Source organism: Coffea arabica, chromosome 2e, assembly GCF_036785885.1.
Source record: "Coffea arabica cultivar ET-39 chromosome 2e, Coffea Arabica ET-39 HiFi, whole genome shotgun sequence".
Classification (NCBI taxonomy): Eukaryota; Viridiplantae; Streptophyta; class Magnoliopsida; order Gentianales; family Rubiaceae; genus Coffea; species Coffea arabica.
The window spans coordinates 41,175,267-41,247,355 of record NC_092313.1 but is presented as its reverse complement, the minus strand read 5'-3'; the positions used below and the strand labels follow the sequence as shown (position 1 = coordinate 41,247,355).

Sequence of the window (72,089 nt, the reverse complement as noted above, 5' to 3'; positions counted from 1 at the left end):
TTGAAAATTTCAAGTTTCATTTAGGTCGAGCGTGATAAAGTACATGTTCGCCTAGAAAAGTTGTTTTGGAAATCATTGAAAACACTTAACACATCATCAAACAACAACAACAAGTCATGAAGTCATGGAGAATATAACAAACAAGGAACACTCACCTATTTAAGCAAAATAATGCCCAAAGTATCCTCCCGGATAACACTCTCAATCGCCAAGAAACCCTAATAATAGCCAAGAGAAAATATTACAGTCAAACCCCTCTAAAGTTTAAGTGAACCAAAGAAAATCCGAATAACTACTAGTACAAAGTATAAGTATAGTTTTGGAAGTGAAAAGAGTACTTTTAAACCAAAAGCTATGAGTAAAATATTTGTAAAACTTATGCTTGCTCGTAAAACTTTGAAATCTCCATTTAAGTCGAAGTGACAAAGAAAACGTACTCCGAGCAGTCATTATTTTATTTCTCAAGGGTATAAATTCAGCCAAGTCCTTACTCAAGTTGCAAGTATTTTTCTCTAGTCCTCGAACGTAAATTTGGGCAGCATGCCCTTTGTGTTTTCCTATTTTCAGCCATTTATGGCTTCATTATTTTTCTCATCAGTCCAAAGGTATACACACAACAATCCAAGTTCAATAGCCATTCAATAGGCTTAAGACAATACAAGGACTTAAATCAACTAATAACAAATGCGGAAATGTAAGTTTACAAAAGACAGATTTGACAGGTTTTTACGGAAAGAACACATCTGAGGCTACGCTTATCGGATGGGTGTGAAAATTATACCAATTCGAAGCTAAGATGAAGGCCTACAACTTTCATGAAGATCACTTGGTCAAATGTCCAGTGTAACCTGGTCAAATTCCCAATTTACAGAGCCAACTTCCAACTATACGGCTAATTAACCGCACTGCACTAGAATGGTCATATCTCAGGCTACCAAGGTCTGTTTAAGGTGTTCTTTGAGGTTTTTAAAAGCTAAGCCAGAGTACTAAAACTTTCATGTTTTGAAAAATGGCTAAATCAGCACGGATCCTAGTGAATAAACATGATAAACTTGATGAACTGACTAAAACGGAACACTGGAAACATCCTAAAATAGTGAGGGTATTTTAGTCTTTTCATAGGGTACGTTGCTCCGATTGAGCTGAACCTTTTTAGACACCTATAAAATACCATTATATACAACTTTTATGTTTTATTCTAAACCTAATTCGGCCTCTAACATGGTGCAATAAAACCGGACAGAACAAGGCTGAAATTTTCCAGAAATCTGGGAATTTTGGGATTCAATGAAACTTTCTTCATTTCTTGCCTCAATCCACCACCACAACCTCCTATATAAGCTTAGATACAACATATATCATCCATATAGCAAGTATAGGCAGAAATCATCAAACCCTAACTTACATATATCACCTTAAAAATAATCTCAACAACTTGTATCACAACTTATCTAACCAAAACATGAATTATATAACATCTTAATCAAAAATAAAAGAACCAAAGCTATGGGTTAGACCTTATACCTCAACAAAAGAAGCTTTCAAGAGTAATACTTCACCTCCTCATGGAATTTTTGTTTCCCCTAGCATCCCAAGGTCACAACTCACACTTTAATCAGTTTAGAATTTTGGTTCCTCACTTGGATGGTGCAAATCAAGATGAAATGGTGAAACTCTTGCTCTCTCTTTCTCTCTCTCTTGTCTCAGCCAAACCAAAAGAAAATGAGGAAGAATGAAGCTAAATGGAAGATAAAAAGGCAAGACAATTGGTTTGGTCAAAGAGCCATAGGTGTGTGACACTTGTCACCACCAAAACCTTCCAAATTTCTCTTTCTTTTCCTTGCATTTTGGGCCACATATTTTGGTCACATGGCTGAGGATGAGGGGGGATATTTTGTAAAAATATCAAGGGTATGTGGTAGTAAGAAAGTGGTGGTCAAGTGGTGGGTTCAATCGGTAGTGATCGATACCCGTCGGTTCGCGCCATTTTTCTTTAAAATACACGTACTAGGGTTTTTACTTCCTATTCACTAACCTTATATCGTTACTCCTAATCACATATTATTTCTCACCTAAAAGTCACTTTTAATCACCAAATTTGATCCTCACTCCGTACCGAAAATCATCCTACGAAAAATCGCGAAAACCCTAATTTGCTCCAATCTTGAAACCGAAAAGTGAAACCTTACTTTCTAGGTTCATTTGCACTTATTGTGGAATGACTGGGTAGTAGGGCTATAATAAATAAATAATTTCCAAATAAAGGGCATTTTTAAGAAAAACGTGAGGAATTTTACAATTCCAGTGATTAAAATTAGGGTTTCAATTAAAATATGAGAGATTTAAGAAATCCGGTTAGTCACAAGTAAACTAGGGTTTTTGATTAAAATATTAAGGTTTCTAGTCTTTTAAAACAAAATAGGGTTTTAAATCAAACCCAAAGAAACACACTTTAGTAGCTTCTTTACAAACAACTTCCTAATATTCGGGGTGTCACAGATTGCAGCTCCTTTTCTTAGCTAGATGCAATCTCCAAGTGTTAAACTAAGTGTGGGTGAAATTTGAAGCGAATTGGAGAAGATTTGGTGAAGGAATTAGGATGGAATTGGAGTTGTTTTTCTCCTTTGCTGGTTCGGCTGTTGGGAGTGAGGAATAGAGAGTGTTTGCTGATGGTGAGGCTTCCGTGAGAAGCTTAGCAATTGTGGGTTTCAAGTGTACAAAGGTCAACTCTCCAATAGTACGCGTTTACGAGCGTTTTGTGCTCGATTCCTCTCGGGTTTATTTCACTAGTGCACTAAACTTCTAATGCCCTTGTATACATACTATTGTTATTCACTCTTAATAGTCCAAAAATAATGGCCTTAAGTCCCTCAATTAATCGCGCGCGTAAAAACGCGTACTTCCGATTTAAGCGCGATAAAGTGAAACTTCTAAGAAATTCTTATAACGATAATATGACTAACTAATAATTGAGCACTTAAACATAAAAATACCTATTTTGAGACTAATGTACAAGTTTCTAATTTTTCAAACTTATTGTATTCTCGAATCAATTATTTACTCCATTCGCATATTCACTATTTTCACTTAACGAACTTTTAGAAATTAAATTTTGAAACGTGTCACTTTAAAAATATAACTAAACTATAGATCCATATAGTTAGGTCTGAAAAGGTTAGAAAATATTATTCGGGGCAATTGACCAAATAAATAATTAAATGAGCTCGAAATAAGAATTTAATATAAGAAAATTTACGAGTCCTCACATCCTCTCCCCCTTAAGAGATTTTCGTTCTCGAAATTCACACTTAGGATAACATCATACCTCTTCATAGTCGCGCCTATCAGATCAATCAGTAACTTACAATCGCTAACCCTTATCTCACAATTTCTATCTGCCTAAATTGTAGTCAAACTTTGATTCTATCTTATGAACATAAGATTTTGTAAAAGTGTGAATTGTACTAGGGTTACTTAGAACCTCAGATAGACAATGAAAAGCAAGAATCATACCTTCAACGACCGTAGCAGAGTTGGAAACCTGTTGATAGCCTAATGCATAAACCCTAGCTGGTGCTTTAGATCGACTTCCTCCAGCACTAGACTGTTTAGTAGCTGACTTTTCAATCCTTTGGGTATTACCTCATTCTTTTGGTACGGTTGGGCATTTTGATATTTGGTGCTCAGTACTACCACAATACAAGCATCTCCCTTGTTTTCTAAAACAATCACTCTCCGTATGGTTGAACTTGCCACAATAACCACAAACAACTTAGGGAGCCACAGATTGACCACTTAGAGGTGTCCCTCTCGATTGACCTCGTCCATTGTGGCCTCCTCTTGGTTGAGTCCCTTTTGGTGTGCTAGATATCTCCACTCCACCCGTTTCTTTTCCCTTTTTAAAAGGTGGGGCACTCTTATCTGCCTGTCCAGAAGGGTTACTAAAAGTGCCCCTTTTCTTAGCGTGAAAGTCTCTAACTTGCAGCCTTGCACTCTCGACTCTCTGCGCTTTTTCTAAGACTTCAGTGAACGTTGAAATTTGGGCTGCTGCTAATCTCTCCTGAATCTCCACATTAAGTCCTTGTACAAAGCGCCTTATCCTTCTTCATTCATTAGTCACCAATTCTGGAGCATATTTAGAAAGTTTGGTAAATTTCCCTTCATATTCGGCTACACTAGAAGTTCCTTGCCTCAACTTTATAAATTCATCTTCCATTTTTTCTTGAATCAAAGGTGGAAGAAATTTTTCATTAAACTCTTTCGTGAAGTTTTCCCAAGTCCAAGGGGTCTGCGCTCTTTCCCATTTCCCCCTTATCAAGTCCCACCAGGCACGTGCCACTCCCTCAAATTGGAAAGCAGCAAACTTTACTCGTCTATCTTCAGTATAGTCTAAGGCAGCGAATATATTAGTCGTTCTCTCTAACCAATTCTCAGCTGCCTTGGGGTCGGGCTCTCTAGTGAATTTAGGTGGGGTAAACTTCAAGAACCTCTCCAAAGCCCTATCTTCTCCTCTATCCTGGCCCCCGAGCTGGTTAAGCGGTCCAGGATCTTGTCTATCAGCTAAACGTTCTAGGATATCAGTCATCCTATTGATGGCAGTAGCCACTTGATTACCCTCAATATTTTCTTGTCCCTGGGTCGGTCCAGCTGCCGATCCCTGGTCATCACCATGGGCCTGTCTAGTCCTTCGCCCACGGCCTCGACCACCCCTTCGTCCGTCCATTATCCTAGGTGTGTCTAGTGCAAGGAATAAATCAATTACGAGGGAAAATTCTTGAAACAAGAACCAATCACGAAAACATCGAAAATAGCAATAATTTACATTCATTAACACTTCAAATTCATACAATTAGCAAGTGAGGGGGAAGATCAAAAATTATAGCACGCAAGTGCCACAAGAATACTTTTAGTCACAGAAGACTAAAGTAAAAGCAAGTGCCTCAAAAGTAGGCCACACAGTTATGCAAAATACAATGGCCTCAGCACTTAGCATCATCCCTGCTAATCCTAGCTATACCAGTCAAAAAGGTCTATTTTTTTTTCCGACTCATATCAAACACTTGGATTCTATCAAGTTACATAGGACCATCCATCAATCTTTCTCTACCTCTCTCACTTAATTATTGTGCCATCTTAGTCAAACGACTATTGGTTTCCTGTAACTATTCACGTGAAATATCGACTCGTTCTATTCCCCGCAAATGGAGATCTCAAGTTCTTAACATTGCCCTCAACTCTTAAACATTCGGGTACAAGAATTCGAAATAAGATAATTCACATCTCGAGCTGGCCAGTCCCAAGAGTAAATCACCATATTTGACATTCCTACCCCACATAGATATCTAGTCCTCCCCAAGTATTACGATAAAAGATTTATACCTATCACATTCATGATTCACAGCTTATACTCTAGAAAGTGTACTTAACCCTTTACTCATTCATATAATAAGGACCATAACACCACTTGGCCCAATCTCACCCCGCGCACAGACTACGCGAAACAGCTCTGATTTTCATCCTTACAAGCGATCACTTAACTTTCAAACCAGTCCCACAGTCCGGCATCCTAAACTTTAAAGCCTAGGATACACTACAAAGATCTGAAGCCTAAACTCTGATACCAACTGTGACGCCCCACTTCTCCCAAGGGCGAACCCAAGTGTATCCACGGAACGCCTGCCCAACTCTCGCCAGGACTCGAAACAAATCCAATTTAAATTTAGTCTAATACTAACAATAAAAGTCGGAATAAAGGTACGAAATCATTTTCATACATAAATATCCAGTCTTACATCACAATTTCAAATTTACAATCACTTTTTCCAAAATATACAACATCCAAAAGTGTCTAGTCGATTTCAATTAAAACACTAATATAAAAATGCCTCAGGTCGGCATTTGCTTAACTCCTTCCAATCGGGTTCCTGTTAAGGAAAACAAACTAATGGGATGAGCCAATACTCAGTGAGGCCAAGAAACACACATGCAAACACGTAATCCAAGTAGCCACAATTTATATAATAAATAAAGCTATCAACTTCGAATAATTCACATTTCGAATAGGAAAATTGAACAGAAACAATTCAAGGATACTGTAGCTCTCAGGAGCTAAATTTCATGTAGTCGAATCAAAGTCTTGATCACATCTCATGTTGACACTCTGTCAACCACATAAGTATCAAATCCGTAGATACACCACTTTTTTTCGAATCCCGTCACCGTTACACCCCCTTACCGGGCCCGCTCATCAAAATTTTGATAATACTCGAGTATATCATGGCAATACTGCGCGAGTAATGCCGAGCAAGATCTCTCCAATAGATCAGGCTCTACGAATATCTCATGATTGGCTAAGCTTATCGACCAATCCATGCTGGCTCGATTCACAAAGTTATCCAACGAGTTTGGGCGTCCCCTGAATACGAATACGAATACAATTCGATGAGCAACGCTCAAATCGACGATTCCGACTAGGAATCACAAATACGAATCATATCCACATTACTACATACAAGTCGAATATGAATTCACATAGTAAAATTCGAATATAATTTCATTTGGAAGAGAACGAGTGCGGTAAAATACACACTCGTCTCTAAATTTCCAAATTCAAATAACGGATAAGAAGCAGTAAACGCTTAGCAACAAATTCATGCACTTGACACTCACCGAGTGATTCAAGTAGCAAGTTCAAATGATGGTTCAGGCGTCGCCCGTGAGATCCTCTGGAAGGTCCTCTTGAGCGCCTGAGCATTTAATAATAAACTATCACTTATAAACCCCAATTAATAAGGAAGATTGCACTCTTGTACAATCTAAGAAAATTTCATGAGAATGAGCCTTAATTATTCGTAAATTGAGGCTCAAAAGTGGAGTTTTAAAACACAAGCAAAATCTGATTTATATCCTTAAAATCGAGTGTAAAACGATCAAGGGACATTAAAAGGGAAAAGAGAGTTTGAAAAACTCCATTTCCTTTGAGTTAGAAATTTTCAGATTTGTTACACTTATTTTGAAAAATCGTATCTCACTCTCTACAAGTCCAAAATTGGAAAAATTGGTACCGTTGGAAACCTCTTAGAAATTACTAAAAGTCCTTACAAGACAATTTTCCATGATTCCAAACAGAAGGTATCCAAAAATTAGCTCAAAGTTGCTGTTCTGGGGCATTGAAGACAGGTTTATGTTGGTTTTTGGCCAACTTTGAAAATTCGGAAAAATTCACTTGATCCGAACTAACCTCTGAAATTTGAAACTCTCTTAGAGTTGCAATCCAAGTTTAAAACAAAACAAACGGAACAAGATTCGGAGTTTTGAGCACCAAGATATGGTAGCTGAAACTTACTAAAATTTCCTTGTTAATCAAGGGTTTTCCAACTCAAATCATGAACTTTGGAAGTTTAGTTGAGCAACGAAACGGACTTGGAATGGCACCAAATTTAGCATGAATATACTACCATATAAGGGCCACTCTCTTGCCAAATTTCATAGAAAAATATGTACGGGAAATCAGTTAACGAGACCGTTGAAATCACAAGAAGTTCTAAGGCTAAGCTGCCTTAGAACTTTTGTTTTGCCGTTTTCAAACATTCGGCCAAGAGAAATATGGTCCATTCCAGTTGATAATGTCTAAAATATGCCCAAGGTACATTTGATAGGTGATTTACACCAAGAAGTTTCGGATAACAAGTCCCAAAGCATCGTTAGTTTCAAATCTATCCAAATGCATGGTTTTCCTTCACAAAACCAGCTTCGAATTTTGATCTTAAATCACTCAATTCGACTCAGAATAGAGCGTGGTTGGTGGAGTTGGAAAATAGATTCATAAGGCCACATTTTCTCAGAAGAAATAATTTTCAAAATCTGTCCATAACTAGCTCATACGTGAGCATCAAATCGCAGTTCATAATCTGCCTCCCAGTGACAAATGAAACAGGACAGCAATTTTCAAACGAATGGTTTGGCTCACTCGAGTGGAACCAGAACTTACATTTTATACCAAATGAAAGCTGGTAATGTCTAGTTTCCAGTGCCGGAAACGGTACTCGATTCCGACATCGGAGCAATGAGTTATAGCCGAAACAAGGTGACTGCCTGGGCAGTGACGGGAATCATTTTCCAGTTTTCTAAACTTTGGAAATCACTTCATTTAACCAACCAAATCATGTTATTTTTCCATGAAACTTTTTACACAATCAATATAACATGTAAAAAACATAAACAAGCCATTAGATCCTCAAAATTTCGCACCAAAGTGCTTGAACAAGACAGGGGCAAAACGGTCACTTTTGGTCAATGCACCATCCTTGAGTTTCTATCAATAACCCAACATTAATCCACTAGTTTAAGCACTAAATAAACATTATTACCATCAAAACACCACAAATCAGTCCATATATCCAAGGTGGGAGTTCATAGAGCCCACACAACCAATTTTCCATCACAAACAAGCTACCTATAAACATGCAAGGGCTTAAACGTGCATTACTACTTCCATGAAGCAAGATTTTAAGTGTTGATCGTAGCTTACCTTCTTAGATGTGCAAGACAGAAATTTCGGCTCTCCTTAGCTCAAGCAAACCCGCGGATTGCAGCTCCTTTTCTTAGCTAGATGCAATCTCCAAGTGTTAAACTAAGTGTGGGTGAAATTTGAAGCGAATTGGAGAAGATTTGGTGAAGGAATTAGGATGGAATTGAAGTTGTTTTTCTCCTTTGCTGGTTCGGCTGTTGGGAGTGAGGAACAGAGAGTGTTTGCTGATGGTGAGGCTTTCGTGAGAAGCTTAGCAATTGTGGGTTTCAAGTGTACAAAGGTCAACTCTCCAATAGTGCGCGTACACGCGCGTTTTGTGCTCGATTCCTCTCGGGTTTATTTCACTAGTGCACTAAATATCTAATACCCTTGTATACATACTATTGTTATTCACTCTTAATAGTCCAAAAATAATGGCCTTAAGTCCCTCAATTAATCGCGCGCGTAAAAACGCGTACTTCCGATTTAAGCGCGATAAAGTGAAACTTCTAAGAAATTCTTTTAACGATAATATTACTAACTAATAATTGAGCACTTAAACATAAAAATACCTATTTTGAGACTAATGTACAAGTTTCTAATTTTTCAAACTTATTGTATTCTCGAATCAATTATTTACTCCATTCGCGTATTCACTATTTTCACTTATCGAGCCTTCAGAAATTAAATTTTGAAACGTGTCACTTTAAAAATATAACTAAGCTATAGATCCATATAATTAGGTCTAAAAAGGTTAGAAAATAATATTCGGGGGAATTGGCCAAATAAATAATTAAATGAGCTCGAAATAAGAATTTAATATAAGAAAATTTACGAGTCCTCACAGTAAGAGTGAGTAATTACAGTGTTAAAGGAATTATATTGGAGGATTAGTGCATGAGTGTATCAAACAAGAGAGAAAGTGGTAGTGCACGATACTATTTCAACAACTATTCAAAGTTGACTTTTGACAAGCTTATTAGCTCCTTTTCCCTCCAATATTCCAACACAAGCCAAACACACAAAAACCTCTCTCTCTCCCCTCTTGGTCGGCCGAAACTCCAAGGAAGACAAGGAGGAAGAAAGCTTCACTTTTCTTGCTCCATTTCTTCATCCAACTTCCACACCTCTTGGAAATCAACTCTAGCTTGAAGAAAGGCAACATCTTGTGGAGTTTCTTGGGGAATTTTTGGTGGAAAAATCTGGTTTCATCTAGGGTTTAGGAGGTAACCTTTCATCTCCGTTAATCTTTCCATTTATTCAAAGATTAGTGGTTGGTTTTATGGGTTTACAACCCTAAGTAAGAAAATCGGTTAGAGGACTTGAGGAACCATTTATTTCGCTTTAAATCATAGGCTAGCGGTCTTGAGGAGGCTTGTAGGTATCTGACTTGTGGGATGATTGTTTGATTACGGTTGTTTATGTGATGAATGAGATGATTATGGTTAGAAAGTGGAGAGAAATCGAAGGAAAACTTGGAAAGCAAGCTGGCCGAAAATTCTGTCCATGTTGTTCTGTTTTTATTTCAAATTTTTTATGCTTAGTTGGCTGTGAAACTGACGGCTATATGTTTTATATTGTGTGTACAAAGTGCCTTTCAAAAATTGTATCGAACGGTTGCACAAAACTTGAGTTTTGGTAAAGAATCAAATTTGGAAAACGTATAGCAGGGTACTCGGACAGTGCTTCTTTATCCGAACATAACTCCTCGTACAAAAGTCAAAATTGAGTGCCATTTGTGGCATTCAAAACTAGACATTCATAACTTTCCAACGATATAAAAATCCACTGCTAGTTCATTTTGAGTGAACCGTAGCAAGTCGGAAAATTTGGCTGTTCTGTTTTGACTGTCTATTCGAATGAAACTGGGAAGCTGCATCTTGTGGCTCAATTTTGTCCCATTTGTGAAAAGATTTTCAACATGATGTCTACTGATAAATTGTAGAATTTGGAACCTAGTTTCCAACGCCATAAACCATTCTCAATTTGGAATTGTATAGAGCTAGATATGGTTTGATTTGAAAGATGCGACAGAGCTGGAAATTGGAAACTTTTCCCTTCCTTGCTAACAGAATGATCAAATCTGTTTTGGGAAATTATATTTCAAAAATTTTAGGATCATTTAACTATCAATTGCTTATTAAATATTTTTGGAATCTTGGTTTCAAAAATGGAGTGAATTGGGGCTGATTTTGTTGGACAAAACGTTTGAAAACGAAAGAGAAGTAAGATGACAGATTAGCTTTAAAACATTTCACAAACTTTGGTCATTTCGTTAACTGCCTTTCTGTGCGAGTTTCTATCTAAAATTTGATAGAGAGGTAGTCCATATATGGAGGTTTAAGTGTACCAAATTTGGTGTAATTTAAATACCATTTCGATGCCCAAATAATGCCACAAACATTGCTTCTCAAATCTGGAAATTCACTGATCAAATTACAAAAATCAACCGACTTTAAACTGTTATATCTTGTTGCTCAAAACTCCAAATTTTGTTCCGTTTGTTGTGTTTGAAACTTTGTATGAAACTCTTATGGTGTTACAACTTTCAAAGGTTGATTCACTTTCTATGAATTTTGTCGAATTTCCAAATATCGCCGAAAACCAAGACTGGTTCTGTCTTACCTTCTTGAATCAGCGATATTGAACTGAAAAATGAATGCTTTCTGTTTAGAATCTTGAAAAAGTGTCTTATAAGAACTTTTATTACTTTGAATCTAGTTTCCAACGGTATAAATTTTTCCATTTTTGGACGTACTAAACTCAAGATCTGATTTTACCAAGTTTATCGCGCAAAGCTGAAAATTCATGATTTCCTGGGAAATGAGTTTTGAGAACTTTTCATTGTCTTTTGATATTGATCACCCGCTTTAAACTCATTTTCATGGAGGATGCAAGTTTCTCTTGAGACTTTAAATTCTCACTTTTGAATCTCGATTTTCGAGATATTAAAGCTCTTTTAAGACATTGTCTTAGTATTACGCCTTTGTACATTCTTCCTTGTTTGGCAAGGGGTTTGTAAGTAATTGTGAGTGATAGTTAATTGTTATTCCTTCAAGCGCTCAAGAGGATCTTGAAGAGAATCTCGGAGCAGACCACTAAAGATCTTATTTGCACTTACTCACTTATTTTGAATTGGTGAGTGTCAAGTGCACGAATTGTTGAAATTACTTGAATTGTTTCTCATTGATTAAATGGTTTAGAACTGTCGAGTCAAGCGTGTACTTTATCGCATTCATTTTCTTTTAATTGGTTATATAATTGAATTGCTCATAATTGAATTGTATATGGTTGATTAAATGTCGATTGGAGTGAACCTCTTCGACTTATAATTGTAATTGGGGGACACCCAAATCTCAATTGGCCGACCTTGCGACTTGAGCCAGCATGGGCTTGGTCGAGAAGTTCGGTGAACCATGAGATAATCAAAATGTTGATCTATTAAGAGATCTCGTTTGGCATACTCGTGGAGTAGTGTCTTTTATAAAAGAAGTGCGGGTCCGGAACAGGGGTGTAACGGGGAACAGGAGAGAAGAGGAAGTGGAGTTCTACGGACTTAATACCAACCCAATTGACGGAGTGTCATCACGGGGAAGTATTTGATCGAGTCTTAGCAAAGCGAGTGGAATCTACCTCCTGAGAGCTCCTGTATCCTTATTGAATGTGTGTTATTATTAATTGTGAATTACTTGAACTTTCTTGTTTTACTTCTCGTACAAATGCCATGGTTATGTGAACTATGTGTTTTCATGTTTTCTTGGCCTCACTGAGTGTCAGCTCTCCCCATTAGTTTGTTCTTTCTTAACAGGAGCTCGGAATGGAAAGAATTTTGGAAAAAGCTGACTTATTTACTTTTGATTAGAATTTTGGGATATAATTGACTAGTTGACTCATAGTAGATGTATTTTGGGAAGATTGATTTAATTTTGAAAATTTGTGGCGTAAGACTTGAAAGTTTATTTAAGGGAGAGACTTCCCCTTATTCTGACTTTTATTATTGGTTGTGTACTTTTAAGTTTAAATTTGACTTGTATCGAGTCCTGGCGAGAGTTGGGCAGGCGTTCCGTGAATACGCTTGAGTTTGCCCTTGGGAGAAGTGGAGGCGTCACAGTTGGTATTAGAGCACTAGATTTAGAGATCTATTTGGGAAAATGTATTAGAAACCTTATCTTTGAGAATAGAAATGAGATAATTTAGTTATACCTTAAGATGATGTTTGAGCGAATTAGTGACTTTAAATTCTAACCTAGAATTTGTGGTTGTTTTGTAGAGATGGAAAACGGTAATGGAGGGCATACTGCCACTGGTAATGGGCATGCGAATGGTCACGTGGGGTCTTTAGACCTATTCGATACAGAGTGCATGGAGGAGGAGCTCGTGTGTGTTACTCGCCTTCTTCGAGTGTCGCGCCCTATTTTTAAATGAAAAACAAATGTGTTTATGAATTTGTTGAATAATTTTTGAGAAAAATGTATTTTTAATGAAAAAATGAATAAAGAAATGAATTTTGATTTAATTTTGATTAAAAAATGATTTTTTGATTTTTTGAAAATAAAGAAAGAAATGGGCCCATATGGGACTTAAAGTGCGACGATTTTGACCCAAAAATAATAGTTTAAAAAGAATTTTTAATAAAAATTAGGAGTCGTCACTTGGTATGAATTTTTAGCCAATAAAAAAAAAATTTTTAGGAGACGCATTAGCTGCATCTCAGTTGGGCCAAGACTTTGTACACGCTGATGAGACTTCACTCCCACGTAGGATTAAAAAGCTCCTGAGGTTAGATAGGTTAACGATTCCGTCTGTTAGGAGTTAGTGCCCTTCCTTCCATCGACTCCTTCGTGTAATCATTCATTTTCTTATCAATAAAATGAGACAGTTTATATATATAAAAAAAAGGTGTACCAAGTTACCTAAAATAAATATTTAAACAAAAAGTAGAGACAACCCTTTTTAGACGACTCCAAGTCTGCGAAAATCAAGATAAAAAGGATCGGGAATCACATTTGAAGAAAGGGAAGGCAAGGATAAAATTCAAAACACCCTTTCAATCTAGCCAAGGCTAGTTGCGTGATTTAATCAAAAATTTTTTTTATTTTGACCTATGAATTTATCACATTTGGATATCACTATATGGATGCAAAGCCCTAACCCTAGGAGGATATTGGGAGGGGGTCAAAATATCTCTACAAAACTTAATTGGTGCAAATCACATTAATCGTGATGCCCAAAAATGACTCTTTGAAGAGGTCACGAATATGCAAAAATATGAGACTCGAAGGAAAAAAAAAAGAAAATAATAATTATACAAATATACATGACCTAAGGGAATGCATCATAATGGGTCCGGAGTACTAATATTCGTGACTTAATTTTCCATTTTATAGAGGGAATACGAGCGTGCTAAGGCTAAGAAGCCACACTCGTCCATATCTCATATTTGAGAGATATTTCCTATCTAATTAATCAAATGATCTAACCAATTTCTAATTTTTCTTAAATGAAATGCAAGTCTAATGTCATGTTTCACACATGGGGGTAAGGAATATACATATAAGGGAAATATGGGATAAGGGATATACATATAAGGGAATATAGGATAAGGGATATACATATAAGGGAAATATGGGATAAGGGATATACATATAAGGGAATATAGGATAAGGGATATACATATAAGGGAAATGTCATGCAAAAATGATAAAACCCTAAAAAGTGAAAAATATGCATTAAAATGTGGTGATTGTCACACAAATATGATCTAACGCAAGAACGATCCCTAAGGTATAGCATTGGACTAGCCAATGTCTATAAGTTCTCATTAGTATTGGACTAGTGAGAAATCGAAAAAAGGGACCACAACTAGTGTTGGACTAGTGTGGTATCGGAAAAAGGGGGCCACAACTAGCGTTGGACTAGTGTGGTGATGTCATGCATTTATTACAATCAAATAAATCATGTACAACATAATAAAGCAATTAAACACATAAATCACATAAGCATGATATCTAGATACAAGACCCTAAGAAAGCGAGTAACAGGTAAACACATAAGCATGCAAAACACACAAGGCAAATAAAGCAAATAAAACCCTAACTGTTACATTTGGGGCCCTAACTACAATCTAAAGGGGGTAAAGAATGAAATAAAATAATAACCTAACTATTACAATTTTGGCATTTAATTGCCTTCCAAATAATTACAAATTAAATTAAAATAAATATACAAAATCGAAACAATTAAAGTGACTAAATAAATAAATGAAAATAAAATAAAACATTCAAAAATCATGCAATTACACACATAAAATCACATAGGATCAAATAAAAATAAAGGATAGAGTATACCTCTCTTGAATTGGTGACCTAAGGAAATGGAAATTTTCTTATTTACCCTCCAAAAAATAAATAAAAAGGTCAAGGTATCACTTTAATTAACAAATAATCATAAAAGATGAAAATAAACATGAAATTGAATCAATTAAATCATGTAAACGACATACATTTAAGAAATTAAAGCAAGCAGGGACTAAATTGTAAAACTTAATAAAGTTTTGGGGGTCAAATTATAATTATCACAAAGATTCTGGGTCACAATTAAAGAGAAATAACGTTTAGGATCTATTTACAATTAATTTAGGGACCTAATTGAAAGAAGTAAAAAGTTTTTGGGCCATAGTGAAAATACTCAAAAGTTAGGGGACTGAAATGAAATTTCGTTATCAGACTTTTTGACTTAACAGGCCATTTTTCCTATTTTCTTGGGCTAAAGCTTCCCAAGCCCAACCGAAAGTCCAATGCAAAAGGAGTGGGCCAGTCTATTATTTTTATCAAGTAAACCCAATGAAAAATGCATGGGTTTTAATTAATCCCCAAGCCCAAATTACAAACCCAGGAAATAAACAAACAAAACCCAATCAAAACAGGCAAACCCACCATCAAGACCCAATTAAATTAAACCTAATCCAATTCTCAACTAATTTTTGTTAAACCCAACAAAATAATAAGATAACTAAAAAGTATTAAAACCTAATCATACCATAAATCTCAGAATTAATCAACCTAACAACTCACTGAAGATATAAAAGGAGGATTAAAACTTAAAAGGGCCAAATTATTTCGATTTTTTTATTCTTTTTGGAGCACAGTGAAATTAGACAGAAATTAAGGGGTTAAATTGCAAATTTTCAGAAATTTATGCTTCATGCTTCGCAGAAGCTTTCTTCTTCGATGCAACTGAAAGGGAAAAGCTTCTGCAACCTCTAATGCTTAAAAAATCCAACAGCTTTACACGGCAAAACACCACACCATTGCAAGATACAAAAGCAGCGACAATGAAAAACAACTCAAAAAATCATTTGGCTTCTCTCCCCTCCCCAACTGGTGAAACGCACAGGTTCTGGCCAGCTTTGGACTGGCCCGGTTCCTCTTGAATGCAAACAGAAAATGCATAAGATTTACTCTTTTGGTTCGAGATTCTTGTTTGGGCATTTTATCAAACAGGTTAGGGGTATTAGAAACTTCATCAATTCTTTATTCCATTGAAACTATAATCGGCCCCAAAATTGTCAGCAACAAAAGGGATTTCAATTCCAATCAACATATAAAATATCCATATTTCGACATCGTGTATAATCAGCAAAACATCGTAATGAACCAATTTAGGAAAAGAACGTGCTTTGAGAGCTTCGAAAATCTGAGCTTGAAGAGAAAAATGAAATTTTAAAGGAAGAAGATGACTTACAGTACCTTCTCGGTGAAGATTTGCAGGCGGTAATGGAAAATTCCGGAACTAGCAACAAGCTTCAACCTCTCAGTCCGCCGCCCTTTTTCTTCGTTTGGTTTCTTGTTTTTCTAGCCTTTTTCCATCCTCTCCCTCTATCACTCTTGCTCTCTTTCGTTTTTGTCCCGAAGCTCTTTCCCAATTTTCCAGATTTTCCCTTTCGCTTGCTCTGTTTTCTTGCTCCTAAGCTCTCTCTTCAATCCGCCCCCCTGTTTCTTCCTTGTCCGCCGCCCCTCTGTTTTTCTCCTTTCCTTTGCTCTGTTTTTTTTTCAGTCGAAAGCCTCCTCTCTTTTTTTCTATCTTTCTTTCTTTTGCCTTTTTCCTCTCTGCCTAGCCGCCAAGCCTTTCCCCGTTTCTTTTTTTTTCCTTCTTTTCCCAAGCGCGTGGCTCTCTCTTTTCCTTTGGTCTTTTGTGTTCTCAAAATTTCCAAATTATCCTAAACTTTCAAGTGTCTAGCCACCTAACCCCCCTTGCATGTGTTGTCAACCAAGAATGAGGACACTTGTCCTATTTGCATGCACTCCACTTGTCTAATATCCCTCTAATACACTTGTCTAATGATTCCCTAATACACTTGTTTTCTTATTTTTATTTATTTATTATATATTTTTTCCAAAATCAATTTAGGTAAACAACAAAAAATGTTAACTCCTAATTGTAAATACATTGCACAATTTTTATTTATCTTAAAAAAATGAATCTATAAGGTTTAAAGACAAATTTTAAATTTTTGCGAGAATTTTTCCTTTTTTAGAAATTTAATGCAAAAATACCTTAAAATGAAAATAATAAACCTAATTTATAAAAAATAAACAAAAATAAACACTAATTATCATTTAATCAAAAAGAATAAAATAAAATAAGATAAAACAAGAATAATAATTATAAATTTAATTTGATAAATGAAATTTTGGTGTCTACATCGAGGATTCCCCGTTGTCCCTGTAGGGTGACGTACACTTACCCTAATGAGCTGGTATTATCCCTTGACGATGAGCGTCTGTGAGGACTCGCAAAATTTACTTATTTAATCTCCTATTTCTCGCTTATTTAATTATTTATTTGGCCTTTTACTCCGAATATTATTTTCTAAGCTCTTGAGACCTAATTACATGGAAATATAGTTTCATTATATTTTTAAAATGACTTGTTTCAAAAATTAATTTCCGGAAGCTCGTTTAGTGAAAATAGTGAACACGTCTTTGGAAACCTTGACTGATTGAGAGTACAATAAGTTTGGAATATTGGAGATTTGTATAATAGACCTAAATTAGGTATTTTAATGTTTAAATACTCAAGTGATAGTTATTAGTATTATCGTTATAAGAATTTCTCGGAAGTTTCGCGTTATCGCGCTCAGATTGGAGATACGCGTTTTGACACGCGTGATTTTAATTTAGGAACTTTAGACCCTTATTTTGAGATAATTAAGAGTGAATGATATTTATACGAATATAAGTGCATTAGAGGTTTAGTGCACTAGCGAAACAAACGCGAGAGGAATCGAGCACGAAACGCGCGCGAGTGCGCGCGGTAGTAGGGTTGACTTTTGCACAATTATGGGCCACACAAATGAACCTTCTCTTGGAAGCTAAAATCTGATCACTCTCTCTCTCTCTTGCTTCCTCATCTGGCCGGCTAACAAAGGAGAAAAACAACTCCAATTCCATCCTAATTTCTTCACCAAATCTTCTCCATTTCACTTCAAATTTCAACCACTCTTAGCTAATTACTTGGAGATTACATCAAGCTAAGAAAGAGGGCTGCTATCCACGTTTTTCTTGAGCATCTAAGGGGCCGAAATTTCTGCCTTCATCCTCTAATCAAGTAGGTGTTAATCCAACACTTAAATCTTGCTTTATGAAGATCATCTTACATGTATAAGGTAGTATTTGCATTTGGGTAGCTTGTTTATGGTGTAAAATGAAATGGGTGGGCTCTATGAACTCCCACCTTTGTCTTGAGGACTGATCTCATGCTTGATGATGGATTTAATGGTGGTTTAGTGCTTAAATTAGTGGATTAATGTTGTATTGTTGGTAGAAAATCATAGGAGGTGCTTGGAGCAAAAGTGACCGATTTACCCCTGTCTTGTCCGACCATTTTGTGCACAATTTTGAGGTTCTAATGACTTGATTATATTGTTTACATGTTAGTGTGAGTGTGTACAAAATTTCAATGAAAAATAACATGATTTGGTTGGTCAAATGAGTTGATTTCCAAAGTTAGCAAAACTGGAAAATGAATCCCGTATTGCCCAGGCAGTCATTTTGTATCGGCTATAACTCTTTGCTCCGATGTCGAAATCAAGTGCCGTTTGTGGCATTGGAAACTAGACATTCCCAGATTTCCATTGGTACCAATTTCACGTTCTGGTTCCACTGGAGTGAGCAACACCATTCGATTGAAAGTCACTGTCCTGTTTCGTTTCTCTCCAGGAGACAGGACAGGACTTGTATCTTGATGCTCAAAAACGAGCTGTTTGTGAATGGAATTTGAAAATGGTTTCTTCTGAGAAAATTCAGCTTTATGAGACAGATTTCCAACGCCATCAACCACGCCCAATTCCAAGTTGAATTGAGTGAGTTGTGGCCAAAGTTTGAAACAGCTACAGTGATAGAATTTTCCACTTGGACAGATTTGTAACTAACAATGATTTGGGACTTGTTATTTCGAAATTCTTGATGTAAATCACCTATCAAATGTATTTTGAATTCTTGCTAGACCTGATTATCATAAATGAGACATGTTTTAGGTATCTTCCCTTGGTCAAAAGTTTAGAAAAGGAAATTTTCATACACGAGGCAGCTTTGCCTTAAAAATTTGGAAACTTGAGTGATTTCGTTAAGTGACTTTCCGTGCATATTTTTCTATGAAATTTGACAGAGGAATATCCCTTATATGGTAGTATAATCATACCAAATTTGGTGCCATTTCGAGTCTGTTTAGATGTTCAAACAAAGTCCCAAAGTTCATGTTTAAATCTGGAAATTCTTGATCGAGGAGGAATTTTTAGCCAACTTTGAGCTGCTATATCTTGGCACTCAAAACTTCAATTCTTGTACCGTTTGTTTTTTTTTAAACTTTGATTGTAGGTCTATTTGAGTTCTAAATTTCGGAGGTTAGTTCGTATTGTATGAATTTTGCCGGATTTCCAAAGATGGTCAAAAACCAACCCCGAAACTGTCTAAATGGTCCCAAGCAGCAACTTTGAGTCAATTTTTGAATACCTTCTGTTTGGAATCATGGAAAAGTATCTTCTAGGAACTTTTATCGCTTTTGAAGAAGTTTCCAACGGTATCAAGCTTTCCAATTTTGGACCTACATAGTGCAAGATACGATTTTTCTAAAATTGACACCCAAAGCTGAAATTTGTCAATTTCTTAGAAAATGAGATTTTGGAAACTTGCCTTCTTTTCTCGATACCGATTGAACATTTTGAACTCGATTTCATGGAAAATATTAGTCTCTCTCTTTAGACTTTAAAACTTTACTCTTGAGCCTCGATTATTAATAATTAAGGCCCAATTAATGAATTCCCCTTAGATTGTATAACCTTCTTTGATAAGTAGGGGTTCTAAGTGATAGTGTATAATAGTTAATGGTTATTTGCCCAGGCGCTCAAGGGGACCTTCAAGAGGAACTCGAAGTGGACGCCTAGACATTGTTTGAGTATTACTCTCTTGTTGCTATAGGTGAGTGTTCCATATAGGAATACGTAATTGGAATAAGTCTATGACATGCATAACCCATGATTATTAAGTGTTAAGTGCTATATGTTAAGTATTTACCACACTCATGCATATCTGAATAAGGTATACTTTAATTACTCGACATGAAATACCTGAAATATGTATATTTGAACTATTCGATATGAAACACTTGAAGAGCATATTTACGTGACTACTTGAACTATTCGATATGAAATGCTTAAAGAGCATATTTATGTGATTACTTGAAATACTAGATATGAAATGCTTGGAGAGCATATCTACATGATGTGTTTAAATGATTAATTATGCTATGACAGCATAAGTAGGTTGGAGTGAATCTCCTCGACTCTTACGTTGAAAAGTGAAAACGGTCAATGGTGGCCTATTAAAATGACATATGTCTACCAATTAACCGTAATTACCACCGTTAACCGTTTACCGTTAACCATGTTTACTTACCGTTTTCTAATCTATTCGGCTACTTGCTTACTTGATTATCTGCTTACGTGATCACCAACCTACTTGATCACTTGATTATCATGAATCGCATGTTATATGAAGCTGACCATCATTGTTAGGCGAGCGTGTACTTTATCTCACTCGACCTACTCAAATGATGAATTTTACCTTTTGCCGAATTACTTGATTACTTGTGCATGTTGTAAGCTCTAAGCTGAACTGGGCCCTGCTCATGGTTACTAACCTACTCGAGCCAGGACTGGGCTCGGTCGGGTAGGTTGGAACCTTGGGACACCGTTTCGGTATACTCGAGTATTACCACTGGAGGGATAAGGTGATGGCCAGTCAAACCGAGGGGATCCGGAAGTCATAAGGTGCAGATGACCGACAGAGTTCCACTGGAACACCGTATCCTTCAATGTGTGTTTATTTTACATAATGATAACCGTTTTATGAAAACGTGCCATACCTATGATATGCTCAAATTACCTGTACAATGATTATTGTCTCATGATAACACGCCATTATGTAACCTTGAACCATGCATATGATATGCCTAACTTACTTGATTTATTTGAACTGTTAGAGTGTCTTGGAACCTCACTGGGCTGTGTAGCTCATACCACGTTGTGGATTTTTTTTCAGGGTTAGAGACCAAGGGTGCTCGTGAGTAGTACTAGATTGTTCTCTTTTGAAGACTTTGAGTTACATTATAACGGATGGCTACAGTACTCTTTTCCGTTGGATTGTATTTAAGTTTGAAAGCTACATAGTTGTAAGTGTAAGATATTTGAAGTACTTTAATTATGTATTGAAGTTACTTATAGTATTTCGAGCTCTTGAATGATGGATTGTAGTGAGTCCTGGCGAGAGCTGGGCAGGCGTCCCGCGGATACCCTTTGGTTCGCCTTAGGGAGAAGTGGGGCGTTACAGTTGGTATCAGAGCTTAGGCTTCAGATCTTTGTAGTGTATCCTAAGCTTAAATGTTTAGGATGCCGGACTGTGGGACTATTCTGAAAGTTAAATGATTGCTGGTAGCGATGAAATTTAGAGCCACTTCACGTGATCTCTACATAGGAGCAAGATAGGGCCAAGTGGTGTTATGGTCCTTACTATGTGATTGAGTAAAGGTTTAAGTGCCCTTCTAAAAATGTAAGCTGTGAATCATGAATGTTATAGGTTGTAAAACCTTTATCTTGATAATTGGAGGGAATTTGATATGTATGTTGGGTAGGAATCTCGAATGTGGTGATTTACTCTTGGGACCGGCCGGCTCGAGTTGTGAATTACCTTATTTCGGATTCTTGTACCCGAGTACTTGAGAGTTGAGGGCAACCATAAGGACTTTATATCTCCATTTTTGGGGAATAAGAATGAATCGATATTTCATGTGAACGGTTACAGGAAACCAATAATTGTTTGGTTAAGATGGTACAATAATTAAGCGTGGAAGTTGGAAAGTATCGTAACCCAAAAGATCCTTGTGTTGGGATTGAAATCGAGCATGTTAGGGAACGAGAATCATCTAGTTTCAATTAATCTAGTGGATCCCTACTTGTGATCTTTCATAGTGAGACGATGGGAGTAGAACCTAAGAGTTTGCGCCTTGGAGATGAATGTACTGGTGATAATCATTTGTTTATGTTTGTTATTGACTTTGACTTGGCATGAACTTTACTTGACCATAATTTGTGTTATGATTTAATGAACTCTAGTTTGTGTTTACTTGCATAGTGATAATGTTATTTGTGTAAGTGACTTCATCATCTTTAAATGTTGCTACTGGTATATGAGTATAGTTCAATTTTAGCTAAGTGTGAGGTTTATGCATGTGCGTATAGACTAGCTGTGAACATGGAAACTAGAGGACAACGAAAGGGACGTCAACCTAGACAACCCCGAAATGAAAGAGTAGCTATTGGGTCCGATATTGATCAAAACGTTGGGAGAGGAAATGACCAAATAGGACAAGTTTTAACTCGCATGACGGATATACTAGAGCTCTTAGTAGCTCAACAAGGTCAAGGTGATGGACAAGGAAATCAACGTGGAAACCAAGATATAGGGGAGGATCGAGCTTTAGAGCGGTTTCGGAAATTTTCCCCACGCAAGTTTGCTGGAGGACCTGATCCAGAGGTGGCTGAGAATTGGTTAGAGAATATAAGAAATATATTCGATGCCTTGGATTACACAGAGGAGAGACAAGTCACCTTTGCTGTATTTCAACTTGAAGGAGCAGCCCGAGCCTGGTGGAATGTTATAAGAAACAAGTGGGAAAGAGATCAAACCCTAAGGACTTGGATAAACTTTGTACGTGAATTTAATGAGAAATTTCTTCCTCCACTTGTCCAAGAAAAGAGAGAAGATGATTTTATAAAGCTTCGTCAAGGAACTTTGAGCGTAGCTGAGTATGAAACACGCTTTACGAAATTATCTACATATGCCCCAGAATTGGTGGCTACTGAACGGAAGAGAATAAGAAGGTTTATCCAAGGATTAGATTTGGAAATCCAAGATGCCCTTGCTGCAGCACAGGTTGAAACATTTAGTGACGCTCTCGAAAAAGCGCAAAGGGTAGAAAGCACAAAATCTCAACTGAGAGCTTTTCAAGAAAGGAAAAGAGATGCATCTGACAGTACACTAGGAGAAAATGGACCACCACCCAAAGTTAGAAAAGAAGTGGATGGAGTAGGACTGTTATTTCCTGCACCACTCATGATAAAGGAACCAAAAGGAACTATGTCGCGAAAGACTTCAGTAGAACAGACACGATCAAAGAAAACCTCGCAAGCCAGTCAGGTCACAACACCTCGTCCGACTTGTGGATATTGCGGAAGGACGAATCACACTGAAGAAAACTGTTGGTTAAAGGGACGAAAGTGTATGGGGTGTGGGAGTACCAACCATAAAGTTCATGACTGTCCAATGAGGTATCCACGACAAGGAAATGGAACTGTCCCTTGACAAGTCAATGGAAAGAGAAACCGATCAGTGGCATCTGAAAGAACGCATGACATGAACACACCACACGGTTCAAAGTTGTCTGAGATTACAGAAGGTATGAATTTCGAGGACGAAATTCTTTTAAGGAGGGGAGGTTGTGAGGACTTGCAAAATTTACTTATTTAATCTCCTATTTCTCGCTTATTTAATTATTTATTTGGCCTTTTACTCCGAATATTATTTTCTAAGCTCTTGAGACCTAATTACATGGAAATATAGTTTCATTATATTTTTAAAATGACTTGTTTCAAAAATTAATTTCCGGAAGCTCGTTTAGTGAAAATAGTGAACACGTCTTTGGAAATCTTGACTGATTGAGAGTACAATAAGTTTGGAATATTGGAGATTTGTATAATAGACCTAAATTAGGTATTTTAATGTTTAAATACTCAAGTGATAGTTATTAGTATTATCGTTATAAGAATTTCTCGGAAGTTTCGCGTTATCGCGCTCAGATTGGAGATACGCGTTTTCACACGCGTGATTTTAATTTAGGAACTTTAGACCCTTATTTTGAGATAATTAAGAGTGAATGATATTTATATGAATATAAGTGCATTAGAGGTTTAGTGCACTAGCGAAACAAACGCGAGAGGAATCGAGCACGAAACGCGCGCGAGTGCGCGCGGTAGTAGGGTTGACTTTTGCACAATTATGGGCCACACAAATGAACCTTCTCTTGGAAGCTAAAATCTGATCACTCTCTCTCTCTCTCTTGCTTCCTCATCTGGCCGGCTAACAAAGGAGAAAAACAACTCCAATTCCATCCTAATTTCTTCACCAAATCTTCTCCATTTCACTTCAAATTTCAACCACTCTTAGCTAATTACTTGGAGATTACATCAAGCTAAGAAAGAGGGCTGCTATCCACGGTTTTCTTGAGCATCTAAGGGGCCGAAATTTCTGCCTTCATCCTCTAATCAAGTAGGTGTTAATCAACACTTAAATCTTGCTTTATGAAGATCATCTTACATGTATAAGGTAGTATTTGCATTTGGGTAGCTTGTTTATGGTGTAAAATGAAATGGGTGGGCTCTATGAACTCCCACCTTTGTCTTGAGGACTGATCTCATGCTTGATGATGGATTTAATGGTGGTTTAGTGCTTAAATTAGTGGATTAATGTTGTATTGTTGGTAGAAAATCATAGGAGGTGCTTGGAGCAAAAGTGACCGATTTACCCCTGTCTTGTCCGACCATTTTGTGCACAATTTTGAGGTTCTAATGACTTGATTATATTGTTTACATGTTAGTGTGAGTGTGTACAAAATTTCATTGAAAAATAACATGATTTGGTTGGTCAAATGAGTTGATTTCCAAAGTTAGCAAAACTGGAAAATGAATCCCGTATTGCCCAGGCAGTCATTTTGTATCGGCTATAACTCTTTGCTCCGATGTCGAAATCAAGTGCCGTTTGTGGTATTGGAAACTAGACATTCCCATATTTCCATTGGTACCAATTTCACGTTCTGCTTCCACTTGAGTGAGCAACACCATTCGATTGAAAGTCACTGTCCTGTTTCGTTTCTCTCCAGGAGACAGGACAGGACTTGTATCTTTATGCTCAAAAACGAGCTGTTTTTGAATGGAATTTGATAATGGTTTCTTCTGAGAAAATTTAGCTTTATGAGAGAGCTTTCCAACGCCATCAACCACGCCCAATTCCAAGTTGAATTGAGTGAGTTGTGGCCAAAGTTTGAAACAGCTACAGTGATAGAATTTTCCACTTGGACAGATTTGTAACTAACAATGATTTGGGACTTGTTATTTCGAAATTCTTGATGTAAATCACCTATCAAATGTATTTTGAATTCTTGCTAGACCTGATTATCATAAATGAGACATGTTTTAGGTATCTTCCCTTGGTCAAAAGTTTAGAAAAGGAAATTTTCATACACGAGGCAGCTTTGCCTTAAAAATTTGGAAACTTGAGTGATTTCGTTAAGTGACTTTCCGTGCATATTTTTCTATGAAATTTGACAGAGGAATATCCCTTATATGGTAGTATAATCATACCAAATTTGGTGCCATTTCGAGTCTGTTTAGATGTTCAAACAAAGTCCCAAAGTTCATGTTTAAATCTGGAAATTCTTGATCGAGGAGGAATTTTTAGCCAACTTTGAGCTGCTATATCTTGGCACTCAAAACTTCAATTCTTGTACCGTTTGTTTTGTTTTAAACTTTGATTGTAGGTCTAATTGAGTTCTAAATTTCGGAGGTTAGTTCGTATTGTATGAATTTTGCCGGATTTCCAAAGATGGTCAAAAACCAACCCCGAAACTGTCTAAATGGTCCCAAGCAGCAACTTTGAGTCAATTTTTGAATACCTTCTGTTTGGAATCATGGAAAAGTATCTTCTAGGAACTTTTAGCACTTTTGAAGAAGTTTCCAACGGTATCAAGCTTTCCAATTTTGGACCTACATAGTGCAAGATACGATTTTTCTAAAATTGACACCCAAAGCTGAAACTTGTCAATTTCTTAGAAAATGAGATTTTGGAAACTTGCCTTCTTTTCTCGATACCGATTGAACATTTTGAACTCGATTTCATGGAAAATATTAGTCTCTCTCTTTAGACTTTAAAACTTTACTCTTGAGCCTCGATTATTAATAATTAAGGCCCAATTAATGAATTCCCCTTAGATTGTATAACCTTCTTTGATAAGTAGGGGTTCTAAGTGATGGTGTATAATAGTTAATGGTTATTTGCCCAGGCGCTCAAGGGGACCTTCAAGAGGAACTCGAAGTGGACGCCTAGACATTGTTTGAGTATTACTCTCTTGTTGCTATAGGTGAGTGTTCCATATAGGAATACGTAATTGGAATAAGTCTATGACATGCATAACCCATGATTATTAAGTGTTAAGTGCTATATGTTAAGTATTTACCACACTCATGCATATCTGAATAAGGTATACTTGAATTACTCGACATGAAATACCTGAAATATGTATATTTGAACTATTCGATATGAAACAGTTTAAGAGCATATTTACGTGACTACTTGAACTATTCAATATGAAATGCTTAAAGAGCATATTTATGTGATTACTTGAAATACTAGATATGAAATGCTTGGAGAGCATATCTACATGATATGTTTAAATGATTAATTATGCTATGACAGCATAAGTAGGTTGGAGTGAATCTCCTCGACTCTTATGTTGAAAAGTGAAAACGGCCAATGGTGGCCTATTAAAATGACATATGTCTACCAATTAACCGTAATTACCACCGTTGACCGTTTACCGTTAACCATGTTTACTTACCGTTTTCTAATCTATTCGGCTACTTGCTTACTTGATTATCTGCTTACGTGATCACCAACTTACTTGATCACTTGATTATCATGAATCGCATGTTATATGAAGCTGTCCATCATTGTTAGGCGAGTGTGTACTTTATCTCACTCGACCTACTCAAATGATGAATTTTACCTTTTGCCGAATTACTTGATTACTTGTGCATGTTGTAAGCTCTAAGCTGAACTGGGCCCTGCTCATGGTTACTAACCTACTCGAGCCAGGACTGGGCTCGGTCGGGTAGGTTGGAACCTTGGGACACCGTTTCGGTATACTCTAGTATTACCACTGGAGGGATAAGGTGATGGCCAGTCAAACCGAGGGGATCCGGAAGTCATAAGGTGCAGATGACCGACAGAGTTCCACTGGAACACCGTATCCTTCAATGTGTGTTTATTTTACATAATGATAACCATTTTATGAAAACGTGCCATACCTATGATATGCTCAAATTACCTGTACAATGATTATTGTCTCATGATAACACGCCATTATGTAACCTTGAACCATGCATATGATATGCCTAACTTACTTGATTTATTTGAACTGTTAGAGTGTCTTGGAAACTCACTGGGCTGTGTAGCTCATACCACGTTGTGGATTTCTTTTCAGGGTTAGAGACCAAGGGTGCTCGTGAGTAGTACTAGATTGTTCTCTTTTGAAGACTTTGAGTTACATTATAACGGATGGCTATAGTACTCTTTTCCGTTGGATTGTATTTAAGTTTGAAAGCTACATAGTTGTAAGTGTAAGATATTTGAAGTACTTTAATTATGTATTGAAGTTACTTATAGTATTTCGAGCTCTTGAATGATGGATTGTAGTGAGTCCTGGCGAGAGCTGGGCAGGCGTCCCGCGGATACTCTTTGGTTCGCCTTAGGGAGAAGTGGGGCGTTACAGCGTCGGCAGTTAGTGAATACCAACAGAGCCTTACTTCAGGAGGTCAAGGAGCTAAGCGTCATGGTTGATACTCAGGGTGCTAGGATTGCGGAGTTAGAGGAGACAGTAGTTGGTGAGTTGGCTAAGACTGAGGCCGCTCGTGATGAGTTTCAGAGGACTAGAGCTTGATTGATTAGAGTAGTCGAGAAGATTCGTGATCAGGGGGCCGCTGGGATCTTGGCTGACACCACTATATTGATCGAGGAGGTCATAGATGCTGTTCAGATCCCGGTTCCTGAGGGTACTCCTGAGAAGGAGCCTTTCGAGAAGGATCCGGAGGAGGACTCAGAGGAGGAGGCCCCGCCTGACGGTCCTGCTGAGGATTAGATTTGGAGTGATGACTCTTTTGACTTTGGTAGATAGAATTAGCTGGGGTGACGCTTGTATAGCTCTTGACGTCTATTGCATGACTAATTGCACTTTTGTGGCACATGTGTGCTATATTTTTGTAAATGCCCAATGACTTGCTGATCATGTATGAATTTTTAATTGTTAATAAATGCTAGTTATTTCAAATACTTTCCACATTGGCTTGTATTTTAAATATTTTCTTGCGTAATGATTTTATTTCTTGCATTTAGACATAACTAGGATTATGGATGGACAAAAGAGCGGTAGAGGTCGAGGGCGTGGCACTAGACAAACCCAACCTCAAGGGGATGATCAAGGATCGGCAACTGGGCCGACCCAAGGATAAGAAAATGTAGAGGGTAACCAAGTGACTACTGCCATCAATCACATGAAGGATATATTAGAGCGATTAGCAGAGCGAGAAGGTCCATGACTTAATAATCAACTTGGAGCTCAGGATAGAGGGGATGATAGGGATTTGGAGAGATTTTTGAAATTTGTTCCGCCTAAGTTTATTGGAGGACCTGATCCTGAGTTAGCGGATAACTAGTTGGAGAGAATGACCAATATATTTGCTGCTCTAGACTATACTGAAGAGAGACGAGTGAATTTTGCTGCCTTTCAATTTGAGGGTGTAGCACGTGCTTGGTGGGATGTGGTAAGGGAAAAATGGAAAAGTGCGCAGACCCCTTGGACCTGGGAGAACTTTACCAGGGAGTTTAATGAGAAATTTCTTCTGCCCTTGATTCAAGAGAAAAGGGAGGACGAATTCATAAAGTTGAGGCAGGGAGTTTTTAGTGTGGCGGAATATGAAGGAAAATTCACTAAGTTCTCTAAGTACGCTCCGGAATTGGTGATTAATGAGCGAAAAAGGATAAGACGTTTTGTGCAAGGACTTAATGTGGAGATTCAAGAGGGGTTAGCGGCAGCCCAAATCTCTACATTTATTGAACCCTTAGAGAAAGCACAGAGAGTCGAAAATGCACGGTTGCAAGTTAGGGACTTTCATGCTAAGAAAAGGAACACCCCTAGTTACTCTTTTGGACAAGCAAGTAAAAGTGCCCTATCTCCCAAGATGGGAAGAGGAACGGGAGGAGTAAGAACTGCTGGAGTGCCAAGAGGGGCTTTCGCAAGGGGAGGCCGTAATGGGCAAGGCCAAGTGAGAGAAACACCTTCTGGAGGTCAGGCCGTGACTCCTCAAGTTAGTTGTGGTTACTGTGGCAAGTCCAATCATGTGGAGAATGATTGTTGGAAAAAGTCGGGAAAGTGCTTGTACTGTGGCAGTGCCGAACACCAACTGTCAAGTTGTCCAAGTAGGCCGAAGGTAGGAGGTAGCACTCAAAGGCCAGAAAAGTCAACCTCTAAGTAGACTAGTGCTGGAGGGAGTCGACCTAAGGTGCCGGTTAGGGTTTATGTTTTGGACTATCAACAGATTCCTAACTCTACTGAGGTGGTTGAAGGTACGATCCCTATTTTTTACCGTTTAGCTAAGGTTTTAATTGATCCGGGTGCAACACACTCTTTTGTGCACCCTAACTTTATGAGTGGGATAGATGTGAAACCAATTAAGTTACCTTATGATTTGGAGGTTAGAACGCCTACTGGGGATCAAAGCTTAATTGTTAACTTGATGTATAGAGATTGTGAGATACGGGTTGGAGAACGGAAATTACTGGCTGATTGGATGAGTTTAGCTATTAAGGGATATGATGTCATCCTAGTAATGGACTGGTTAACTCGTTACCATGCTCAGTTGAATTGTAAGATGAAAACGGTAGAGCTGTGTATTCCGGGAGAGGCAACTCTAAAATTGGATGTAAGGGGTAGACTAGCCTCATCTGCTCTTATTTCAGGGATTCGAGTTAGAAAAATGTTGAGTAAGGGAGCTCAAGCATATTTGGCTTTTCTTATAAATACCCCTAGTGATAAAGTGAAGTTGGAGGATATGCCTGTAGTTAAGGAGTATCCGGATGTTTTTTCTGAAAAATTAGAGTCTTTCTCTCTGGAAAGAGAGATAGCCTTTAAGATTGATGTGACTTCGGGAGTAGCACCTATCTCTAAAACGCCTTATAGAATGGCTCCGGCTGAATTGAAAGAGCTGAAATTGCAATTGCAGGACCTTCTAGAGCGAGGTTTTATAAAAAAAAGTGATTTACCGTGGGGAGCTCCGGTATTGTTTGTTAAAAAGAAAGATGGTAGTTTGAAGTTGTGTATAGACTACCGAGGCTTGAACGACATTACCATCAAGAATAAGTATCCTTTACCCCACAGTGATAAATTGTTTGATCAATTGCAAGGAGCGGTAGTATTTTCAAAGTTGGATCTTAGGCAAGGTGTGAGAACCCGTAAATTCCTCTTAATAATTTTCCTAGGGTTTATCCCCTTTAATGGCATGTTTTCTGCATTTTCTGGCTTAGGAAATTTTCCTGGTGAATTTTATGAGTAATTATAGTTTTTAGATGATTTTTCTTGTATTGGAGAGTTTTTGAAAAATTAAGGATATATATCGGACGTGGGACCCACTAGTGCGAAAAGTTCAGAAAAATTCGGCCAATTAGGTTAAGTTTTGGATACTGGTTGAAATTTATCGGGTGTTAAGAGATAAGTAGAGGTTGAGATGTGATTGATGTGAGAGAGACTTAAGGGATAGAAATGCTTTAAATGTAGTGACAAGTGTCACTTGGTGAGTGGTGGCACTTGTAGGAAAACTATTCATTTTCTTGACTTTTTTTGACCAATTGCTTAAATATCTCAAAAATCACACAAAATTCACTATTGTTTTCATCTTCTTGGCTGGCTCTCTCTCAAGGAAAAGAAAGAAAACTTCTCCAAATTTCAAGCTTCCAACTAGCTCAATCTTCCATTCCAACCAATTAAACTTAGAATTGCTCCATAAAAATCCTTCTTTTGGTGGTGGTGAGTTGATTGGTGAAGTGTTTGGAGAAGCTAAGGTGTCCAACAACTCTTCCTCTCTTGTGTTCTAGGTAAGTGGTGTTTGAACTTTCTCCTACACTTAATGAAGCTTGAGTGATGCTTAATGGTGGTATAAGGTGCCACTTTATGGATTATATTGTGATTCTTGGTTGAATTGATGAACTTTGGTAATTTTGGGGATTTTTCTGTTTTAATATAAGTATGATGGTGTGGTTATCTATGATGATTGGATATGGTTTCTAATGACTATAGGAGGTGGAAAAAGTGGACAATTGCAATCAATTTCTGTTTTGGAAGAAATCTGGAAAATTAGGGTTCCTTGGTTCTTCATTCTGTCCGAAATTTTAGGTCCTAGTTAGAGGCCGAATTGGCCTTGGCTTAAAACATTAAAGTTGTAGGGAATGACATTTTAGAGACACCTACAAAATTTTAGGTCAATCGGAGTAGTGTAGAATGAGATAAGTCGAAAATACTGAGACTGGTCTAGGAAGGGGTGCTGCGAACAGGGTTGCCTTTTCACTCAATTTGACCGTGACTTTTCACCCTGATCCTCACTGAAGTAGATTTTTGCAAAAACATGAAAGTTGTAGCCAAGGCTATAAACTAGTTTCCTGTAAATTTTCAGCTTGATCCGACCACTGTAACATGTGAAATGACCGAATCACCCTTGACTGTTTTTGAAACCTGTTTCGCGCCCAGATTTCTGTTTTCGTGTAGTCTTCCATTTTCGACCATGAAAATGCACGATTTGGCCTTTGAGGTCTTCTGATGAAATGTATCTTGATGTCTTAGCTACGATATGCCTTTGGAATTTCTGGATTTGGACTTGTAGAGCCTGAGTTATGATGTTTCCGCTAGAATGCGTTTTGGTGAATCTGTTTTACGTTTTTGATATAGTATCTTGCATTGTTGACCTGTTTGCACTCAAAACTGGGTTGAGTGACCTTCTGTGATGTTGTAGCCCTGTCTTTTAGCTTCGAAATGGTGGGTCTTACACCTTCATCCGATAATCATAGGGCATTTGGTGCCATTACCGCAAAAAGAAGTCAAAAACTATTTTTTTTCAGGGCCAAAGCTAATTGCATTTCCGAATTTTCTGGTTTTCTCTACTGTTTGTATATGTTCATGGAACCCTATTGGGGTCATATTTGGCATTGATTTATGATCAGTTATCGAGTCTCATTGTACTTGTTTGTATGTTTTAAGGCTTACTTTTATTCCGGTCATTTCCTAGTTAACTTTTACTTTGAGCCTAGTGAATGGCTTTTGGGAAATGAGATGACTTTTGTGTGAGATGTTGGGACTGATTTGAGAAAATAATGAAGCCTTAATGGCTGGAAAAGTAAGAAATCTAGGGGAAGTGCTGCCCGATTTTCTAGGCCGTTTGGTTCTTTAAGTTGGATTTGGCTTTTGATAGAAATGAAAGGCTTTTGGGTTGTTTGGCGCCTAGGTCTTCATGTTATCTTTTTGTTCCAAGAAAATCATGTTTTCCACCCTCGCACTAGTATTTATTTGGCAAGGCGTACGACGTGTAGTCGAGCCTCACTTGTGCATTCCGTTTACTCAATTTTGGATGTGAAACCTTCAATTGGTTTATTTTGATTATTTTAGGGTTTTTGGCGATTAAGGCCAATCTGAAGTGAAAACTTTTGAAGTTGAACCGGTGAGTGTACCACTCCCCTCCATTGCTGTTTAACTTGATTTCTGCTCTGCAATCTGTTTATTTGTTTGAGACGAGGGTGTACTTTATCACACTCGTTCTCTTGTCTGTTCATATGCCAATTTACTATGTAAAATTTGAATCTGTTATCTGTGTCTGCATCTGTTCGGATTTCTATGACCTATGAGCTCAGTCCTGTGGCTAAGTTATTCGAGTCGGGCCGGCAAGGGCCTGGACGATTAGATAACGAACCACGGTAGTCTGTTCGGGGATTTTGGGTATTGAGACCCTTGATTCCGGGTATACTCGAGTATTACCATTTCTGTTCGATTACGGTGAGCGGGCCCGGTAAAGGGGTGTTTGGTGGACGGAATTCTGTGTAAAGAGGGGTCTACGGACGTTTTGGTTCTATATACGTTGACGGAGAGTCAACCGGTTTGGATCAAGTACTGCGCTGGAAATTTGGCTCCTGAGAGCCACCCGTATCCTTCTGATTTGAATCATTGGTTCCTTTGCTTTACATCTGGAATGTGTATCTGATTTGTTAAATGTGAAATGCCATGATTTTTCTGCTATATGTTTGGTACCTCATTGAGCGCAAGCTCACCCCTTTCTGTTCCCTTTTGTTTTCCTTACAGGAAAATAAACCCTTTTGGTCTGGATTTGACAAATGGCTACCAAATTGAGCTAGTTGAACATATTTTTTGTATAGCTCATGTATTAAAACCCTAAGTGTACTTTTGGGGCGTTTTCTCTTTTGATTTGGCAAACCGTGTATATGTATTAACTTTTGAAAACTTTTGTATGTCATTTTGGATTGTAATCGCTAAAGTTCAGATGTGAATGTTTGCGTGCTCTTTCGGTTGGGTTCTGACGGGTCGGTTACTATCTTGGCCGACTCCGAATTTCATTTTCCTTATTTTGGGTTATGTTGCCATTTTGACTTGCTTACGCTCGTTGGTAAGTTTCGGAACGTGTTAGATTGACGTAAACGGATCCGTAGTCCTGGCGAGAGCTGGGCAGGCAATCCGCTAACCCCTTTGGTTCGCCTTAGGGGAAGGTGGGGCTGTTACACAAGGGTATTACCAATTGAGGATTTTGAAAAAAAAATATACCTAAAACTGCTTTTAACTCGAGGTACGGACACTTTGAGTTCGCAGTGATGCCATTTGGATTGACTAATGCACCTGCACCTTTTATGAATTTAATGCACAGAATCTTCAAGCCTTATTTGGACCAGTTTGTAGTGGTGTTCATTGATGATATATTAGTGTACTCTAAAACTCTGGAAGATCATGAGAAACATTTGAGAATTATTTTGCAAACCTTGATGAAGCATCAGTTGTACGCTAAGTTTAGCAAATGTGAATTTTGGTTGAGAGAAGTGACTTTCTTAGGGCATATAATTTTCAAGGACAGAATTAAGGTGGATCCAGCCAAAGTTGAAGCAGTTTCTAAATGGAAGCAACCGGAAACCCTACTGAAGTTCGAAGTTTCATAGGATTAGCAGGGTATTACCTGAGATTTATCAAAAATTTCTCTAAGATTGCGGGGCCCATGACTGAGTTGACTAAGAAAAGTGAGAAGTTTATTTGGAGCCCTAAGTGTGAAGAGAGTTTTCAGGAATTAAAGAGACGTTTGACAAGGGCACTTGTTTTAGCAGATGCTTTGTGGTCTATAATTCCTGAAAACTCAGGATTGATGATTCCATTTGGTAAGTCATCCTTTCCATTCCATTCAGTAAGTGCAAGTGGCAGGATTGATGATTAAAGAATTGCACTTGTTGGAAGAGATTAGTGTTTGGAACCCTCGACTCGAACCGAGAAAAGTGATTCTTGGGAACATTGTCGTGAAATCCACTCTACTGGAACGTATCAAGGAAACTCAGGAGAAGGATTCTGAAGTACAAAAATGGTTGGAAAAAGTTAATAAAGGAAAAAAGTCAGATTTTAATTTGGGAGTAAATGGCGTGCTAAGGTTTCAGAATCGTATAGTAGTGCCAAAGGACAAAGGGCTTAAGAAGGAAATCTTGGAAGAAACGTACCGTTCTAAGTACACGGTACATCTTGGAGGGAATAAAATGTACCAAAACTTGAAGAATTTGTACCGGTGGGAGAACATGAAAAAGGAAATTGTTCGGTTCGTCCAAACTTGTTTGATTTGCCAGCAGGTTAAAATCGAGCATCAGAAACCGTCAGGCCTATTACAACCTTTAGAGATACCCGAGTGGAAATGGAAAAATATTATTATGGATTTTGTATTTGAATTGCCAAGAATACAAAGAGATCACGGCACCGTTTGGGTAATAGTAGATAGATTGACTAAATCTACTCATTTTCTGCCAATTAGTATGAAGTACTCATTGGAGAAGTTAGCTAAACTGTATTTAGATGAGATTATTAGGCTACACGGAATACCAGTAAGTATTGTATCTGGTTGAGACCCTCGGTTTGTTTCTCGGTTCTGGCAAAAGATGTAAGAAATGTTAGGAATCAAATTGAGTTTTAGTACTACTTACCATCCCCAGACTGATGGACAGTCTGAGAGGACAATTCAGACTCTTGAGGACATGTACTTTGGATTTTGGAGAGAGTTGGTGTAAGTACTTGACATTGGTGGAGTTTGCATATAATAATAGTTTCCATTCATCCATTCAAATGGCTCCGTATGAAGCACTTTATGGCCCGAAGTGTAGGTTTTCGATTTGTTGGGATGAAGTAGGTGAAAGAAAGATTTTAGACCCAATTGTGGTGCTTTGGATTGAAGAGGCACGAGAAAAGGTGAAGTTAATATGCCAAAGGATTCAGATAGCTCAGAGCCGTCAAAAGAGTTATGCAGACAATCGAAGAAAAGATTTAGAATTTTGGATTGGAGATCAAGTTTTCCTTAAGATCACACCTCTAAAGGCAAGTTTGATGGCGGGAAAAGAAAAGAAGTTGCAATCTAGATTTGTCGGACCTTATAAGATTCTTCAACGTGTGGGAAACGTGGCTTATAAGTTGGAACTGCCACCAAGTTTATCTCGGATTCATAATATTTTCCACGTATCTATACTCAAGAAATATCATCCAGATCCGTCTCATGTACTACAACCGGAAAATATTGAGATTGATGAAGCACTGACTTATGAGGAGAGACCAGTGAAGCTTCTGGATCGTAAGGTGAAGGAACTAAGGAATAAGCGAATTCCTTTGGTAAAAGTGCTTTGGAAGAACCACGGAGTAGAGGAAGCAACTTGGGAAGTAGAGGAGGAAATTCAGAAGAAATATCTAGACCTATTTCCAGATCAAGGTATGAATTTTGTGGACGAAATTCTTTTAAGGAGGTGAGGATTCACGTTTTATTCCTAAAATAGTCATTTTTATAATTATTTACCCTAGAGTTAGTTAATTATATTGTAGTTGCATGAATTGCCCTTAAATTTCACATTATCGCGCGCGAGTCGAAAGTTCTCGTATTTCGGATCAGAACGACTAAGTGGAGATTTGATAAATTTATACTAGGCTCATAAGAGAGAGCAATTACAGTGTTAAAGGAATTAAATTGGAGGATTAGTGCATGAGTGTATCAAACAAGAGAGAAAGTGGTAGTGCACGACACTATTTGACAACTATTCAAAGTTAACTTTTGGCAAGCTTATTAGCTCCTTTTCCCTCCAATCTTCCTACACATGCCAAACACACAAAACCCTCTCTCTCTCCTCTTGGTCGGCTGAAACTCCAAGGAAGACAAGAAGGAAGAAAGCTTCACTTTTCTTGCTCCAATCTTGCTCCATCTTGTGGAGTTTCTTAGGGAATTTTTTGTGGAAAAATCTGGTTTCATCTAGGGTTTAGGAGGTAACCTTTCATCTCCTTTAATCTTTCCATTTATTCAAAGATTAGTGGTTAGTGTGGCGGCCCCACTTCTCCCTAAGGCGAACCAGAGGGTTGGCGGGTCGCCTGCCTAGGTCTCGCCAGGACTCACGCAAGGAAACCGACTAAACACTTTCCACGTATAACTTAAACCAAAACAAAATTCGTCACCCGAACAAGCCAAACCTTTAAACGACCAGAATACTAGGAACACATTAACTTCAGAGATAACATTGCCATTGGACGTCCGAACGTTCACTCTTAAGTACACCTTCCACCAGTTTAACACGAAACTACATTTATACACTACAAACCACAAAGTGAACTCATAAAGTTCAAATACATTCATACAAGCCAAAACTTAGGGTTTGCACTTTTCCAGCTTCAAGTGACAACCCAAGACAAAAGATACATAGTCCTATTCGAAATAATATTTACAAAAGCTAAAGGCAGACTTCAAGTCTCTCGAATGCCAAAACCTGTTCAGGAAAACAAATAACGTGGGGTGAGCTAAAGCTCAGTGGTGCCCCAAACATGCAATCATATAAAACAAATAGCAAATAAAAAAAACTCCAAGCTTAAATTCAACAAGTAGGAAAGTGTTTAACAGCACAGAGTAGGATACAGGGCTCTCAGGAGCCATTTTCCACGAACTTGATCAAAATTAATCGCAGTTGACCCTCCGTCAACTCTCACTATCTAAAGTCCATGTAGATTCTTTTTTTTTTCTTAACACGCTCCAACCAACTTACTCCCACCGGGCCCGTCCTTCACACGAGAGAGTTTGGTATTACTCGAGTATACCTTTTATAGCCTAGTCGAGGGATTCACCCAACGACGTCACGCAAGTGGTTACCAAGTCAGGATAAGAGGCCCTCTCACCCTAAGGTGTGGTACATTCCCCTGCATGGTGGTTTAGTTGACGAGTCCACGCTCCAGTCAACAGTTGCAAGGTTTTTGGTACTTGAGTTAGGATAAGAGGCCCTCCCACCCTCAGGTGTGGTACATTCCCCCTCTCAGTACTTAACTAGTGCAAGCAGGATATTCGAGTAAACATTTCAAACAATTCACCACTCGAAAGAGCTAATGCGATAAAGTACACATTGCCCACTTTGATGGATCAGCAAAACCACATTCCAATTATCACATAACAGTCAAGAAAGCACTTTAACCAGTTAATCATAGAACAAGCACGGACACTCACCCAAAAGTGAAGCTCAAAGGTCAAGCTGGGAATCGAAGTCCACGTCCTCGCTAAACCCTAAAAACCAAGTTTTAACTATAAGTTTCACTATACAAGTTCTTATTTTATATATAAAAGATTATCTGGTATATAACTAGTTCATTTCCTCGAAATAAAAATCAACAATTCTCTTAAAAATTAAAACTAATAAAAGTGATAGAATATTTTGTATGGTTTCTTTAAAGATACCTTTCTTTCTAGAGGGTAACTAAAACCAATTTAAATCAAACAAGTTTTCTTGCCGAACAAGTTTTCTAAACCTTTTCATTTAAAGTTATTGAAATCTCGTGTTTTTGTCAGTTTTCCTCTAAAACAACTAGTCAGGAAAAATTTTATGAAAAATTTAGAGTTTGGAAGTTAGTGCAATTATTTCTTAAAAGTAATAAAGCTAGTGTAAGCAAAGAAAAGAAACAACAAGTTAGCAAGGGTTTAAAAGTCCCGACACTCGAGTTTTAGCATTATCGTACTATACTCAATTTCTATAGCTCGATACTAGGACAAAATACTTCAATAAAGCCTGGTCAAAAGTTCTCGAATTCAAAGGACCCAAAACGGACTTCACGATTCCAATTCATTTGCACATTATATTCCAAGTCGCCAATATAGCAAAATCGTAATTCAAACATCAATTTCACTAGGGCTTCGTCAATCATTAGCCCTAGGTCTCAACAGATTCAATTCTAATCAAAATTAAACCAAGAAAGTCCAAGATATCAAAACAATTCCAAATCACAATTCATGGACCTTCAAAGTACATTTCGGCCAAACCACTTAAACAATTCCACCAAAAATTTAACTCTTGTAAAAATTACTCAAATGGCCAAGAGCTTCATCAATCATTAGCTCTTGACAACAAACAATCACTTCCTACTACAATTCAATCAAAATTTCAACCCAAAACAAAAAGGAAAGTCACGGCCAACTTAACTCACAAATAACTCTAAGAATTCAGATTTTTCCCTTGTTTCTATAACCAAGTAAAATTCCAGCAATGACAATTCAAGACGTCCATCAAATCTCCGTCTTTCACTTGCTTGAAACACTAAACACATAGCTCATAATCTGTCCAACCAAAACCAAAACAAATAACACACAATTCCAAAAAATAATCTCACCAAAAGTCTCAACTAATTCGGCTAGCATCCATATACAATTTCCAGCAATATAACAATTTAACTTATAGTGCTTTGTCCATAATTTTCTTCAGTTTTTACTTTAACTCAACATGCAAAAGGTGAATAGCAAGCTACAAGCTAATCTTAAACATCCAGTATGAAAATCTCAGCTGAGATTCAAAGGAAAACTGATCAAATGCTCAACCCCCCTCTCTCGGCCACATTTTCAGTTTTTTTTTTTATCCACGACTCATTTCAGCTACATGCATGATCAAAATAATCAGCTATCTATCAGTGTTGATCCAAAACCAAGCTCAGACAACATCAAAAGCTACCATCCAACCAGAAATTCATTCAATTCTTCTCGGTTGGCTTGCATGCAAGCAGATTTTGTATCCCTTCAATTTTCTGATTTTCTCACGGCTGATTAACCTCATGCAAAGCATAACCATCCAGTTTTTAGTTAGCTAAATACACAATTAAACTCAGATTTCCACAAATTGACCAATTAAAGCTGCAATTCCAGCTCAAACTCTCGGCAATCCAATTTCTTCAAAATCAGATTTTTCCTAAGTCTTAATTCTTCATCCAACCGCACAACCCCTACATGCATGCTCATAACCAACATCATCTACCTATAATCAACTAGTTTAGGTCCAGAATTTACCTCAGCTTGAAGCTCAACACACGCGACTAGCAGCTGAAATATTTTTCTGCTCTCGGAAAGTCCAGAAATGCAGTCCGCCAACTCTCCCTCTCCCTTGCTCAAGCTTGCGACTAGAATGGAGGAAATTTAGCTCTCGGTCCTCTTCACCAGCTCACGGATGGAGTGGAGAATGAACAGCAAGTCTCTTTTTTTTTTTTTAACTTATGGGCAGGAAGGAAAAGTAAGTAGATAGCTCGGCTCTCTCTCCCACTTCACTCTCTCGGACAGCTCTTGGCAGACAAAGGGAATGGAAATGAAATGCTGTGGTGATTTGGGGTTGGTAAAATGGAGTGCGTGAAGTGGAATGTATATAGTGAAATTTGTTTAGTGGAGCTAAGTCGGTATTATAGATGGTGGAGCGCTGAAATGAAGAGTGGAATCGGCAAGATGGAGATGTTTGTATTTGAAGCTTGTTCAAGAAGGTTCCATGGCTGCATGGTTAATTTGAGATGGAGGAAAGCTAATTTGGTCTTTTAACATCTTGTCCGGCCTTCCACTTAAGCCCTCATTCGTAGACTACTTCCAAAATTTCACCCCAAATGAAATTCGATAGCCTACTAGAGTACTAGTCTCGCATAAATTAAATTATCAAGATTCAACGTCCTACGTGTAATTATAAAGGTTTCGACCTAAAATCAATTTCATCTTAATTCTAGGTTCCCGATGACGCTTAACATTATTAACACTTAAAACTAACTATCGGTATTCCAAGAATTAATATTAAAGCAATAAAATACTCTACATCAAGAAATATAAATTTTGTGATACCCCAACTTTTAGGATACTATTGTTGTTTAGTCTCAAAGAGAATATTACGGTTTCTTTATTTTAATGTTTTGTTTTACAGACTAGAAACCCTAAAATCTAGAAATAAAGTCTAATCAAAACCCTAGTTTCATTTGTGACTGACCGTTTTCTCAAATTTCTCATATTTCAATCGAAACCCTAAATTCAATTTATGGAATTGTAAAATTCCTCGCGTTTTCTCAAAAATGCCATTTTATTTAGAAATTATTCATTTATTATAGCCCTACTACCCAATCATTTCACAATAAGTGCAAATGAACATGAAAGTAAAGGTTTTCACTTTTCGTTTTCAAGTTGGAGCAAGTTAGGGCTTTCACGTTTTTCCGTAGGGTGATTTTTCGGTACGGAGCGAGGATCAAATTTGGTGCTTAAGAGTGACTTTTAGGTGAGAAATAATATGTGATTAGAAGCAATGATATAAAGTTAGTGAATAGGAAGAAAAAAAAACCTAATACGTGTGATTTAAGGAAAAACGGTGCGAACCGACGTATACCGTGCACTACCGATTGAACACACCACTTGATCACCACTTTCTTACCATACGAGCTCATTAATATTTGAGTAAAATATCTCCTTAATTTCCAGCTAGCCTTGACCGAATTTTGGGGCTGAAATTGCAAGAAAGAAAAAGAAAATTTTGCTTGGTAATTGGTGGTGACCAAGACCAATTATCCAACCTTCTTATCACCTTGGAGCTGCATTTCTTCTTCATTTTTTCTGCTGTTTGGCCGAGAGAGAGGGAGAGAAAAACCCAAGTGAGAGCTGCCATTTTTATCTTGAGTTTGTGAGTGTTAAGTGAGGAACTAAAATTCTAAACCGATTAAAGAGTGAGTTGTGAGCTTGAGAAGCTAGGGGAACCAAGAATTCCAAGAGGAGGTGAAGTATCACTCTTACAAGCTTCATTTGTTGAGGTATAAGGCTAAATCATGGCTTTGGTTCTTTTATTTTGGTTTAAGTTGTTATATAATACTTGTTTTGGTTGGATTAGTGGTGATACAAGTTGTTATGATGATTTAAAGGTGATTTATGTGAGTTAGGGTTTGAGGTATTTGCTGCCTATCCTTGCTATATGGATGATATATGTTGTATTTAAGCTTATATAAGTGGTTGTGGTGATGATTGGAGCAAGAAATCAAGAAAGGTTGCATTGAATCCCAAAATTCCAGATTTCTGGAAAATTTCAGCTCTATTCTGTCCGGTTTTATTGCACCATGTTAGAGGCCGAATTAGGCTTGGTATAAAACATGGGAGTTGTAGAGAATGGTATTTTATACGTGCTTACAAAATTTCAGCTCAATCGGAGCAATGTATCCTGTGAAAAGACCAAAATACCCTCACTATTTTAGGATGTTTCCAGTGTTCCGTTTTAGTCAGTTCATCCAGTTTATCATGTTTATTCACTAGGATCCGTGCTAATTTAGCCATTTTTCAAAACCTGAAAGTTTTAGTACTCTGTCTTAGGTTTTCAACACCTACAAGAACACCTTAAACGGACCTTGGTAGCCTGAGATATGACCATTCTAGTGTAGTACGGTTAATTAGCCGATTAGTTGGAACCTGGTTCGGTGAACTGGGAATTTGATTAGGTTACACTGGAAATTTAACCAAGTGATCTTCATGAAAGTTGTAGGACTTCATCTTAGCTTTGAAATGGTATAAGTTTCATACAAATCTGATAAGCGTAGCCTCAAATGTGTTCTTTCCGCAAAAACCCGTCAAATCTGTCTTTTGTAAACTTGATTTCCGCACTTGTTGTTAGTTGATTTTTGTCCTTGTATTGTCTTGAGCCGATTGGACGGCTATTGAAGTTAGATTTTTGAGTGTGTACTTTTGGGTTTGAATGAGAAAAATAATGAAGCCAAAATGGCTGGAAAATTAGGTAAACACAAAGGGCATGCTGCCCAAATTTACGCTCGAGGACTAGAGAAATATACTTGCGACTTGAGTAAGGGTTAAGAGTGATTACTACTTGAATCATCTAGGATATTTACGTCTTCTTTTACTGAGGTATATAAGTAAGAATTTGGCCGAACTTGTACCCTTGAGAAATAAAATAATGACTGCTCGGAGTACGTTTTCCTTGTACTTTCGACTCGAATGGCATTTCCAAGTATAAATGTTACAAAGTTATATAGTTTGAAAAGCGAGCGAGTGTTTCACGAATATTCTCCAAGTGAATTTCCATTTCTTGATTCTTATTGAATGAAACGTCTAAGTTTCGAATCTTAGTCATGTTTCAAAGTTCTCAAATTGAGTTTTATCGCAGATTTGGACTCCGAACCCGGAGTATAACCCAGACGTGATTACTAGGGGCACTTCATTTTGGTGAGTGCTTCCAAATATCTGGTTGATCTGGACACTTGTTTTGATTCTTGATCCATGAAATACATGATACGAGATTTGTTGATCGGGCAAGGGTGTACTTTATCGCACTTGCCCTAATATGATATATACTTGTTTATTATTGCAATTGATTCGATATACTTGTACTTGAGTTGTAAGTGCAGAGCGGCAGTATGTACCACACTCAATCCGAGTGGGAGGGGCCTCTCATTCCCGTCTCCGTACTTTGATTTTAATTCAGTCGATTGGAGTGTTACCTCGTCGACTTTTGGGGAACCCCAACTCACTGGGTAGTTAATCGAGTCGAGCCGGCAAGGGCTTGGTCGATTAGATAACGAACCATGGGTAGTTCGTGATGTCGAGTGGAGTGTTATCTCCTCGACTAATCGGTATACTCGAGTATTACCACCCATGTTTCTTGAGGATTTTGGGCCTAGTAGGGGGTTTGAATGGTGGACGGAGAGTAGCGTAAGTGGTGCTCTGCTGGATTGGTTCCTTTACTTGAAAGTTGACGGAGTGTCAACTACTATGTGATCAAGCTTCTGGTAATGAAATGGGAATTTGGCTCCTGAGAACCATCCGTATCCTTATACTTTGGGGTGATTATTGTTTATTGGATTACTGTTTCTTTGAAAAACTTTTACACTCGCTCATTTTGAGATTGCTACTTGACGTGTTATTGCTCACTTTTATGAACTCTTCATGCTCGTTACTTTGCTATACCGAAAATTTGTGCTTATAAATAATGGTCAATTTGCTATTTGGAACCTCACGGGCTTTTAGATCATTCCACTCCATTTGTTTTCCTTACAGGGGTACGAACGAGACGTGAGATATGTAAAGACTAGCGTAGCCTAGTTATTTTTGACTTTTGATTTGTACTCGCGCTATCACTCGATTAGGATGATTGTACTTGGATTGTATACACTTTGAATCTGTTTGGGTATATAGAGGCTTTGTATATTGATTGTGCATCAATGTAATTTATAAGATTGAATTGCGATGTATGCACGTGATACGAGTGAGTGAGTCCTGGCGAGAGTTTGGCAGGCGATCTGCCAAACCCTTTGGTACGCCTTAGGGGGCGGTGGGGTCGTCACAAATTTAACTTGGCAAAAATCAAATAATTCAATATCCTGCACAATTAAACTATTTGTGACCTAAAAAAAATTATTTTTACATACTTATTTAAGATCAACTAATAATAAAATTTATTAAAAGTCAAAAATGCAAATGCGACAAGTATATATATATATATATTTCAAGGTTCTCACAGTTTGTTTCATGGGTTTACAACCTTAAGCAAGAAAATAGGTTAGAGGACTTAAGGAACCATTTATTTCACTTTAAATCATAGGCTAACGGTCTTGAGGAGGCTTGTAGGTAGCTGACTTGAGGCTTGATTGTTTGATTACGGTTGTTTATGTGATGAATGAGATGATTATGGTTAGAAAGTGGAGAGAAATCGAAGGAAAACTTGGAAAGGAAGCTGGCCGAAAATTCTGTCCAAGTTGTTCTGTTTTTATTTCAAATTTTTTATGCTTGGTTGGCTGTGAAATTGATGGATATATGTTATATATTGTGTGTACAAAGTGCCTTTCAAAAATCGTATCGAACGGTTGCACAAAACTTGAGTTTTGGTAAAGATTCAAATCTTGAAAACGTATAGCAGGGTACTCAGATAGTGCTTCTTTGTCCAGACATAACTCCTTGTACAAAAGTCAAAATTAAGTGCCGTTTGTGGCATTCAATGCTAGACATTCATAGCTTTTCAACAGTATAAAAATCCCCTGCTAGTTCATTTTGAGTGAACCGTAGCGAATCGGAAAAATTAGCTGTTCTGTTTTAACTGTCTATTCGAATGAAACTGGGAAGCTGCATCTTGTGGCTCGATTTTGTCCCATTTGTGAAAAGATTTTCTTAATGATGTCTTCTGATAAATTGTAGCATTTAGAACCTAGTTTCCAATGCCATAAATCATTCTCAATTTGGAGTTGTATAGAGTTAGATATGGTTTGATTTCAAAGATACGACAATTGGAAACTTTTCCCTTCCTTGCTGACCGAATGATCAAATCTATTTTGGGAAATTATATTTCAAAAATTTTAGTGTCATTTAACCATAAATTGCTTATTAAATTTTTTTGGAATCTTGGTTTAAAAAATGGAGTGAATTGGGGCTGATTTTGTTGGACAAAATGTTTGAAAATGAAAGAGACGTGATGACAGATTAGCTTTGAAACATTTCACAAACTTTGGTCATTTCGTTAACTGCCTTTCCGTGCAAGTTTCTATCTAAAATTTGATAGAGAGGTAGTCCATATATGGAGGTTTAAGTATACCAAATTTGGTGTAATTTCAATATCATTTCGATGCCCAAATAATGCCCCCAAACATTGCTTCTCAAATCTGGAAATTCACTGATTAGATTACAAAAATCAAATAACTTTAAATTGTTATATCTTGTTGCTCAAAACTCCGAATTTTGTTCCATTTGTTGTGTTTGAAACTTTGTATAGAACTCTTATGGTTTTACAAATTTCAAAGGTTGATTCACTTTCTGTGAATTTTGCCAAATTTCCAAATATCGCCGAAAACCAAGACTGGTTCTGTCTTACCTTCTTGAATCAGCGACTTTGAGCTGAAAAATGAATGCTTTCTATTTAGAATCTTGAAAGAGTGTCTTCTAGGAACTTTTAGTACTTTGAATCTAGTTTCCAACGATATTAATTTTTCCATTTTTGGGACGTACCAAACTCAAAATCTGATTTTACCAAGTTTATCGCGCAAAGCTGAAAATTCATGATTTCTTGGGAAATGAGTTTTGAGAACTTTTCATCGTCTTTCGATATTGATCGCCCGTTTTAAACTTATTTTCATGGAGGATGCAAGTTTCTCTTGTGACTTTAAATCCTCACTTTTGAATCTCGATTTTCGAGATATTAAAGCTCTTTTAAGACATTGTCTTTGTATTACGCCTTTATACATTCTTCCTTGTTTGGCAAGGGGTTGTAAGTAATTGTGAGTGATAGTTAATTATTATTCCTTCAAACGCTCAAGAGGATCATGAAGAGAATCTCGGAGCCAACCACTAAAGATCTTATTTGCACTTACTCACTTATTTTGAATTGGTGAGTGTCAAGTGCATGAATTATTGAAATTACTTCAATTGCTTCTCATTGATTAAATGGTTTAGAACTGTCGAGTCGAGTGTGTACTTTATCGTACTCATTCTCTTTTAATTGGTTATATGATTGAATTGCTCATAATTGAATTGTATATGGTTGATTAAATATCGATTGGAGTGAACCTCATCGACTTATAATTGTAATTGGGGGACGCCCAAATCTCAATTGGCCGACCTTGTGACTCGAGCTAGCATGGGCTTGGTCGAGAAGCTCGGTGAACCATGAGATAATTAAAAGCTTGGCCTATTAAGAGATCTCGCTTGGCATACTCGTGGAGTAGTGTCTTTTATAAAAGAGGTGTGGGTTTGGAGCAGGGTGTGTAACGGGGAACAGGAGAGAAGAGTAAGTGGAGTTCTACGGACTTAATACCTACCCGGTTGACGGAGTGTCATCACGGGAAAGTATTTGATCGAGTCTTGGCGAAGCGAGTGGAATCTAGCTCCTAAGAGCTCCTGCATCCTTGTTGAATGTGTGTTATTATTAATTGTGAATTATTTGAACTTTCTTGTTTTAATTCTCGTACAAATGCCATGGTTATGTGAACTATGTGTTTGCATGTTTTCTTGGTTTCACTGAGCGTCAGCTCACCCCATTAGTTTGTTCTTCCTTAATAGGAGCTCGGAATGGAAAGAATTTTGGGGAAAGCCGACTTGTTTACTTTTGATTAGAATTTTGGGATGTAATTGACTAGTTGACTCATAGTAGTTGTATTTTGGGAAGGTTGACGTAATTTTGAGAATTTGTGGTGTAAGACTTGAAAGTTTATTTAAGGGAGAGACTTCCCCTTATTCTGACTTTTATATTTGGTTGTGTACCTTTAAGTTTAAATTTGACTTGTATCGAGTCCTGGCGAGAGTTGGGCAGGCATTCCGCGGATATCCTTGGGTTCGCCCTTGGGAGAAGTGGCGGCATCACAAATTCTCTGGTGGTTGTGACTCGGAGATAGCTGAAAATTGGCTGGAAAATATGGTTAACATATTTGATGCTTTGAAATACTCGGAGGAGAGACAGGTAACATTCGCAGTATTCCAATTCGAGGGGGCGGTTCAATCCTGGTGGAATGTTATTCGAGCCAAATGGGAGAGGAAGAGAGTACCTTGGACTCGGATGAACTTTACCAGAGAATTTAATAAAAAATATATTCCTCCGATAATCCAGGTAAAGAGGGAGGATGAGTTTATAAGGCTTCGGCAAGGGACGATGAGTGTAGCTGAGTACGAGACTCAGTTTACTAAATTATCAAAATTTGTCCCTCAATTGGTTATCACAGAGCCAAAACGGAAAAGGCGATTCATACAGGGGTTGAATTTGGAGATACAGGAAGCCTTAGTTGCTGCACCAATAAGCACTTTTGGTAAGGTCCTTGAGAGAGCTCAGAGGATAGAAAATGCTAAATTTCAATTGAAAGCTTTTCAAGCTTGGAAGAGGAGTATACCTAACAATAATTCTGAAAAATCTAGAGAGAATGCACCACTTCCTAAAGCTGGTAGAGGAGTGGGTGGAATAAGACTTGCCCCACTTCCACTCCTACCCCAAAGGAAATTTGAAGGAGTCCCGGCTAGAGGAGCTCAGTTGGGGAAGGGACAATATGGGGGTTTATCTCGAGGAAGTCAAGTGACGACACCTCGTTCAGTATGTAATACTGTGGGAAGGCGAATCATACCGAAAATGATTGCTGGGTAAAGGGTAAAAAATGTTTAGTATGCGGTAGCACTAACCACCAGGTCAATAGTTGTCTGAAGAGGGGCCAGAAGGAGATAAGCGTTCAATCGTCAAATTAGAATACCCGTAGATCGGCCAACGAGAGAGGTAGCAAGCCAAGGGTACCTGCCAACGAGAGAGGTAGCAGATCCAGGGTAACGGCCAGGGTTTATGCATTAGATCGGTAACAGGCCTCTGAGACAACGAAAGTGGTGGAAGGTACGCTTCTTGTCTTCCATCGATTTGCTCGAACTTTAATTGACCCTGGTGCAACCCATTCTTTTGTGAAGCCTGAATTTATGTGTGGCATTGATATGAAACCAACCAAGTTATCATATGATTTGGAGGTTAAAACGCCAACTGGTGAACATACTTTGATAACTAATATGGTTTATAAGGATTGTGAATTTTGGGTTGGAGAAAGGAAATTTGTTGTAGATCTAATAGCCTTGCCTATTTGGGGATATGACGTCATCATAGGCATGGATTGTTTAGCTCGGTATAATACCCAATTGAACTGTAGAATCAAGGTAGTAGAATTTCGTATACCGGGAGAACCAATCCTACGTTTGTAAAAGGAAAATTGGCATCCTCTGCTCTTATTTCAGGAATACAAGCTAGAAAATTATTGTATAAAGGAGCACAGGGATATTTGGCCTATTTGATTAACACTAAAAAAGACAAGGTAAAAATTGAGGAAGTGCCGGTAGTGAAAGATTATTTGGATATGTTTCCTGAGGAGTTAACATCTGTACCTCCTGAGAGAGAGGTGGAGTTCAAAATTAAATTATTGCCTGGAACAATTCCCATCTCTAAAACTCCTTATAGAATGGCCCCACCTAAAGCGTACTCTGCTCTAATTTCAGGAATACAAGCTAGAAAATTATTGTATAAAGGAGCACAGGGATATTTGGCCTATTTGATTAACACTAAAAAAGACAAGGTAAAGATTGAGGAAGTGCCGGTAGTGAAAGATTATTTGGATATGTTTCCTGAGGAGTTAACATCTGTACCTCCTGAGAGAGAGGTGGAGTTCAAAATTAAATTATTGCCTGGAACAATTCCCATCTCTAAAACTCCTTATAGAATGGCCCCACCTAAACTTAAGGAACTAAAAATACAATTACAAGATTTGTTAGAGAGGGGTTTTATACAATTGAGTGAATCTCCATGAGGAGCCCCAGTTTTATTTGTGAAGAAAAAGGATGGGAGTTTGAAATTGTGTATAGATTATCGAGATCTAAATAATGCCACTATTAAGAATAAATACCTTCTACCCAATATTGATGAGTTGTTTGATCAATTACAAGGTGCAATGGTATATTCTAAGATAGACCTCAGGCAGGGGTATTATCAGTTAAATATAAGAAGGGAAGATGTACCAAACACTACTTTTAATACCCGCTATGGGCATTATGAATTTTTGGTGATGTCTTTTGGATTGACTAATGCCCTGACAACATTTATGAATCTGATGCATCGAGTATTTAGACCATATATGGACCAATTTGTAGTAATATTTATTAATGATATTCTGATATATTCTAAAACTTGAGAAGAACATGAGTAATATCTGAGAATAATGTTACAGGCATTGAGAGAGCACCAATTGTATGCTAAGTTTAGCAAATGTGAGTTCTGGTTGGAGAAAGTGTCTTTTTTGGGACATATAATTTTGAAGGAAGGAAACGCTGTAGATCCGGCCAAGGTGGAAGCTGTTATTGAATGGAAACAACCGGAGTGTCCCACATAAGTACGGAGTTTCTTGGATTTAGCGGAATATTACCGAAGGTTCATAAAATATTTTTCTAAAATTGCCGAACCCTTAACTAATTTGACTAAGAAACATGGCAAATTCATTTGGGATGCTAAGTGTGAAGCTAGTTTCCAGGAATTCAAAAAGCGGTTGACTATGGCCCCAGTTTTGACATTGCCAAATGGAAAGGATGGATTTGTAGTATATACGGATGCATCGAAGGAAGGGTTGGGATATGTGTTAATGCAAAATGGGGGAGTAATTGCATACGCCTCTCGAAAATTAAAGCCCCATGAACAAAATTACCCGACCCACGATTTAGAATTGGCTGCCATTGTTTTTGCTTAAAGAAGTGGAGACATTATTTATATAGGATAACTTTTGAAGTTTATACTGATCATAAGAGTTTAATATATTTATTCTCTCAAAAGGAGATGAATTTGAGGCAGCGGAGGTGAATGGAATTTTTAGAAGATTATGACTGTACCATTAAGTATCATCCAGGGAAGGCGAATGTAGTAGCTGTCGCGCCCCATTTTTTGAGAAAAATGAAAGTAAAGGTTATTTGAAGTCATAATGTTTAGTGTGCATGAAATGTGTGAAATGTGTGAATGTGAGAAATAAAGGGAAAGGCCATGGGACTTTTTAAATGCGACGGTTTGGCCAAAATGATAATCTAAAAAGGTTTTTAAACATAAAAGTAGGAGTCGCCACTTGGTATTGAGTTAGGGTATACCAAATCACCCAAAAAGTAGTTTTTGAAAAAATGAAGCAAAAACCTTTTTAGATGACTCATAGTCTACGAAAATCAAAGAGACGAGTTCGGGGGTCACGGTTGATGAAAGGGAAGGCAAAAACAAAGTCTAAGGCACCCTTTTACCCTAGCCTAAGCTAGTTGCGTGATTTAGTGACAATTTTCTTATTTCTACCTAAAAGATGTATTGCATTTTGGATGCGTCTAACATGAATGCAAATCTAAATCTAATGAGTGGTTTAAAAAGGATAAAATGTCTCTTTAGAGGCTCGATTGGTCCTAATCACATGAATTGTGATAGCCAATGGTGAACCCTCAAAGAGATCACGAATAAATGCAAATGAATGCTCGAGTAATAATGAGGAAAAATGAGTGTGTGCGAAAAATGTCTTTGAGTGTAGAAACGAGTGCCAGGTGCAAATGTGCAAAGTGCAAGTGTGCAAATGGGTGTGTAAAGTGCAAGGGTGCAAATGAGTATGTAAAAGTGCACGTGTAAAGTGCAGGTGTGCAAATGAGTATGTAAAGTGTAAATGTGCAGATGTGAGAGAGCGTAAAGTGATAGTGTGAAGAGTGAGAATGTATAAGATGAGAGTGTGTGAGGTGAAAACGTGAACAAATGATAGTGTGTAAAGTGAGAGTATGCAAATGGTAATGTGCCTTGGAAATGCATGAACCCTAGAGGAATGCAAGCAAGACGGGTACGGGGAGACCCTAAATCGTGACTTTTGATTTGCCTTTTAGTTGGAAAGAAACGAGCGTGCTAAGGCTATGTGTAGCCATACTCGTCCGTTTCCCTTACCAGAAGAGTGACTCCCTAACCTATGCAAGCAAATGAGCTAGTCTAAAAAATGAGAATGCAACCCTAAATGTGTAAGAGAAAGGTGAGAGGAGCATGCAGAAATGAGAAATACTAAAATGAAAATATGCATGAAGTTGTAGTGAGGCATGCAGATATGACACTAGCGAAAGGGGGACAGCCTTATTAGGTCTAGCATTGGACTAGCCCATTAACTAACGTTCTCTTAGAAGCATTGGGCAATATAAGAGCTCGGGGGGAAGACCATGACTAGCATTGGACTAGCCACGGTAACGTGCATTCCATTCACATAATCAGATATAATGCTAAAAGCAAATAGACATGCAAGGCACATATTTTCACATAGCACATAGCACATAAGCATGCTTATCTAGATGCAGAAACCTAGGGAAAGCAATTAAACACATAGGTATAAACATGCAAATCACACAAGGCAAACAAGCCCTAACTATTACATTAGGGGGGCCCTACTACAATCTAAAAGGGGGAAATGAAATAAATAATTAAAATAAATACCTAATTTTTTCAAATTTGACATTCAATTGCCTTTCAAATGATCAAAATTGAACTAAAATAAATATACAAAACTAAAGACAATAAATAAGTAAATAAAATAATAAATATAAAACACTTTCAATAGGCATGCAGTTAAACACATAAAGTCACATAGGGCACGTAGGATCAAATAAAATGAGGAATAATGGTTAGGGTGTACCTCCCTTGAGTCGGGGCCCTAATGGAGTGAAATTTTCTTATTTACCCTCCAAAAACAAAGAAAAGGCCAAGGTATCACTTTAATTAAGAAAATATGCAAACACAAGCTCAATTGGTCATAAAACCCTTAAAATTATGAATTAAGTGCAATTTAAACAAAGCATGGTGGTTAATTGAAGCAAACAAGCAATGAAGTTGCGAAATTAAAGATGCCAAGGACCAAATTGCAAATACCAAAAAGTTTTTAGGGCCTAATCATGATTTCCAAAACTTCGGGGCAAAAATTGAAGGAAAGATAAAGTTCAGGGACTAATTTGCAATTGTAGCAGGGACCCGATTGAAAGAAAACTAAATTATGTGAACCGTAGCACAAATAGCCAAGGATTAAAGGTCAAAATGTACAAAACATGAAGAGAACTAAGTCCAGGGGTCAATTTATGTTTAAATCATGACTTAATTGAACAAGATCTAGAAGTTATGCAGGCTTTAATGGGATTTCACCAAAGGGCAGGGGGCAAATTGTAAATTCATAAACATTTCCCAGCCCAGTTCGTCTTACTCATGAGGCTCAGCTCTATTTCCCTCTGAAAACGTGACTGAATCTCACATATTTGCTTAAGCAACTTTTGATGAAACTAGCCTCTACCAATGCCCCAAGATTTTCGAAACAGCCCACATCTATTGACAAAACCCATCTCTCGCTACCATGAAAATCAGCTACCATGTTTTGACAAAACATTGAACTTGCTGTCTATTCGGTTTCTTCACACTCAAAAATGCAGACAAATCATCTTTCAATTAGAATTTTCACTCAGGCATTTCATCGAACAGGTTAGGGGCATTAAAAATTTCATCAATTCTTTGCTCCATTGAGACTACAATCGGCCCCAAAATTATCAGAAATCCAAAAAATTTAGCCCAATCAACACATAAACCATGTATGTTCTTAAAATCATGAACAATCGACATGAAAATTTGCCATAGCAACTCACGGCAGACATGCTTTGAAAGAAATACTGAAATGTAAAGGAAAAGAGCAACTCACGGTGTTCTCTCGGTGAAGCTTTGTAGGTAGTAATGGACGATTCCGGTGAGATGGTGGCGGCTATGAGCGGCGGCGGCTCCGGCAGCTCTTCAGATGAACCTTCCTTGCTCTGTTTTTTCACAGTTTTGCTCCTCTGCTTTTCCTTGGCTCTGGTTTATTGCCGAAGCCTTTCTCTTCTATTTTTCTTTTGTTTCGTCCCAGAGTTTCCTTTTTCTTGTCTAGCTCTCACTCAAGGTTCCTCACTCTACCCGAAAACTTCCCAATTTCCCCAAGCTCCTCCCTTTTTCTTCGCTTGCCTTTCTTCCCAGCCTGCCCGTAGCTTTTCTTTCTTCCTCCTGTTTTTCAGTTCTTCCTGGCCGCCGCCCCTTTTCCCTGTTTTCCTTTGCTTTTTTTTTTCTGGTTCCTCTCGCTGCCTCCCCAATCTCCCTTGTTTTTTTTTTTTCCAGTTTCCTTGCTTCCTTAGCCGAGAGCTCTCTCTCGGTTCTCTCTATCTTCCTCTCAGCCGTCACACACTCTTTATCTGCTCTCCTCCAATTTTTTCAGCCGTCACTTCTTCACCGTCACCTCTTCTTTTCTTTTTATCTTGCCTTCCGCCGTCACCAGAGTCCCTTGTTTTCCTCTCCCCAGCCGACAATGCCTTTTTCTCTGGCCCCTCTCTTGTTTTTGTTCCTCCGCCCTCAGGACTTCAAAGCTCCCCTTTTTTTTTTCTTTTTTTCTCTGTTTTTTTGTTTGATTTTTTCCAAAATTATCTAAACCAAACAAGTGTCCCAACACCTCACCTTCTAGGTATTGTGTTGTCAAAGACACAAAGGGACATTTGTCCCACATGCAAGCTTACACATATTCACACATTTTCCTTATTATATTTTTATATATTATTATTTTTTTGTAAACAACTTTTTGTGGAAATTTTCTTTTTTCTGAAATTTAATACTAAAAACGTCTTAAAAATAAAAATTAAGAGACTAATAAGCAAGAAATGAATAATAAATATATTTAATCAATAAAAATAAAAATAATAATGCTAAATTAAAAGGATTTGGTATCTAAAATGCTAAAAATCTAAAAATAAAACCATGAGATTGATAAAATAAAAAATAGATAATAATTATCACTAAAATAAAATAAAAATAATTTAAAATTTTGGTGTCTACAGTAACTGGTGCTCTAAGTAGGAAGGTTCAGATAGCAGGATTAATGATTAAAGATTGGAGTTTGTTGGAGAAGGTGGGGGAATGGACCCTTAATTAGAGCAACAAAAGGTGATTTTCGGAGGAATTGTAGTGAAATCTTCGTTGTTGGAACGTATTAAAGAAGCACAGAGAAATGACCCCATGGTACAAAAGTGGATGGAAAGGGAAAGAAAGAAGAAATGATGGAATATAAAATGGGATTTGAGGGGATATTGAAGTTTCGAGATTGGATAGTTGTGCTAAGAAATGAAGAGTTAAGGAGGGAAATCCTAGAAGAGGCACACCGTTCTAAATACACCGTACATCTCGATAGCAACAAGATGTAACAGGATTTGAAAAAGTTGTACTATTGAGATATTATGAAGAAAGAGATCGCTCAATTTGTTCAAACTTGTATCAATTGTCAACAAGTTAAAGTTGAACACCAGAAGCCATCGGGATTGTTGCAATCTCTAGAAATCCCTGAGTGGAAATGGAAAAATATTACAATGGACTTCGTGTCGGGATTACCACGGTCCCCAAGGGGTTATGACGCGATATGGGTAATAGTGGATCGTTTGACTAAATCAGCTCATTTCTTACCAATAAATATGAAATACTCTCTTGAGAAGTTGGCCAAATTGTATTTGGATGAAATTATTAGACTGCACACGGTACCCATAAGTATAGTGTCGGATAGGGATCCTCGGTTTGTGTCACGATTTTGGAAACAAATGCAAGAGGCGTTGGGTACTAAGTTAAGTCTTAGTACCACTTACCATCCTCAAACCGATGGACAATCAGAAAGGACTATCGAGACTTTGGAAGATATGTTAAGGGCGTGTGTAATGGATTTCGGGGGTAGTTGGGATCAACACTTGACTTTAGTTGAATTTGCCTATAATAACTGTTATTATTCTTCCATACGAATGACTCCATATGAAACTCTTTATGGAAGGAAGTGTCGATCACCAATTTATTGGGATGAAGTGGGGGAGAGGAAGGTGTTGGCTCCTGAAAAGGTACCGTGGGTTGAACAGGCGTATGAGAAAGTGAAAATAATTCGCCAAAGAATTCAGGCAGCTCAAAGTAGACGGAAAAGTTATGCTAATAACTGGAGAAAGAATTTGGAATTCAAAGTGGGCGATAAGATATATCTCAAGGTTACTTCACTAAAAGGTTTAGAGTTTGGAAAAAGAAAGAACCTTAAACCTATATATGTAGGACCTTTTAAAATTCTTCGATGGATAGGGAAAGTAGCATATCAACTGGAGCTGCATGCGAATTTGTTCAAAATATATGACGTTTTTCACGTCTCATTATTAAAGAAATATCATCCAGACCCGACCCATGTGTTACAACCCGAAGAAATTGAGATCAATGAGTCACTGACCTACTCGGAGCAACCCGTGAAAATTTTGGATCAAGAGGTGAAATTATTAAGAAATAGGCAGATACCTCTTGTTAAAGTCCTGTGGAAACACCAGCGATTGGAGGAAGCAACCCAGGAACTGGAAGATAAAATGCAAAAAGAATACCCGGAACTTTTTATGATTAAAGGTACGAATTTCGAGAACGAAATTTTTTTTAAGGCGGGAAGGATGTGAGAACTCGAGAAAATTATGTGTATGTTTTGTATTATTTTCTTATAATTGCATTAATATTGGAAATATATATATATATATAACAAATAAATGGTTAAATTAAATGCTTAATTGAATTCCTATAAAAATTAAGAATTTATAAATATCCTAGAATGGAATAAAAATTTTCAGGGTGTATACAAATTAGAACAAATAAAATTTGGAATCAATGAGTTAGATAATAAAATTATGGACCCTTAGTAGGAAAATAAGCTAAAACCAAAGGACCAATTTAACCCTAAAGGTTAGACAATTCACCATGCAAGCCCAAAAGAGAACTTTAGTTCCTGGACAACCGAGGACTTAGGCAACCAAATGCTCAACAAAACTTGGGCGGTGATTGAGAGAAACCAAAGAAAAATCCACAGCCAATGGTCTGTTAAATCCAAACGGTGACCGAGAGGAAAAAGAGAAAACTATTTGCTAAAAATTTGGGCGGTGGCTGAGAACAAACCTCAGTTCCCCTCTTTACCAAACCAACCTTGAGCTGGGTTGAACTACCATACGGCCAACAAAAATAAGCCATCAGGATTTTTTTTTGAGCAGAAACCGAGAGAAAAAAACATTGGAGTTTGGTTTGAGTAGGAGCAGCTTAGAAGAGTGTACCACCGACTGGAAACATTGACCATTGAGTAGCATAACTTTCTTCTGATCCTTAAGTCTTCTAAGTAGAGAACTAAATGAGTATAAGAAGAAAAATTTGTTGGCCATATCAATTCACCGACTGCAGTAGAGAGCAACGAACTAGACAATTGTCTTTCTTTCTTCCTTCCTTTCTAGAATAGAAATGAGAGTGTAGAATTGAGTGTGAGAGTGGGAGAGAAAGCTTGGCCAGCTTCATCACTAACTAACCAAAAGCAAGAAAGAGTACTGCAAGGAAAATGAGAGAAGCTGGAGCTAGGACCTGAAGGAATTGAAGCAGGGAGTTAGAGCAGCCTGTCGTTAACGGATTTTAGGGAGAAAAGGGTAAGAACCTGTACTAATCTCCTGCTTATTCTGTATAACTGGAATAATACATGAGCTGCATGTGAATTTAGCAAAGAAAATAAGTTCTTAGCTAAGATGAAACTCGGCCAACTTCATCCGAGAGGGAAAAACTGGATATGTAGCTTACCAATTGAGAATATGGAGCCATTTTCATTCAAGAATTCAGGTTATATGTTCAAACACTGATTCTATCTGGGAATTTAAAACAAAGTTGTTAACTTTGGAATGAGTTTTGCAGGAAACAGTTAAACGATTCTGCTAAAACTGACCGAAGGAGAATGATGGAAATATTCTAGTTTTCGCTATTGAATTTGATTGCAGAATCTTAATTTTATAATTCAAACACCTTCTAACATATTAACTCTAACATACATGCCGAATTTTAGATGAAATGGTAGTTAAGTAAGCCTTCTATGATGTTTTGGAAACTCTAAGGTAACTTATTATGTGACAGCCCCACCTCCCCCTAAGGCGAACCAAAGGGTTCGGCGGACCGTCTGCCCAGCTCTCGCCGGGACTCAGTCGTTCACTCAAGCAAATCAGAAATAAAACCACAAGAAAGAGCAAAACAAGGATCCAAAACTTAAAACAAAATTATATACATTGTTATCTCAGAAGGAAGTACAACCGTCGAATATACAGAGGTTCTCAATTCACCATACAACCAGCCCGTGCCAAGCACTAGGGCGAGAACCATTACAAAACCAAAGAACTAGACCAAGCTAGTCTATACAGAGCTCTCGTCCTTGCTCGTCTTCCCCTGTTAAGGAAAACAAAACTAAAGGGATGAGTTAAAAGCTCAGTGAGGTTCCGAACACATAAGCAGCAATCCATCCAAAACATTAAATATAGAATTTCAATAATTCAAGTAACATTTACAATGGAAAACGATAATAACACATACATTAAAAGGATACAAGCTCACAAGGAGCCATTTGTTCGTTCGTTCATTCGTTCTCCTGACATTCCCCTTATTCCTCCATTCACTTGAAAATGCATTTTTGTAAGTAAAACCCTCGTTCGTTCATTCATTTCATTCACCCCCTTCCCAGACATTGGCCGGGCTCCACCAGACTTCAAGGTAATACTCGAGTATACCAAACGTTCACACCCAGGATCACCATATCGCCCGACCGAGTCCGCTTTTGGCTCGAGTCGATCGGTAACGAAGGGCAGGGCCCAGTTCAGCCAAACGGCTTACATTCATGCGCAACTAGCATTTAATCATTAATCATTGAAAATTTCACATTTATTTAGGTCGAGTGAGATAAAGTACACACTCGCCTAGAAAACTCGTTTTAACAATCATTGAAAGCACTTAACACATTATCAATCAATAATAACAAGCCAACAAGTCAAGGAAATATAACAAACAAGGAACACTCACCTATTTACGTAAAACAACATGCAAATATCCTTCCAGATATTACCTCAGTTACCGAGAAAACCTAAGAGTAAATGAGAAAGAATATTACAGTCTATCTAGCACAAACAAGTAAGTGAAATCAAAGAAAAACCGGCAAATGATAAGTAAAACGTATAAAGACGCCTTTATAGTGAAAAGGGGATATTTGGATCGGAGGACGAAAATAACTAGGGTTTCATAAACCAAACACAAAACTAACTCAAGCGGGTTATAAAATGTCCGGCGGAAAACACTTGGACCAAAGACAACTTGGACTCCAACGAGATAGGCTAAAAATATTGTTTTCGGAATCGTTTAGATAGTTTAAAATCACCTCATACCCAAGCAGCTAGTATAGATTAAATGTCATGATAAAATCATGTGAAAAGGAGGACAATACTACCTTACGTTCACACTTAAAACCTCACTTAAAAGTGGTTCACTTGTGGCCGAGAAAACCCTAAATTATACCTCTATATTTTGGGAAAGAGTAAGTAGCATTTGAAGTGTTAAACTAAAGAGGTATCATGTTTTAAAATGGAAAGCCGGTCATGGTATTGGCCAAACAAAAGTATACAAGTTCAAATAGAAACTTAGCCCTCGAGCGAAAATTTGGGCAGCACGCCCTTTGTATTTACCTATTTTTTCAGCCATTTATGGCTTCATTGTTTTCCTCTATCAATCCCAAAGTTACACTCAATATCATCTCATTTCAATAGCCATTCCATAGGCTTAAAGTCATATAAGTACAAAAATTCAAGTGAACAATAAGTGCGGAAATGAGCTTTAGTAAAAGACAGATTTGATAGGGTTTTACGGAAAGGACACATCCGAGGCTACGCTTATCGGATTGGTGTGAAACTTATACCATTTCGAAGCTAAGACGATGTCCTACATCTTTTATGAAGATCACTTGGTCTAATTTCCAGTGTAACCTAATCAAATTCCCAGTCACAAAACCAGGTTTCAACTAATCGGCTAAGTAACTGTACTACATTTAAATGGTCATATCTCAGGTTACCAAAGTCCGTTTAAGGTGTTCTTGGAGGCGTTGGAAACCTAAGACAGAGTACTAAAACTTTCATGTTTTGGAAAATGGCTAAATCAGCACGGATCATAGTGAATAGATACGGTCAACTAGATGAACTGTCTAAAACGGATCACTGGAAACATCCTAGGGCAGCGAGGGTATTTTGGTCTTTTCACAGGCTACGTTGCTCCGATCTGGCTGAAATTTTGTAGAAACCTATAAATATCATTCTATACAACTTTCATGTTTTATTATAAGCCTAATTCGGACTCTAACATGATGCAATAAAACCGGACAGAATAGGGCTATAATTTTCCAGAAATCTGGAATTTTGGGATTCAATGGAAACTTTCTTGATTTCTTGCCTCAATCCACCACCACAACCTCCTATATAAGCTTAGATACAACATATATCATCCATATAGCAAGTATAGGCAGAAATCATCAAACCCTAACTTACATATATCACCTTTAAAATCATCACAACAACTTGTATCACTACTAATCTAACCAAAACATGAATTATATAACAACTTAAACCAAAATAAAAGAACCAAATCCATGGGTAGACCTTATACCTCAACAAATGAAGCTTGCAAGAATAATACTTCACCTCCTCTTGGAATTTTCGTTTCTCCTAGCTTCCCAAGTTCACAACTCACACTTTAATCGGTTTAGAATTTTGTTCCTCACTTGGATGGCTCAACTCAAGATGAAGGAAGTTTGTTTCTTGCTCTCTCTTTCTCCTCTCTTTGTCTCGGCCAAGCAGCAGAAAAATGAAGGGAAATTGAAGCCAACAAGATGATAAGAAGGTTGGACTTAGCTTGGTCAAGGAGCCATAGGGGTGTGACACTTGTCACCACCAAAGCCAACAAAAATTTCTTTTTCTTTCCTTGCATTTTTAGCCCTAAATTTCGGTCAAAGCCAGCTAGAAATAAGGAGATATTTTGCTCAAATATTAATGAGCTTGTATGGTAAGAAAGTGGTGGTCAAGCGGTGTGTTCAATCGGTAGTGCACGGTTCACGTCGGTTCGCACCGTTTTTCCTTAAATCACACGTACTAGGGTTTTTACTTCCTATTCACTAACTTTTTATCATTTCTTCTAATCACATATTATTTCTCACCCAAAAGTCACTCTTAAGCACCAAATTTGATCCTCGCTCCGTGCCGGATAATTACACGACGGATACACGAAAAATCCTATTTCACTTCGAATTGAAATCGGAAAGGAAAACCCTAATTTCCTATGATCATTGGCACTTTTTCTAGGGTGATTAAGTAGCAATATGGTATAGAATAATAATTTTCAAATAAAAGGAAATTTTCAAGAAATATGTAAGGAATTTGCAAGTCCTCACATATTATAACTATATACATACAATGGCTTTTAACTACTTACTCTTGTCTTTACAAAAATTTTAAAGACCTTAGAACTTGAGGGGCTGATGTAAGGGAATAAAATCTAAATTACAAATAGCCTAGAGTTCGGTTAGTTTAATTGATAAAGTTGATAAGTTTTGAGGTGAAATGTAAGATAGGTATTGAATATGTTATATCTTGTATTTTAAAGCCAAAACTTGACTTTAATATTTTAAATCATAAGGTAATAAATGATAAGTGGTCATTTATGAATTGAATATTCACTTTAGAGTTATAAACTTGTCTCAGGGGGTAGCTGTGAGCCAGGAAGCAAACCCGAGGCTTGAGAGTAATTTATTTGGAATTGGGTGAGTGTTTCCAGATTTGTGTGTTTAACTGTTTATGTTTACTTAAGTGAAATTATGTGATAAATGTGCTTATTATGGAATATTGCTAGTGATTCATTGTAAAGTGTATTTCAATTGTCCCTCGTCTTCTAAGTCGGGGGTGTACTTTATCGCACTCGATTTAGTTGAGTTTGAAGGTTGATCATTGACCAAATATTAATGTAAGTGTGCATGAATGTAAGCTGTATGTGTACTTTACCACATCGGCTGAACTGGGCCCCAAAACCCTCTGTTCAACGGACTATTCGAGCCAGCAAAGGGCTCAGTCGGATAGGACTAAAGATTTGGATAAGTGTTTGGTATACTCGAGTATTATCCTGAAGTTGGAAGATTATTGAACTGATTATTGAATGTAGGGGATTGTTTATTGTTTCGGAGGGCATAAGGAGGTGATTTTGGCAGAGTGTGCAATGATATTGAAATGAATGTACCATGACATTGAAATGAATGTGCAATGATATTGAAATGACTCCCAGGAGGAGTTTGTATCCTTTTGAAAATGACTATACAGTGAAATGTTCACTACTTGCTTAATTTTACTGGTTTAAGTGTTTATTGAATGTTACTTGCTCGGCAAACCTCACTGAGCTTTAGCTCAACCATTTAGTAGGTTTTCCTTATAGGAGTTGGTGGTCGGAGAATGAACAAGGGATCTTAGGGAGTTAACGTGAAGACTTTTGTGATTGTAAATCCTTTAGTATCATATTACGGTTGAAGTTTTTGTATTGAACTTGGTATTGTAAAAGATTTGAGCGTTTGGTTTTGGTTTATCAAAATGTTATCTCTGAAGTAAATGTAAGATATGTAAGGTTAAAGAGGGTTTATCAAATGTTACCTCTGAATTTAATGTAAGTGAGTGAGCTCTGGCGAGAGTCAGGCAGTCGATCCGTTAACTTTTAGGGTATGCCCTAGAAGAAGGTGGGACCGTCACAGTACAAGGGGTATTTATAGACGTGTTTGGATTACAAAATGTGCTCATAATGTGGTCATAAAGTTGTTCTTCAAATTTTCAACTCAAGTTTAGCTGGATTCAACCAGATTTTATCAAAAAAGTTGCTCCATAAAGTAGTGTGAAGCGAGTGCAAGTTGCAGAATCAACTTGCAGAAGCTTCTTAGGGATCTGTGAGGTGGATCCGCGAGATATATCTTGTAGATCACCTCATGGTTCTTCATGTTCTCCAGTTTTACACTTTCTGCTCAAATATCAACTTTGATATATTTTTGGAACAATGTCAACTACAGTTTTCTTAATGATGGAAATCGAATTAGCTCTTTCACAAAGTATGAAAGTTGTAGGTCTTTCTTTGAGTTATATTTCCAATGTATCAAGAATCATCTCATTTGAAGCTATGTAGCCTATTAATGGACCAAAATACCCCTGACTAGTCGATGTCCTATTTCAGCTTTCGATAGAAATTTTGCCCTATTGTATTTCGGCTTTTTGATCAGGAAAATCAATGAATTGGATTTCAATGTCTACACAAGAATTGTAGAGCTATGTCTTCTCTTCAAAATGGCTCAAGAATCATCATAATCTAATACTTGTAGCTTAAGATATTGCCAAAATACCATGGTATGTCAAAGCTGTCAAACTCCTCTTGATTTGAATCAATTCAAAAGATACCAAAACCTACAAAAACAACACAAATTTACATATTTACCAACACTTTGGCATGTTTTGGTTAAGAAACACTACTAGTATGAAAAGTATCTCTTATAAAGGAATTCAATTCTTCCATTTTAACTTCAAACATACTAAAAATTTAACCTAAAACATAACTAGAAATAGGCAAAACAAATTCTAATAAATTTGAGCATAATGCCATCTCAACTTTTAACTCTCACTAAACATGCATGTAAAGAAAGAAATGACACAATTGAGGGGTAAACTCTTCTATAATGGGATCCCCGTGAAGTCCTCCTATAAGGAAAATCCTTCGAGGCTTAGCTCTTAGTTATGGTGTCGAAGAACGATAAGAATGAATAGGGATGGAGCTATATTGAAGTGAGAGTAGGCAATTGCCCCCTTCCTTCCCTCTAACTTATCAAAATTACCACTATGGTTTTGAAGGTTTTCAATAAATTTTAATAGTTGCACTCCCTAAAATTAGACGAATGGAGGGCAAACATGTAAAAGCACACCCACCTACAATTAATAAAGACAGATTTAAGCGACCAATTTGAGAAATAATTTACCTACAATTAATGAAGAGATATTTAAATTACTAGTTCCTTATATAACACCAATAAAGTAAGAAACTAACCTACGTTAACTTTTTTGGGGGGGAGGGTACAAACCTATTTGCTCTTATTAAACAAACGTGATTATCTAACTTTTAAGAGAAAACCAAGGATCAAGTAAAAGGTATGAAAATTCTTAAAATTTCTGAAAAAAAGAAAAAGACGCAGGGGAGGTTTCTGGGGTTTGTGGGTGTTAGTTAACATCTAGTAGCAGCTTCCCTACTGACTTTCCAGTTGTCCCACATTGCTTTAAGGGGGTTTGGGGATTGGGTAGATAAGTCCCCAGGTTGGCCTCAGGAGTTACCACCGTGGCTTCTGAGGTTAATTTGGGATTAGGTTTAACTACTAATTCTTAAAATTTCTGAAAAAAAAGTAAAAGGTATGAAAGACAAAAAATAAAAAAATAGTGTTTGTTAGTTTTCTAATATATTGACTTATTCCAAAGACTTTTCCAATTAACACAAGTTCCAATAAATCAAATACTTCTCCATTAGACAAACATCTAGGGAAAAAGCAAGAAACAAAAAATATATATGTTATCTAATCTCCTCATTCCTTTAGTTTAAAGTTTGGGAGGAGGTTTGAACAATTAAAGGAAAAAGTCATATAGATTACTACAACTTACAATTTGTATACTAATTCAAATTTTCTACAGTTTATATTGAGATAGTACATGTGACTAACTTTTATAGTTTTTAATTGATATGAATTTTCCTAAGATGAGAGAAATCTGTAATCCCACAAGAAAACCCCAATTTGTAAGGAGATAGGTTTGGAGGAAATTTGGATGGAATTTGGGTAGGTTGGCCACAATTTGGGTAAACACCAAATTGATACGACATTTACTCAAGAACATGTGCAAAGTAAATCAAGATTTGGAATTAAGGAAGAAAATCCACTCAAGTTTAGGGAAATTTTGAAAGGCTCAATGTCATAAACCCTCAACCATCTGTTACAATGAAGTTTAAAACCTTATATGGGTAAAACTCTAACCTAAACCAAAATCCATACTAGACTTGGATTGATTTCACTTATCTAATAACTAAACTATTGGATTCAACGAAATTAATGGTCCATGAAGCTTAAAGCTAACACACATTGGCCATTTTATTAACTAAAAATAACTAAAATAAACAATTTAGTTTAAAGCCAAACAATAACTAATTAAAACAGATAAAATAGAAAAAATTCGAAAAATCACGATAATCCATGGACTAGTAAACAGTTAATCTGACGTGCCCGTATCTTATCGGACACAAGTGTTTTGGTCACAATGTTTTTGTGGGTAGTAATTTAATCTTCTTTCTCGAGCTAAGCCAACATCTTCCAAGTTTCTTGCCAAAACCTCTGTCCATCTCAGTCCGTATCTTTTGATGATGACAAAATAAATGGATGACATATTCCCTAAAATAGATGCTTTCAGATTTGGAGCAAAACTGGCTAACAAATGTTGAAACATGTGTCGGACGCATAAAAAGTCTACATCGGCCGTCCGACAACCTTCGAGTAACTTCGGACGCATAAGGAACTCACTCTCAGACGTCCGAAGAAAATGAACCAAGCTCTCTAAACTCACTGACTTCGTTTGGATGTACAATACCTGAGTACCGGACGTCCGACAATCGGTGTGACACTTCGGACGCAAAGTATTGAAGCACCGGACGTCCTAAACATTTCAAGAAAATCTCTTGAACTCACTACTTGCGATCGGACGCGGAAAACCTGCCTATCGGACATCCGACACCACCAACGGCTAGTTGACTTTTCAACTGCCTTCTATCCATTGACAACATTTATTGGAGTACTTTTTGGTCCCTTATAAATAGAAAAAGTCAACCACTTCAGAATCATTTTTGCACATTAAGACTACATCAGATCTTGAGTGATTCAAGCGTGTGAATGCTCTAAAAAGAAGATTTGTACTCTTAGTTGTGTAATTTTCTATAAACTTTTCAAGTGTGTTTCAATTTTTTCAATAGTGTAGCTTTGTGAGGGTTATCTGAGTGATTATAAAACTTCCTTGCTTGATCAAGTGAGACTTGAGGCAAGGAGGTAGTGATCCTTCCTTTGTATACAAGAGATTGGTTGTAAGTTGATCAATTTGAAGAAGCTTGCTATATAAAGTGATATTCAAACTCAAGTCGAGTTTGAAACTTGGTTTGCTATTCCATCTCTTTACTTACTGTCTTGCAACATAAACTGCTTATTTCTTCTACTCACAGTCACTTCTGCTTATTCATTAATTGTTCCTTTGTGAGGTTCTTTAGAAAAAGAGGGCAAATTCGAGAAAAAGTGACTCACATCTTGTTTAGTTTTTAAACCACCTAATTCACCCTCCCTCTTAGGTTGTTTTCGATCCTTACAATTGGTATCAGAGTTTGGTCTCCTAGAGATTAAGCTCAATCGGCTTTGGAGTAAAAATGACAACCAATAATGCCATGTTCTTTGAGGGACAATCTATCACTAGACCTCCTATGTTCAATGGATCAAATTATGTGAGTTGGAAGGAAATGATGATTATTTTCTTATAATCTATTGATATTGAGCTGTGGTTTATTGTCAATGAAGGTCCATATGATGCTTCTATTACTGATGAAGATACAAACATGCCGAGACCAAAAACAAGAAGTGAACTAACTGCTGAAGATAGAACTCATCTCACCCTAAACGCCAAGGCGGTGAATGTACTATATAGTGCTTTAGATTCAAATGAATCTATTAGAGTCAAGGGTTGCAAATCTGCAAAAGAGATTTGGGATAAACTTAGAGAAATTCATGAAGGAAGTGAGAACGTGAGAGAACAGAAGAAGTCCATTCTGGTCACTAAGTATGAATCTTTTAAGATGGAACCTCATGAAAACATTGACAAGATGCATTGCAGATTCAATGATTTTATTAAGGATTTAGAAGTGCTTGAGAAGGATTATTCTCTAGGTGAGAAAAACAGAAAAATTCTGAATGCCTTATCGAAGGATTGGGAGAGTAAAGTGACTGCCATTGAGGAAGCCAAAGATTTAAATACTGTTATTCTTGGTTTTGATGATCACAAAAGTTCGTTTATACTGACCAAGATTGATCAGGCCTGATGGAACAAGGAAAGCATATGTTTGATTGACTCCAGTCTACGATGCTTTGGATGTGGCAAACAAGATTGAAATAATATAAATGAATTTAGTCATTTTTTTGTTCCGATCAAAGATACTGTCTTTTAAGTATGTCTAGTTGGTCATTCTTGGTACTTTGAAATGTTTATCTAACCTCCTTCAAATACAAGTGTTTCTGTCTATCCAAGAATCAGGTTCAAATATGTCATGAAATGCAAGACAACCAAAATGAGAAGCAAAAACAGGACAATCAGGTCGGACGGCCGAAAGGAAACTGTCGGACGTCCGGAAGGATCGGACGCACACCTCGGACGCATATCAACCAGATCGGACGTCCGAAAAATTCCAAGATAACTTGCTAGCTCTCGGCCTACGATCGGACGCTGTGCTGTCGGACGACAAAAATCTCATCGGACGTCCGAACTTCAACTTGGCTATTTTCGGACGATTGGTTCGGACGATGATTTGATCGTCGGACGTCCGAAAGCCCCAACGGCTAGCTGACCCTTCATCTGCCTTCTATCCGTTGGAAGCTTTAATGAAGCTCATTTCTGTTCCCCTTTAAAAACAAACTGTTCTGAACGAAGGGAGGACTTTTGCACACTTTGTTTACAAGATCTCAAGAGATATTTTAGCTAGAAAATAGTCTCCAAAGCTAGATTTGTTTTAAAGTGGTGTGAATTTCTGGTGAGCATTTCTTTTGTGATTGAAAGGATCTTTAGTGTAGCTTTGTTGAGGGTTTTCTGAGTGATTGTAAAACTTCTTAGCTTGACTAAGTGAGGCTTAGGGCAAGGAGGAAGTGCTCCCTCCATTGTACATCTAGTTGATCGTCTTCCATCAAAGAGAAGTTGCTCTTCCTAGTGTGTGGTCTTCAAGTTTGAGGATAGCTTGGTAGACACTTGGTTTGATTCCCCAATTTACTTTTCTGTTTAATAAAATTCTCATTGCTTGTTTATACTTGTGTTTCTGATCAATATTGCTCTTGTCTTCTAATCCACTTGGTTGATCATTACTAGAAAAGAAGGAAATTTTAATTTAGCAAAAATTGCCTAAATCTGATTAAGATTTTGAATAACCCAATTACTTGATAGTGTGGTAGGTGGAAAGGGTGTGGGGAGAGAAGGGAGGGTAAAAACAAGAAAAAGACTAAAAAAAACAGTACATTTCTAGGTTTTCTTTGTTTAAAAAATTGATTTTGTTTCTCTCTACAAAAAGTATGTGATCAATTTTTAACATCTAGTTTTTATTATTCAACATTTTTTTATAGTATTTATTTAATTTAAACTTTTTTTATAAATCAAAATCTTATCAATTATAACATCATACTTGTTTTTCAATTCATCATACTCATGAAAATACTAATTTTTTTCTTCCTTAAATGTTTCCTTTCAACCATTGAAACTTTATTTTTTTTACATGCATCTTTGAATATCCTATAACATTCTTTCATAAAAGCAACTAATTCATCATAAGGAAGCAATTCATTGGTTTTAGGATTAGATTTTACTTCTCTAATCAAACCAACGCTGAAACATGATCATTATCTGATCCGCTGTCTTAGAATTCTTCTATATAGGGTGATTTTGTTTCAATCATCTTAGGTCAACAACCCACTCTAAAATGACCACTCTTTTAAAGTGACCTCCTCTTTTTTTTGCCATGCTTATGAAGCACACATTGGCTTTCTCATGATTTTCTTTACTCTTTGCATTAGTGTATGCATTTTGAATTTTCAGTATGGACACCACTCCTTTTTCGCCCTATTTTTTGCAATGTAAAGGTTAATTTTGTTGAATTTCTTCTATCATTGCAATCTTGAACTTGTCCAAACTTCTAGCAAAAGAAACATGTGATAATATTCGTGATGATGTAAAAGTGTGCTACTTCTTGGTTGTTTTCTTATATGATCACCTAAAATTCTTCCATGACATTTTGTATGATCTTTTGATTTCCAGTGAAAATTCAAGTTGTGTACTATTAATGTAAATAAATATATTGTTGTATTATTTAGGATCACAATTAGAATCTTACCTTAGATTGTTAGCATCAATTAGAATCATATCAAATAGAATCACAATTAAGATCTTATCTAGTATTGTTAGTATCAATTAGGATCATAATTAGAATATTACCCTATACAATACTAGTCAAGGTTTACTCTGTGTAGCCTATATATATAGGCATTATATTATTGTATAGACCATGAATTCAATAAATATTTTTCTCCCAAATAATTTTTCCAACATGGTATCATAGCTTCTTACTCAATCTCTTAACAATTTCATATCATTTTCCTTCAAAATTTTTGACAAAGACCCTTTCATTACTGATTCTACCAATTTGTCAATTTTGAAATAGTTTCATTGATTATCAAAACATTTCATCCGTCTCCATGTGCTAATCATCCTTTTTGTACTTTTCGGTAACTACTGGCATTAGCGTCAATTGCGTGCCAGTTTGGTGAAGTGTTGTTTGCTCCATCCGGACCTACTTGTTTGATCAATCAAGATGCATTTGTTGCTCCAATCAATATATTACCGAGGTCCAAATCCACGTATATCTCTAAGCTCTGGCAATGACCGGTGTATTGCTTCACAAGTCACACCGGACCCGCGTCAGTGTCACGGCCCCACCTCCTCCTAAGGCGAACCAGAGGGTTCGGCGGGCCGCCTGCCCAGCTCTCGCCGGGACTCAGTCGATCACTACAGTCCTCAAACAAATACAAGATAAAATCTCAAATAGAAATTTAATATTTCCAACATTTACATATCAAAAGCGAAGCGTCCACGCTTCCACTGCGCCACTCTGATCCTTGATACCAACTATTATACAGGAGGAAGTCCAAAGCTAGACTATTACACATCCAATCAATTCTAAACATTCAATACAATCCCAAAATGTTTTATTCCCCTCCACAGGGCTCAAGGCGAAGGAGTGGCTTGTAGTGTTTATCATGGATTATATCATGTATGGATTGAACTTGGATTTCCTTTTGTGTAAAAAACCGGACAGAAAAGGGGGTCATGAAACCCTAATGTGTATTGGGTTCATCTTTTGATTGGCAAACCGAACATGTGTATCCATGATGAATAGCTTTTGGCATGTCAAATTGGTTGTAAATGTTGAATTGCAATGTATTAATGGTTGGTTGACATTTGGTTGGATTTCTGATTAACTTGTATTTCAAACGGCAAAAGAAAAATTTGGCTACTCCCGGCCTAGTATCCGGATTCGGACATGGCCGGTACTGTTCATCATCGGCTTCGATTTTCATTTTTCTTTATTTTGTGATTTTGACTTGTTTGCGCGCGTGGGTATGTTCCAGAACGTATTAGATCGATGTGAACTGATCCGTAGTCCTGGCGAGAGCTGGGCAGGCAGCCCGCTAACCCCTTTGGTTCGCCTTAGGGGAAAGTGGGGCTGTTACAGTCAGCATCCTTCTAATCAAACTAGATTCGATTTTCATATGGTTCAACCAGATTTTTTGGTCTTTTGAATCCAGTTTTGACATCTAGAGTTCAGTGCTACATGTTTGCTCTCAAATTTTCATATATATATTTTGGCTATTACTAGGGCTCAAGTTGATCTGTCTCAACCTATTCATATTATTCTTAATGGCACTAATTACTCTCATTGAGGTCAAACCTTTTAAAATTTTCTCTGTGGATGTAAACTATGGAATATGTCACTGGTGGTGTCACTCTCCTTGTTGCTGCTGACGAAGAATCTTTTGAAAAATTTAATGCTCATTTCGAAGAATGGAATAGTGATAATAAAAAATTTATCACTTGGAGTACTAATACTTCTGTGCCTACCATTAATCACCTTTTTAAGCGATTTGGCACTGCAAAGGGAGTTTGGGACTTCTTAATTGATCACTACATTGCTATCGATCTTTCTCGTTAGTACCAATTTTCCCTTCGACTGCACGCTATGAAACAACAGCCTAATCAATCTGCTCAAGATTTCTACTTGGTCTATCTTTGGGATCAGATTACTAAATCTGAACTTGGTGGGACTACATAGGTGAAGTAGAAAAATTCTATGCCTCTCGTGATTCTCATCACCTTATTCAGTCCCTTATGGCCTTGCTTGACGAGTTTGACTCCATTTGGACTGCTATTTTTCATAGAAAGCCACTGCTTTCCCTTGATGTTGCTCTTCAAAAAATGATATCTAAAAAGACTCAAAGGCATACAATTGCTCTCTACTCTACTGATATGGTTCTTACTACTCCTTGTTAGACTCGACCACTTGTATCTTCTGCTTCTAAATCAACTATCGAGTGCAAGTATTGTTACCATTTAGGTCATACTAATTCTGAGTGCCACAAACTCCAACGCAAAAAGGGGGGTCAAGGACAGCATATTTGGAATTCTTCTCTTCACATTGCAGCTGCCACTGATGTCACCAGCCCTCTTGCTGAATCTACTGCTGCCACATCTCCTAGACCTACATCTCTTGCTGCTCCTTCTGCTCTTTTTGTTGCTGATTTGGAGGCTATTGTTTCTTAAGTTCTTGCTCGCACTGCTCAACCTTTTGATAGTGCTTTTTCTGCCACAACAGGTACATCTTTGTGACTCATTGATTCTAGATGTTGTAACCATATGACCTCTAACTCTGACATTTTTTGCTCAAAATTTTTACCTTCACAACCTACTTCCATTTTCACAGTTAATGGTTCTATTATTCCTATTACACATATTGGCACCATCTCATCTGATCACATTTCTCTATCTGATGTCTATTTTATTCCTTAATTGTCTCTCAATCTTCTTTCTATTTGCCAATTATGTGACCTTGTTCTTAATCTATTCTTTTTCAGTGCTGGTTGTGTTATTCAGGATTCACTAACAAAAATAACCGTTGGGACCTTGACATCTGTTTGTCTTCCACCTTCTCGTGCACTTACTGCTCCCACTATGTCCACATCGCATTCTAGATTAGATCATCGCTCTCCTAGTAGATTAAAATCTTTAATATCTGATGGTTGATTAGGGATTGTCAAGTTTGAATCTTTTGAGTGTATGCCATTTCAATTGGCAAAACTGTGAGGATCCGAAATTAATTTGACTTTATTTTATTTCATTGAATACATTTTTTTAAGTAAGTTAAGATTTTTAATCATTTTCCTCCTATAAGTTAGTGTATGCTAAATTCGCAGCGCATTATAGAAGTGGAATCCACTAGTGAGTCGCGTAATAAATTTAGTGGACAAAAATGGGTATTTTACTAGAGGGGTTATTTGATTAGAAGTGTTAAGAGTGGATTAGAGGAAAACAATATAGACTAGCCATTGGAGACAAAGGAAGGACAAGAAGATAGGCTAAAACCCTAAGCCGACACTTGTTGGACATTCATTCATCCTTTGATCAAGACTTTTTTGGTCTTTATCTGGAAAATTTTGGACAAAACTCACTTCATCTTCTCCTCCATTTAGCCAAGATCCTCACTCCCAAAAACAAGAAAGAAAAAACTCAACTTTCTTCCTCCATTTCTTGCTTCAAATCTTCCCCAAACTTTGGTTGATTCTTGGAATCTTGCTTGAGCTTGGAAAGAAGTCTTGTTTGGAGGCAACTCTTGGAGGAAACTTGGACTTGTTGCCTGGTTGAAATTGCTAGGAGAGGTATTGGCTTGAAACCCTCTCTTTTCTTCAAGTTTTTAGTAGATTTGTAGGTAGAAAGATTGGATCTGTGATGGGTTGTTGATGGGTTTCTTTGAAACCTTGATTTAGGTAGATGACTTGAGAAAAAGTTCTGTTTTAAAAGCTTCTTGCTGGCTGAAACTTTTGAGTGCTGTTAGCCCTTATTTTTCAAAACTTTTGGAGAAAAATCTGCTCCACAAATTTTGTTAGACATTAAACTTTAATTGTGAGTTGGATTTGAAACAAAAATCATGAGTTTAAGTGGGAAGGTTGAGTCAAGTGTTGCTGAAAATGTTTTCCGCAGGAGACTCTGAGCAGTCTTGGGAAATCTGTTATATTTTGGTGTAGAAAAATTCGAATTGAGTCTCGTTTGTTGCATTTGAAACTAAACTATAGCTCTTTTAAC

The 72,089-nt window shown here is 37.3% G+C and overlaps 2 protein-coding genes across 2 annotated transcripts; both read left to right on the top strand.

Moving 5' to 3' along the window:
- Nucleotides 1–29,132: 29,132 nt before the first annotated feature.
- LOC140036293 (uncharacterized) lies at nucleotides 29,133–35,980 on the top strand. The gene is made up of 3 exons (XM_072077650.1): nucleotides 29,133–29,329; nucleotides 29,696–30,189; nucleotides 35,373–35,980. The coding sequence occupies exons 1-3, from the start codon at nucleotides 29,133–29,135 to the stop codon at nucleotides 35,978–35,980; spliced, it is 1,299 nt and encodes a 432-aa protein (XP_071933751.1).
- Nucleotides 35,981–46,869: 10,889 nt separating this feature from the next.
- Nucleotides 46,870–48,778, top strand: LOC140036292 (uncharacterized). The gene is made up of 3 exons (XM_072077649.1): nucleotides 46,870–46,914; nucleotides 47,062–47,535; nucleotides 48,128–48,778. The coding sequence occupies exons 1-3, from the start codon at nucleotides 46,870–46,872 to the stop codon at nucleotides 48,776–48,778; spliced, it is 1,170 nt and encodes a 389-aa protein (XP_071933750.1).
- The last annotated feature ends 23,311 nt before the right edge of the window (nucleotides 48,779–72,089 follow it).

Bases quoted from the DNA above. Each gene is read 5' to 3' on its own strand.
- LOC140036293 (XM_072077650.1), top strand. From the start codon at position 29,133: ATGGGAAGAGGAACGGGAGGAGTAAGAACTGCTGGAGTGCCAAGAGGG. The intron at 29,330-29,695 runs GTACTGTGGCAG...CTTGATGTATAG, and splicing joins AAAAAGTCGGGAAAGTGCTT to AGATTGTGAGATACGGGTTG. The intron at 30,190-35,372 runs GTTTTATAAAAA...GGGATGAAGTAG, and splicing joins GCAGGACCTTCTAGAGCGAG to GTGAAAGAAAGATTTTAGAC.
- LOC140036292 (XM_072077649.1), top strand. From the start codon at position 46,870: ATGGTTAACATATTTGATGCTTTGAAATACTCGGAGGAGAGACAG. The intron at 46,915-47,061 runs GTAACATTCGCA...CCGATAATCCAG, and splicing joins AATACTCGGAGGAGAGACAG to GTAAAGAGGGAGGATGAGTT. The intron at 47,536-48,127 runs GTATGTAATACT...ATTGAACTGTAG, and splicing joins AAGTGACGACACCTCGTTCA to AATCAAGGTAGTAGAATTTC.